This window comes from Nicotiana tomentosiformis, chromosome 10 (genome assembly GCF_000390325.3).
Source record: "Nicotiana tomentosiformis chromosome 10, ASM39032v3, whole genome shotgun sequence".
In the NCBI taxonomy this organism is placed as follows: Eukaryota; Viridiplantae; Streptophyta; class Magnoliopsida; order Solanales; family Solanaceae; genus Nicotiana; species Nicotiana tomentosiformis.
The window spans coordinates 10,723,095-10,795,183 of record NC_090821.1 but is presented as its reverse complement, the minus strand read 5'-3'; the positions used below and the strand labels follow the sequence as shown (position 1 = coordinate 10,795,183).

Sequence of the window (72,089 nt, the reverse complement as noted above, 5' to 3'; positions counted from 1 at the left end):
CATGCACACGACTTTCAACACATTTTAATAATCACATCAATACCAATCCTAGGGAAAATTTTCCCCACACAAGGTTAGACAAGTCACTTACCTCGACTTGCTCCAATTTAACCAAGTATTATGCTTTTTCCTCGAATTTCCGACTCCGATCGACTCGTATCTAGTCATAATTAATTCGATACAGTCAACAAAAATTATAGTAATCACTTTCATAAGAAAATATTACATTTTCATTAAAATCTGAAATTAGGTCAAAATTTGCCCGTGGGGCCCACATCTCGGAATCTTGCAAAACTTATAAAATCCGACAACCCATTCAATTGCGAGTCCACCCATACCAATTTTACCAAAATCCGATAACAACTCAACCTCCAAATCTTAAATTTTTGTTTTTGGAAGATTTTGCAAAAATCTTGTTTTCTTCCATTTAAATCCGAAATAAATGATGAATATGACCATGGATTTATGAGATATAATCACATTTGGATATAGGACACTTACCCAAGTTGAAGTCTTGAAGAAATCCTCAAAATCGCCCAAGAACCGTGCTCCAAAATGAAATGAAGAAAATGACCATTTTTGGTCCTTAAGTTTCTGCCCCAAAAACACTATTCCGGTCGCTAAAAGTCCAATCCTGTCGCTAGAAGTGTCACATCTGGTCGCTAAAGGTGCACACCAGGACTATTTACACCAGGAGTTTTATTTTACTAAAAAGTCTCTAACTCCATCATACGAACTCGGAATTCGACGATTTTTGTTCCTATAGGTCACAAATAAAACTATAAACCCATTCGTTCAATCAAAACTCAATTCGGAGCTCATTTGCTCAATGTGATACCAATTTCGCTCGTTAAACAATTAACTCATATTTCGCGCTTAAAACTCAATCGTGACTTGATGAAATTAGACCAAACTTTCCAGATCACTCCTATAATTCATTATCAAAATGTCGAAAGTTTCGAAATCAAATTTCGATCTCTAGAACTAAAAATGGACTTTTGGATCATTATATGCTTATGTTGAAAACATCAAACTCTTCCTCGACAGCCTGTAGTATATTAATCATAACTTCTTGTACTCAACTCCAACTGCCAAATGGTTTAAAGTTCTGCAAACTAGATACAAAGTACTACAACTTTCATGTTTTGCTCATCGCCCAACTCCTTATAGATTGCGAGATATAAGCTCCCAAAATCAGCCCTGTGCAGCAGAAATTTCTGGCGATGCACACTGCTGTAGCAAAAATCTGCAGTACTAGCTTCAGTCAGTCGATCATAACATTTTGTATAAATGTCTGAATGATAAATGGTTTATTATTCTGGAAACTAGAATCAAAGGGCTACAACTTTTATATTTTGATAATATTCAGATTCCTTATAGATTTCGAGATATAAGCTTCCAAAGTCAGCTCTGCGATTGCACCGGTTGCTGTCCAAAAATAGCTTCTGCAGCAGAAATATTCCAGCAGTTCCTTTTTGTCCGAAATCCATTCCGTTAACCTTCCGAAATCCACCCGAGGCCCTCGGGACCTTAACCAAATATACCAACATGCCCCAAAATACAATATGAACTTAGTTGAGGCTTCAAACCATGCCAAACAACGCCGAAATTACGAATCGCGCATCGAATCGAATTATGAGTTTTCAAATCTTCCAACTTCTATATTTTGCGCCGAAACATATCAAATCAATTCCGATTGACCTCAAATTTTGCACACAAGTCATAAATGACATAATGGATTTATGAAAATTTTCAGAATCGGATTTCGACCCCGATATCAAAAAGTCAACCCCTCGGTCAAACTTCTCAAAAATTCAACTTTCGGCATTTCAAGCCTAATTTCACTACGGACTTCCAAATAAAATTTCGATCACGCTCCTAAGTCCAAAATCACCATACGGAGCTGTTGGAATCATCAAAATTCTATTACGGGGTCATTTGCATATAATTCGACATCCGGTCACTATTTGAACTTAAACTTTAAATTTTTCATCAAAATTCCATATCTCAGGCTAGGGACCTCGGAATTTGATTCCGGGCATACGCCTAAGTCCCAAATAATGATACGGACCTACCGGAACTGTCAAAACACTTATCCGAGACCGTTTGATCAATATGTTGACCAAAGTCAACTCAGTTGAGTTTTAAAGCTCTAATTCACATTTTAATTCATTTTTCACCTGAAAACTTTTCGAAAATTTTTTACGGACTGCACATGCAAGTCGAGTAATGGTAAATAGTGCTTAGATCATATAATTAATTATTAAATTTAAAGATGACATTTTGGGTCATCACAATTTTTTTCTTAGTTGAACCTTGTTAAACCTTTGCCTCCGAAAACACTTAAGTCATTGAAGAATAAGGTGAGAGTTAGGGTGAATTTTGAGTGGAACCATAGAAAGGCCAAAGGGTGCACACATGTTTTGAAAGATCATTAGCCGGACACACTTAAATTTATGGAGAATGTTGGAAAATAAATACTCCCTCTGTTCCAGTTTATGTGAACCTATTTTCTTTTTGGTCAGTTCCAAAAAGAATGACCCCTTTCTAAATTTGGAAATAATTTAGCTTAAACTTATAATTCTACCCTTAATGAGAAGCTTTTATAACCACACAAATACTCTGGGCCCCTTTTTGACTTGTTTAGGACCACAAATTCCAAAAATCTTTATTTTTTCATAAACTCCGTGCCCAGTTAAATAGGTTCACATAAATTGAAACGGAGGAAGTATGAGAAAAACAGAAAAAGAAAAGCAAAGAAAATAGAAAAAAGAGAAAAAATGAAAATAGAAAATATATCTCCTATCCATGTTGATCCAGGCTAGTAAATGTATAGGTGTGTTTAAAGATAAAGGGCTAAATTGTGTATGATTTCATGGCATGGCTCGAGTTGGTCATGAAGAGTGTGCACTAGAAAGTTAAATGTAGTGTATTAAAGTGCTTAGAAGAGTTGGTCACTATACCAAAATATATCTTACCCGTCCTTCAGCCTCCATTACAACCTTTAAAGACCTAATTAATCCTAGACTTCGCGAGCTTAGATTAGTAGAGATATACACTACGGGCAAGCCTATGGTATGACCACGGGATGCACACGAATTTCTTTGTGAGAGTGAGTGGTTCTTTGTTCGTGTATGTGATGTCCTTAAATTATATTCGAATGCACATTTGAATGTGTGAAATAATCTCTTATTCTTTGGTGAGGCACATGATTCCATGACGGATAGATAACGTTATTAAACATCTTTTGTTGGGTGAGTACACGAGTTGAGAGTGCTTATTGGCAACGAGTCGGTCTTTGAGGTTGGGTGGTTATGGGTAGGTTATTTGAGTGTTTTAAATTTTTACCACTATTCAGGCATGCGAAAGTTGGGGAAGGTATGAATGCATATTCAATGTCTTAATTTTTGGTATCAACCATGGTCATATGTATACTTTTAATAATACATAACCTATATTTTTAATAATCTCAATAACTCCCATACATTTCATATTCATAATCTCTAAATATTTAATATGTAAGTTTTGATAATTTATTATATGTTCCTCCATATGTACCTATATAAAGACTTCTATATTTTGAACAAATATGATTAACACTAACTTTATATTCTGCTTATAATGGTTTGAGCTATCTCTATGTCAAAGGCTGTAGAGCGATAAAGAAAAATTATACTAAAGGTATGGTTTAAATTCTATTATATTTTTTTGTAGGTAAATGCACGAAGATATTCCATCCTAGTGTGAATCTAAAGAAAAATGTGTCAAATAATGAGCCGAACATCGAAGTAAAGCCTATTTCACAATTCTCATCAATGGTCTTTGATTTTGTCATCTTTAGGTTTATGTTGTATAAGTTAAAGTAGTGATTTTTTCAAATAATACATAGAGATTTTGATATCTATTTTTTATTGTATGTATTTATACTTTACAATTGCAATAACTTTGAGTCGTGATTTTCTCCTATGTCAAAATGAGATTCTAATGTGCTTTTCATTTCCTGTTATATATAGATTTATCATTTTTATAAATATATTTTTCTACATGTTCTTAATTTTCTCTGCCTCTATTTCTTTTCTTCAATGAACTTTTTTGAATTGTTTTTCCTTATCTAAAGTTGTTTCTCTTCTAACACTCGTAACTCCTTAAATTTCCCTCAAATGGGTTTCGTAAATTTATAACATGTTTACTCTAACATTCTTTTTCAAAATTTTCAGTTTCTTTTCATGTTTTCATAATACTCAATGATTTATTTATTTTTGGTGTTCAAAAGAAAAAGGAAGAAACCAAAGCAAATAAAGATGAGATCAAAAGAAGAATTGGCCCACAAAGAAAAAGTATGGCGGTGTGACCTTTCTTGAGAAACAAAGATAATTTTACCACCATCATCGTAAAACTTTGCTTGTATTATGAAGGTTGTGCCAAAAAATTCAAACGTTCAATTCACTAGGTATTAATCTATAATATTGATAATTTATAGGTAACTTTAAGTAAGCATATAATGTAATCTAATTAATTAAGAAAATCACATGTAATAGGTTATTACCAATCAAAATTTTTAACACTGTGAATGGGTAGGCTTTCAGTAGTTTAAAAATTACTAGACAATGAGTTAATAACTTTATGAATAAAGTATTTTTGATTTTCGAGTTATACTATAGATGATTCAAAACTTATTTAAGTTCATAATCAACTTTCAAACAATACATTATTCTAATGTTAGGATTTACACACAATTCATTTTGGTTCTTATCTTATTAAGTGTGTTATTGACAGTTTTTTTTAATTAAAAAAATTGAATGTTCTTGTGAATGCTCGGTGATTTTTATTCTTTAAAGTGTGTCATTATCTCTAATTTAATGTGCAGTTACTCAATTAAATTGTGATGACCCAAAATATTATCTTTAAATTTAATAAGTAATTATGTGTTCTAAGACCTCGAAAAGTACCATTTATCATTCATCGACTTGCGTGCGTAGTCCGTAAAATTTTTCGAAAAGTTTTCATGTGAAAAATAGATTAAAATGTGAAATATAGCTTTAAAATTCAAGTGAGTTGACTTTGGTCAATATTTTTTAGCAAACGGACCCAGATCAGTATTTTGACAGTTCTGGTAGTTCCGTATCGTGATTTGGGACTTGGGCGTATGCCCGAAATTTAATTTGGAGGTCCCTAGCTCAAGTTATGACCATTTAACGGAACTAGCAATTTAAAGGCTAAATATTCCAAGTTTGACCGCGGGATTGACTTTTTGATATCGGAGCCAGAATCCGATTCTGGAAATTTGAACAGCTCCGTTATGTCATTTATAACTTGTGTACCAAATTTGAAGTCATTCCGGATTTATTTAATATGTTTTGGCACGAGATTTGCAAATTTAAAGGTTTAAAACTCAAAGTTTGAATCGGAGTGTGAATTATAATTTCAGCGTTGTTTGACGTGATACGAGACCCCGAGTAATTTCGTATTATGTTATTGGACTTGTTAATATATTCGTACGGGGTCCCGAGTATCCTGAGAGTGAAACGGATGAAAATCGGATCAAGAATTGGACTTAAGCAAAATCTGTATTTCTGCCTTCTGTTATAATCGCACCTGCGGATTTTTGACTGCAGGTGCGAGCTTGCAGAAGCGAGACTTCCATCGCAGATATGATCTTCGCATGTGCGGCCTCCTTGCGCAGATGCAAATGCGCAGGTGCTCATTTTTCCTCCGCAGGTGCGAAGCCTCGTCTGGCAGCCCCCTTTCGCAGATGCGAGCTCGCATGTGCTAGCCCAGGTACCGCAGGTGCGGAAATGCCTGGGCAGTGTATATATCGAAGAGTCCGACATTTTTACTCATTTTTGGTCATTTTTGAGCTCAGTTAAGGCGAACTTTCGGGCGATTTTCACGGGAAATATTGGGGTAAGTGTTCCTTATCATATATTGATTATATTTTTAATGATTGCATACTTATTTATATCATGAATCCGTGAATTTATGGAAGAAAAATCAGATTTTTCTAAAATCTTCCAAAAACGAGAAATTAAGATTTGAAGGTCCATTTGATATCGGAATTGGACAAATTTGGTATGGTTGAACTCGTATCGAAACAGGTGTTCGGATTTCGCGAGTTTTTTCGGAATTTGAGACGTGGGTCCCATTGCCGAATATTTTAATAAATTTTAGATTTTTATCCGAAAAATTTATAAATTCATATGGATTTAATTCCTATGATTAGTATTGGATATATTGAATTGTTTGTGAATAGATTTAAAACTTTCGGAGGCAAATTTAAAAGAAAAAGTTGTGGTTGAATAATTGATTGGAATTTGCAAAGCGAGGTAAGTGTCAGGGTTAACCTTGACTTGAGGGAATAGAACCCTTAAATTGTTTGTTATGTAAATTGCATGTAAACGACGTATAGGCGAGGTGACGAGTGTCTATACGTCATCAAATTAATTGTTTGCCTGCTTACTTGAAAAATCACAAATTATTTTAATCATAAATTAATTATTATAATAATTATTTCTCTCTTATTCTTTGCAAATATAAATTCTTGAATTCCTGCATTAATTGTTACATGCTATTTGAATTATGTGCCTTAATTGTTATTTGACATTTAGTATATTAAACTGCCTATTTGCTCCCTGATTTCCATATTAATTTGCTATTTGTCATTGTTTGCTTTATAATTAAACCATAATTATTGTATGCTTGTTGTCTTGTAATTTTATATTAAATGTTACATTTATTGGAAAAATTTCTTCTATAAGAATTGGTAAATGAAAATGTTGAGGGAGCGGGTTGCACGCCGCAACATGATTGATTATAATGAATATATTGGAGGATCGGGTTGCACGCCGCAACAGACTTATTAAAAGTCTATATTGGAGAATCGAGTTGCACGCCGCAACTGACTTATTAAAAGTCAATATTGAAGTATTGGGTTGCACGTCGCAACAGACTTATTAAAAGTCTATATTGGAGGATCGGGTTGCACGCCGCAACAGACTTGATTAAAATGAATATGTTAGAGGAGCGGGTTGCACGCTGCAACAGACTTATTAAAAGTCAATATTGGAGGATCGGGTTGCACGCCGCAACAGACTTGTTAAAAAGTTAATATTGGAGGATCGGGTTGCACGCCGCAACAGACTTGATTAAAATGAATATGTTGGAGGAGCGAGTTGCACGCCGCAACAGAACTGAATATGGATATATTGTGAGAGCGGGTTGCATGCTGTAACAGAATTAATGGAAATGATAATTGGTTATGACTGCTGAGTTGCCTTCAATTATTATAAATGAATTACCTGATTTATTTCTATTATTGTTGTTGTTACTAATATTGCGTACATGTTAATATAAGTGAACCGCCTTAGCCTCGTCACTTATTCGTCGAGGTTAGGCTCAGCACTTACCAGTACATGGGGTCGATTGTACTGATACTACACTCTGCACTTCTTGTACAAATTTTGGAGTTGGTCCCAGCAGCGTACCATAGACTTGCTCGGATTTCAGCTATCAGAGGAGACTTGAGGTATAGGCGTCCGCAGTTCTGAAGTCCCCGTCTATTGTACTTTAGCTGTGTGTTTATTTTCCGACAGTTTTATTTTATTCAGACCTTTATTTGTATTTATTCTAGAAGCTCGTGCACTTGTGACACCAATTTCGGGATGGTATTTAGACACCGTTATTTTTATGAATTATTTCAAAATTGCTTCCGCATTTGCTTCCTTATTATTAATAAATTTAAAAATTATTTTAAAAATGGATAATGTTATTCTAACGTTGGCTTGCCTAGTAAGTGAAATGTTAGGCGCCATCACGGTCCAGAGGTGGGAATTTCGGGTCGTGACAGTTGGTATCAGAGCACTAGGTTACATAGGTCTCACGAGTCACGAGCAAGCTTAGTAGAGTTTGAAGGATCGGTACGGAGACCCCTGTACTTATCTTTCAGAGGCTATGAAGTTTAGGAACCATATCACTTCTTTTTTATTCTGTCGTGCGATTTTATTCTATCATCGATGATTGAACCATTCTACTCTTATTCTCTCGCAGATGGTGAGAATGTGTAATAATTCTACCGATGGACAGGGACCAGAATCCCCGGTGGCAACTCTGGCCAGGGATAGAGGTCGAGGTCGAGGTCGTGCTAGAGGCCGAGGAAGAGGCCGAGGTAGAGCTCAGTCCAGAGCTCGAGCAGCTGCACCTGTTGAAGAACCTCAGATAGACCTTCAGGAGGAGGTCCCAGTTCAGAATGTACTAGTTGGACCAGTTCAGGTCCCGAAAGGATTTATAGCCACTCCAGTGCTTCAGGACGCTCTAGTCCGATTGGTGAGTCTTCTGGAGGTTGTGGCCCATAATGGTACATTTTCAGTGGCGCCAGTCATCTCACAGCTGGGGGAGGAGCACAAACTCCTACTACTCCCGCCCCGGAGCAGATGGCTCTCCAGAATCAGGCTCCAGCAGCCCCGCCAGTTGGGGTAGTTGAGCCAGTTGTTACGGCACAGACCGGTGATAGGCCCACCATGTCTTTTGAGGCCTTATTGAGACTGGATAATTTTACCAAGCTCTTTCTAGTTCACTTAAGTGGTACACCTTCTGAGGACCCACATGATTGTCTTGAACGATGCCATGAGGTGCTGCGGAACATGGGTATAGTTGAGACCAATGGAGTTGATTTTGCTGTATTCTAGATGACGGGTTCGCCAAAAGATGGTGGAGAGATTACACATTGACCCGATTAGTTGGATCACCTGCACTTACCTGGGAGAAGTTCTCTCAGCTATTTCTGGAGAAGTTCCTCCCTATCACACTGAGAGAGGAATTCCGCTAGCAATTTGAGCGTCTACAGCAGGGCAGTATGATTGTTACTCAGTATGAGTCCTGTTTTGTGGATTTGGCCCGTCATGCTCTTCTTTTACTACCTACGAAGGGAGAAAGAGTGAGGAGGTTCATTGAGGGACTCACTCACCCTATCATACTTCAGATGGCCAAAGAGACCGAAAGTGAGATTTCTTTTCAGGCGGTTGCTAATGTCGCAAGGAGGATCGAGATGGCTCTTGCATAGGAAAGAGGGCAGAGGTCTGATAAGAGGCCTCGTCAGTTCGGTGGTTACAGTGGTGCCTCGTCTGGAGGCAGGGGTAGTTTTGGTAGGGGTCATCCTCCTAGACCGTTTCAATCAGCACTTCATGTATCTCCCTGTGCTTCAGGGAGTCACGATCCTATTATGCCTTACTTTGGGCAGCCAGTATTCAGTGCACATTCAGCTCCTATCAATGCACCACCACTCCAGAGTTACTACAGTGGTTATCCGGCCCATCTGGGTCAGCTTCAACTTCAGCATCCACGGCATTAGGATGGGTGTTATGAGTGTGGGAACATTGGTCACATCAGGAGGTATTGCCCTAGATTGGCGAGTAACAGATCTTGGCAAGATTCTCGTGCCATCATACCGGCACTGGTTGCTTCACCACCTGCTCAGCCAGCTAGAGGTAGGGTTCAGGCAGTTAGAGGTGGAGGTCAGGCCATTAGAGGTGGAGGTCGGGCCATTAGAGGTGGAGGTCAGACCATTAGAGGTAGAGGCCAGCCAGTTAGAGGCCGTCCCAGAGATGCAGTTCAGAGTGGTAGGGCCCAGCCCCGATTTTATGCTTTTTCAGCTAGGCCTGAGGTCGAGTCATCTGATGCTGTGATCACAGGTATTATTCCAGTTTGCCATAGAGATGCTTCAGTTCTATTTGATCTAGGATCTACTTATTCCTATGTGTCCTCCTATTTTGCTTCATATTTGGTTGTGCCTTGTGATTCTCTGAATGCTTCTGTGTGTGTATCTATACCGGTGGGAGACTCTGTGGTAGTAGATCATGTCTACCATTCGTGTGTGGTTACAATTGGTAATCTTGAAACTAGTGTGGATCGTCTACTTCTTAATATGGTAGATTTTGATGTCAACTTGGGTATGGATTGGCTGTCTCCTTATCATGCTATATTGGACTGTCATACCAAGACAGTGACCTTAGCTATGCCGGGGTTACCTCGGTTAGAATGGAAAGGAACTCCTGGCCATTCTGCCAGTAGGGTTATTTCTTAAATGAAAGCTCGGCGCATGGTAGAGAAAGGGTGCCTAGCCTATTTGGCTTATATTCGGGATCCCAGTGCGGATGTCCCTTCTATGGACTCAGTACTAGTTGTTCGTGAATTTTCATAAGTATTTCCTGCAGATCTACTGGGGATGCCACCCGACAGAGATATTGACTTCTGTATTGATTTGGCTTCGGGCACTCAACCTATTTCTATTCCACCATACCGTATGGCCCCACCAGAGTTGAAAGAATTGAAAGAGCAGTTACAAGACTTGCCTGATCAGGGATTCATTCAACCTAGTGTCTCGCCCTGGGGTGCACCAGTATTATTTGTAAAGAAGAAAGATGGCTCGATGCGGATGTGTATAGAGTATCGGCAGTTGAACAAGGCTACTATCAAAAACAAATATCCGTTGCCAAGAATTGATGACTTATTTGATCAGCTTCAGGGTGCCAAGGTATTTTCGAAAATTGATTTGAGATCTGGTTACCATCAGTTGAAGATTAGGACATCTGATGTCCCTAAGACAGCTTTTCGGACTCGGTATGGGCATTACGAGTTCCTAGTAATGTCATTTGGGTTGACAAATGCTCCAGCAGCATTTATGGATTTGATGAATCAGGTGTTCAAGCCTTATTTGGATTCTTTTGTGATTGTATTCATTGATGATATCTTGATTTACTCCAGCAGTCGAGAGGAGCATGAGCAACATTTTCGAAGTGTGCTTCACACCTTGCAGAATAATCAATTATATGCCAAATTTTCAAAATGTGAATTTTGGTTAGACTCAGTTGCCTTTTTGGGACATGTTGTATCGGCCGAAGGCATAAAGGTGGATCCTAAGAAGATTGAGATTGTTCAGAATTGGCCTAGACCTACTTCGGTTACAGAGATCCGGAGTTTCCTGGGTTTGGCAGGTTATTATCGTCGGTTTGTGGAAGGGTTTTCATCTATGGCAAGCACATTGACCAGACTAACCCAGAAGGGTGTTCCATTCAGATGGTCAGACGAGTGTGAGTTGAGCTTTCAGAAACTCAAGACCGTTTTGACTACGGCGCTAGTATTGGTATTACCCACAGATTCAGGATCGTATACGGTATATTGTGATGCATCTCATATTGGGCTTGGTGCAGTATTAATGCAAGATGGCAAGGTAATTGCATATGCGTCGCGACAGTTGAAAGTTCACGAGAAGAATTATCTTGTTCATGACTTAGAATTGGTAGCCATTGTTCATGCGCTGAAGATTTGGAGGCATTACCTCTACAATGTCTCGTGTGAGGTATTTACTGATCATCGTAGCCTTCAGTATCTGTTCAAACAAAAAGATCATCATTTGAGGCAGAGAAGATGGTTGGAGTTGTTGAAATACTATGATATCACCATTTTGTATCACCCCGGAAAGGCCAATGTGGTGGCCGATGCCTTGAGTAGAAAGGTTGTGAGTATGGGCAGTCTTGCATATATTCTGGTTGGTAAGAGACCATTAGCTGCAGATGTTTAGACTTTGGCTAACCAGTTCGTGAGGTTAGATGTTTCAGAACCCAGTCGGGTTCTAGCTTGCACAGCCGCTCGGTCTTCTTTATATGAGCGCATCAGAGAGAGGCAGTATGATGATCCTCATTTACTTGTCCTTAAGGACATGGTGCGGCACGGTGATGCCAAACAGGTTGCTGTGGGGGAAGATGGAGTTCTGCGAATGCATGGCCGTATTTGTGTGCCTAATGTGGATGGGCTTCAAGAATTAATTCTTGAAAAAGCACACAGTTCCAGGTATTCTATTCATCCAGGTACCGCTAAAATGTATCAAGATTTGTGGCAACATTATTGGTGGAGGAGAATGAAAAAGGATATAGTTGCACATGTAGCTCGGTGTCTGAATTGTCAGCAAGTTAAGTACGAGCATCAGAGACCTGGTGGTTTGCTTCAGAAGTTAGAAATTCCTGAGTGGAAATGGGAGCGTATCACTATGGATTTTGTTGTTGGGCTCCCACGGACTCAGAGAAAATTTGATGCAGTTTGGGTCATTGTGGATAGGTTGACCAAGTCAGCCCATTTCATTCTAGTGGCAGTTACCTATTCTTCGGAGAGGTTAGCTGAAATTTACATTCGTGAGATTGTTCGCCTTCACGGTATGCTCGTGTCTATTATTTCAGATCGAGGTACACAGTTTACCTCATATTTTTGGAGGACTGTACAACGTGAGTTAGGCACACGGGTGGAGTTGAGTACAACATTTCATCCACAGACAGACAGACAGTCAGAGCGCACTATTCAGATATTGGAAGATATGCTTCGCGTTTGTGTTATAGACTTTGGAGGTTCTTGGGATCATTTCTTGCCACTTGTGTAGTTTGCTTATAATAATAGCTATCAGTCGAGCATTCAGATGGCTCCATATGAGGCATTATATGGAAGGCGATGCCGATCGCCAGTTGGTTGGTTTGAACCGGGAGAGGCTCGGTTGTCGGGTACCGATTTGGTACAGGATGCATTGGATAAGGTCAAGATTATTCAGGATCGACTTCGCACAGCTCAGTCTAGGCAAAAGAGTTATGCCGGCCGTAAAGTTCATGATATTGCATTCATGGTTGGAGAACAAGTATTGCTCCGGGTTTCACCTATGAAAGGTGTAATGAGGTTCGGAAAGAAGGGCAAGTTGAGCCCTAGGTATATCGGACCCTTTGAAATTCTTGAAAGGGTGGGTGAAATAGCCTATAAGCTTGCATTACCACCTAGTTTATCAGCGGTTCATCTGGTGTTCCATGTGTCTATGCTCCGAAAATATCATGGTGATTCGTCCCATGTGTTAGATTTCGGCTCAGTCCAATTGGACAAAGATTTGACTTACGAGGAAGAGTCGGTGGCTATTCTAGCCCGGCAGGTCCGACAGTTGAGGTCAAAGAGTTATCCTTCAGTTCGGGTGCAATGGAGAGGTCAACCGGTAGAGGCATCTACCTGGGAGTCCGAGTCTGACATGCGGAGTAAATATCCACACCTTTTCTCCAGATCAGGTGCTTTTTCTAACACCGTTCGAGGACGAACGTTTATTTTAGAGGTGGAGAATGTGATGACCCAAAATGTCATCTTTAAATTTAATAAGTAATTCTGTATTCTAAGACCTCGAAAAGCACCATTTATCATTCCTCGACTTGCATGTGCAGTCCGTAAAATTTTCCAGAAAGTTTTCATGTGAAAAATGGATTAAAATGTGAGATATAGCTTTAAAATTCAAGTGAGTTGACTTTGGTCAATAGTTTTAGCAAACGGATCCGGATCAGTATTTTGATAGTTTCGATAGCTCCATATCGTGATTTGGGACTTGGGCGTATGCCCGAAATTTAATTTGGAGGTCCCTAGCTCAAGTTATGACCATTTAACGGAACTAGCAATTTAAAGGCTAAATATTCCAAGTTTGACCGCGGGGTTGACTTTTTAATATCGGAGCCGGAATCCGATTCTGGAAATTTGAACAGTTCCGTTATGTCATTTATGACTTGTGTGCCAAATTTGAAGTCATTCCAAATTTATTTAATATGTTTTGGCACGAGATTTGCAAATTTAAAGGTTTAAAACTCAAAGTTTGAATCAGGGTGTGAATTGTAATTTCAGCGTTGTTTGACATGATACGAGACCCCGAGTAAGTCCGTATTATGTTATTGGACTTGTTGATATATTCGTACAGGGTCCCGAGTACCCCGAGAGTGAAACAGATTGAAATCGGATTAAGAATTGGACTTAAGCAAAATCTGTATCTTCCAAAAACGAGAAATTAAGATTTGAAGGTCCATTTGATATCGGAATTGGACAAATTTGGTATGGTTGAACTCGTATCAAAACAGGTGTTCGGATTTCGCGAGTTTTTTGGAATTTGAGACGTGGGTCCCATTGCCGAATATTTTAATGAATTTTAGATTTTTATCCGGAAAATTTATAAATTCATATGGAATTAATTCCTATGATTAGTATTGAATATATTGAATTGTTTGTGAATAGATTTGAAGCTTTCGGAGGCAAATTTAAAAGGAAAAGCTGTGGTTGAATAATTGATTGGAATTTGCAAAGCGAGGTAAGTGTCGGGGTTAACCTTGACTTGAGGGAATAAAATCCTTAAATTATTTTTTATGTGAATTGCATGTAAACGACGTATAGGCGAGGTGACGAGTGTCTATACGTCGTCAAATTAATTGTTTGCCTGCTTACTTGAAAAATCATAAATTATTTTTAATTATAAATTAATTATTATAATAATTGTTTCTCTCTTATTCTTTGCAAATATAAATTCTTGAATTCCTGCATTAATTGTTACATGCTATTTGAATTATGTGCCTTAATTGTTATTTGACATTTAGCATATTAAACTGTCTATTTGCTCCCTGATTTCCATAATAATTTGCTATTTGTCATTGTTTGCTTCATAATTAAACCATAATTATTGTATGCTTGTTGTCTTGTAATTTTATATTAAATGTTACATTTATTGGAAAATTTTCTTAATAAGAATTAGTAAATGAAAATGTTGAGGGAGCGGGTTGCACGCCGCAACATGATTGATTATAATGAATATATTGGAGGATCGGGTTGCACGCCGCAACAGACTTATTAAAAGTCTATATTGGAGAATCGGGTTGCACGCCGCAACTGACTTATTAAAAGTCAATATTGAAGGATCGGGTTGCACGTCGCAACAGACTTATTAAAAGTCTATATTGGAGGATCGGGTTGCACGCCGTAACAGACTTATTAAAAGTCAATATTGAAGGATCGGGTTGCACGCCGCAACAGACTTATTAAAAGTCAATATTGGAGGATCGGGTTGCACGCCGCAACAGACTTGATTAAAATGAATATGTTAGAGGAGCGGGTTGCACGCCGCAACAGAACTGAATATGGATATATTGTGAGAGCGGGTTGCACGCTGTAATAGAATTAATGGAAATGATAATTAGTTATGACTGCTGAGTTGCCTTCAATTATTATAAATGAATTACCTGATTTATTTCTATTATTGTTGTTGTTACTAATATTGCGTACAGGTTAATGTAAGTGAACCGCCTTAGCCTCGTCACTACTTCGTCGAGGTTAGGCTCAGCACTTACCAGTATATGGGGTCGGTTGTACTGATACTACACTCTGCACTTCTTGTACAGATTTTGGAGTTGGTCCCAGCGGCGTACCATAGAGTTGCTCAGCTATCAGAAGAGACTTGAGGTATAACAGCATGGCGTCCGTAGTTCTAAAGTCCCCGTCTATTGTACTTTAGCTGTGTGTTTATTTCTAGACAACTTTATTTTATTCAGACCTTTATTTGTATTTATTCTAGAAGCTTGTGCACTTGTGACACCAATTCTGGGATGGTATTTAGACACCGTTATTATTATGAATTATTTCAAAATTGCTTCCGCATTTGCTTCCTTGTTATTAATAAATTTAAAAATTATTTTAAAAATAGATAATGTTATTCTAACGTTGGCTTGCCTAGCAAGTGAAATGTTATGCGCCATCACGATCCGGCGGTAGAAATTTCGGGTCGTGACATAAATGTATCTCATAAAAGCATGTTTTAACTACCAGAATAATGCAATAAATTAAAGGAATAAAAGTTTTAACATTTATGTTGCAAGGTAAGAGGAGGAGGTCTTCCTAATTGTCACGACCCAAAATTCCACCACAAGCGTCGTGATGGCACTTAATCTCTAAGACTAGGTAAGCCGATTACAATTACATTTCAAGCCTTTTTTTGAAACATATAATTTAATACAAGTGTCGAAATCAATAACGGAAATAATTATAACAACCTCCCAAGACTGGTAATACTGAGTCACGAACTCTAATTGAATACATACAATGATCTCAAGGATCGAATATACAATACTGTTCGAATTAGAGTTGACAGTACAATAAAATGGAAAGACTCCAAGGGACTGCGACGACCAAGCAGCTCTACCTTAATCCTTGCGATCACACTCTAACCTCTGTCCGAATTTGATATCTCCAATGCCTGGCTCGGCACAAAAAATATGCAGAAGTGTAGTATGAGTACACCACAGTCGGTACCCAGTAAGTATCAAGACTAACCTCGGTGGAGTAGTGACGAGGTACAGTCAAGACACTCACTAGTTAAATAACCCATGCAATATAACATACAAAAATAATAGAAAAACAAATAGCATTGATAGCAACAATAATCAACTGGTGATAAAAACAGCAAGGCAGCAAGAACACCATAAATTCTACTCAAACGAATAATGAACACAAGTACAACCAATAAATCAAGTCCTTCACAATATACATCTTTATCTATAAGTTTTTCAAATAAAAATCTTTAGAATGTAATCCTCTCAATTAAATATATCTCGAATATGCTTCCTTCAAATAAATATCTTACGGATATAATTCTTCCAAATAAATATCTTTCAAATATAATTCTTTCAAATAAAACCTTTCGAATATAAATCCTTTCAAGAAAAATCTTTCGAATATAATTCCTTTCAAGTAAAATCACCATGTGACACCTCATTTCAAAATCATAAAAATTACAGGTCTCAACCCACTTTTATATTTCCACGGCACCTCGTATCCATATTTCTACCACAACCACACAAACAACTCACGTACCAATAATAAAATCATCATATTTTCTCGGTACCTCGTGCCCATATTTCTTTCATAAGCGCACGGACAACTCACATGCCAATAATATAAACCGTCCGGCAATAGCCACAGGCTCACAATTTCAACATGAATCAGACTATTATCAAGTTTACCGAAACAACAAAGCAAGTTGTATAAGAGATAAAAATAAACGCAAGAAAAATTACAACATCACATAAAAATCACCAACACAATAATCCCACATCATTATGTATCATCCCTGACATTAGCCACCCTTATCTCTCCTATAGCCACTCGTATCATTCCATAATAATAATAGTCACCCTTATCCCTCTACCCTGACAATATCTATAGCCACCCTTATCGCTCTGTATAATAGCCACCCTTATCGCTCCGCCTAGACAATATCCCAACACACATAACCATAGTGAAATGCCACCCTTATACCCACATAACATTAGCAGTGGAATGCCACCCTTATGTCCTCATAATAATAACTCACACCACATAACAATTTACACGGAATATCATCACAGCAACACAATACAACAATTCATAGCATAATTTGCCCACATGCCACAATCAACTCCAAAGATACAACAAAATCAATTAATTTCACAATAAATAACCCAAGACTCCACACAACGTATATGAAACCTCAAAAATAACAACGAGGATGGAAAAGTAACTCAGCATAGGACAACGCCTTCTTTAATCTAATTTTTTTATAAATATATTAATTCCTCTTTTCAAATTTAATCAATTAATTATTTGCAGATGTAAAATCCTAAATGAAATTATTTTCACGAAATGGCAACTCAACAGAACACAGAATCCACATCGAATTCAAGTGACAATCACACCAAATTATCATATAAAAACAAACTCGACAAATACGGATTTGAGGCATGGCAAAGAGAGGATTTAATAAATGCCAATAATTATCCAATTTAATACATAAAAATGCCTAATACTTTAAACCAATAAAATTTTTACATATAAGCCCGAGTACGTACTCGTCACCTCGCGTACACGGCTTTTAATCACACAATTTCCGTATAGGACTCAATGCCTAAGGGGTAATTCCCCCACTCAAGGTTAGGCAAGATACTTACCTTTTGAAGTTAGGCCGATATTCCAAAATAGCCTTCTTGCATGAAATGACCTCTGAACGGCTCAAATCTAGCCAATTTAATTGCATAACTTTATTAAAATTCATCGGAAATAATTCCGGATAATATAACGTCGACTTAAAATTTCACATTAAAAAGTCAACTCGAAAGTCAATGTGGGGCCCGCCTCTCAAAACCTGACAGAATTTTTATGAAATCCGAACATCCATTCCGATAAGAGTTCAACCATACCAATTTTACTAAATTCCGATAACGAATCGACCTCATCTTAAATTTCCGTTTTTGAAAGATTTTGTAAAAACTCCAATCTCTTTCATTTGATTCACTAATAATTGATGAAAATAACCACAAAATTATAAAATATAATCACTTTCGGATATAGAACACTTACCCCAATCAAGCATGTGAAAAACCTTTCCAGAATCGCCTAAAACCGAGCTCCAAAAATCCAAAAATGAAGAAAATGACCAAACTCTCGAATATATGTTCTGTCTAGGGATTTACCCTTCGCGATCGCGAAGCACAAAATATTTTCAGAACAATTTTACTCTATGCGATCGCGGCCATTGTCCCGCAATCGCGATGAACAAATTCTATTAACTCTTCCCAAACTCTTCTCAGACAGCATGCAGTATAATAGCCATAACTTTTTGTATAAAATTCTAAATAATAAATTGTTTAACTTTCTGAATACTAGACATCAAGGGCTACAACTTTCTTGTTTTGATTATCTCCCAATTTCTTATAGATTACGAGATATAAGCTTGCAAAGTCAGCCCCATTCATCAAAAATTTCTTCTTCGCGATTTCCAAACTCTTCCCAGACAGCCTGTAGTATATCAATCATAACTTTTCTTACACAACTCAAAATGCAAAAAGGTTTGATTTTGTGAAAACTAAACACAAAGGGCTACAGCTTTCATTTTTGGATCATCTCCAAATTCCTTATAGATTGCAAGATATAACTTCCAAAGTTGGGTTAGTGCAACATAATTTCCTTCTACGCGATCGCGGCCCTTCCTTCCGCGATCACGATTCACAAGGCCTGGATTGCACTTTACTCATCTCGATCGCATCCCAAACCCCCGCGATCGCATAACACACTTCTGATATAAGTTAGTAGCAGTTCCAAAAGGCCTAAAAGTGGTCTGAAACCACCCCAAAACTCACTAGAGCCACTCGGGACCCCGTTCGAATATACCAACAAGTCTCATAACATAATACGGACTTATTTAAGGCCTCAAATCACACATAACAACATCAAAACTACCTCTATCCTACAAATCGCAATCCAAATTCAAACCTATGAACTATGAACTTCCAAATTCGGAAATCGATGCCGATTTATATCAAAACAACTCCGATTGACGTCAAATTTTGCACGCAAGTCATAAATGACATTACAGATCTATTCCAACTTTTGGAATCGGATTCCGACCCCGATATCGATAATGTCAACTCTGAGTCAAACTTTCAAAATCCATTTTCCAACTTTCGCCAATTTACGTCGAAACGACCTACGGACCTCCAAATCAACATCTGGTTGCGCTCCTAAGTCTAAAATCATTATACGAAACTATTGGAATCATTGAAATTCCATTCCGGAATCGTTTGCTCAAAAGTCAAACTCTGATCAACCTTTTTCGTTTAAGCTTCGAAAATAAGAATTGTTCTTTCAATTTAATCCTGAATCATTTAAAAACCAAACTCGACCATACACGCAAGTCATAATACACATTACAAAGTTGCTCGGGACCTTAAGTCGCTGAACGAGACGCTAATTCATAAAACGACAAGTCGGGTCGTTACACTAATGATCTTTTGTCAAAAAGTATGTATTTTTCCTCACAAAAATTTTCAACTTCTCAATATATAACTAACAATAATTTATATTATTTTATTTGTAATTAGTAGTTTTAAGTACCTATGCAACTTTTATTTTAATTTTAGTTTTTATTTTTATTAGTCTTGGACGTTCTTAATTAATTAAAACCTAAGTAATCTTCATTGATAATATGCAATTAAGTATACATCACATAGATTATTTGCTACAAATAAACTAAATTTATGAATTAATCAAATGTATTTTATTTATTGGCAATTTTTTTCTCATAAAAAGAGGGATAATATCTACATTTATTATTAACTTGATAATTTTTTCAATTTTATTGATGTTTAAGTTTACTAGTTGAAAGATATTTACGATCAAAAGTTTTCATATTACTCTATAGGAAAGAAACTTGACTCCAAGTTTTGCAAAAGTCATTAACTACGGAATCAATTGGCATGTTATCACTAATTTCTTACCTTTCTGTCTCTCCTTCTTCCGTGATTTCCCTCTTCTTTCCTTTTTTTTCTTATTATTATTTTTTCCCTTATTTTCTTTTCCTTTCTTTTCTTTTTTTTGTGCAAATTGGCGTTCCCCTCCTCCTTCATGGTACACTATGCTTCTTTTCTATTATTTTTTTCCTTTTCTATTTCTTTCTTTCTCTCTTCCCCCATCAAGACCATTCAAATCAACCCGTCAAATACATATTTTTTCCTAATTCTGTACGAAAATCATATCTTTTTCTCCATTTATATAAATTTTTCTTACCATTGTGAAATGTTATCAACCTTTTACTATAAATTCAATGAAGAGATCGCAATGTTTTTAAAAAAATTCACTGCAGTAACAACATATGTATAAAAAGATAAAAAATTACCAATGCTTCAATAAGAAAGTCTAAAGGAAAAACTGAAGTAATCTGCAGTGTACTAGCTGATAGCTTCAAGAACAGAAGAAGGAAGAAGATGAGCGAGAGAGAGAGGGGGGGATAGAGAGAGGATAGTAATCAAAGTTGTAATACTTCTGTTAATCATCAAAGAGTACAAAATGTGTCACGACCCAAATACATAACCAGTCGTGATGGCGCCTATCGTGGGACTAGGCAAGCCGGCATTCTCAATATGCTTCCAATATATAACAGAAGAGAGCTGAAACAATTAAACTAACTGAAGATTTACATAATAACGGGGTAAAAATCCAAAATACCAGTGCGAAATGATAGCCCGACATCGGGGTGTCACTAAGTCATGAGCATCTAACAACCAAACTAGAAACAGAGTCTACTAATGTCTGTACCAAATGCCAATACAAGAGAGAAAAGATAATAAGAACGAAGAAACAAGGACTGCGGACGCCGACAGCTACCTCGTAAGTCTCCGATAATCAGCTCTCGCACGAATTCAGCGACCGTCAGAACCGTACACACCTGGATCTGCACATGAAGTGCAGGGTATAGCATGAGTACAACCAACTCAGCAAGTAACAGAATTAAATAAGGAACTGAGAAGCAGTGGCGAGCTATAATAAAAAAAATACAGATCATTTCAAAAGTTTTCAGTGAAGGGTGAACATGCTTTCAACTCCAGTGCTATAAGTCAAATCAGTTCGAGCTCAAGTAAAACAGATATGAATCTTCCAGAAATTTTACAACAACAACAGATAACAACTAAGTGCAACAATAAATAAAAGTAAGTACAGCCTCCCAGGGCAGCAGTCATTCAACTCATCTCAACAACTCATACTCTCAGCCCTCAATACACACTCTCAATAGGTACCTGCACTCACTGGGGATGTGCAGACTCCGGAGGGGCTCCTTTGAGCCCAAGCGCTATATCGTTGCGGCGTGCAGCCCGACCCAATCATATAAGTAGCCATAAGGCTCGCTGTGGCGTGCAACCCGATCCACAATCCATAAATATCCATTAGGCTCATTGCGAAGTGCAACCCGATCCATATAACCTCACATAGCTCACAGCTCGACACTCACGCCCTATCTCAGTCACTAACCTCTCCAGCCCCTCGGGCTCACAGAATATCATAATAATCAACCCAAACAGAGAATACAACAAGTATCAACAAGAACTGAGAGGGAACAAAGATATAACACACAAGTAAGACTGTGACTAAGTGCAAGATAACAATTAGTAGTCAATTCAACAAGTATACAACCGTTGTGGGTCCCAACATTGATATAGTAAGGCCTGAGCATGGTTTCTAACATAAAAGGCATTCAATTGCTCAAAGGCAAGGAAAAACAAGTAATAACCATGGCTATTCGACTTTAGAGTCTCACGGGACGGATCAAGTCATAATCCCTCACGGTGCACGCTCACACGCCCGTCACCTAGCATGTGCGTCACCTCCAAACTTTCACATCATACCAATCCTCGGGGTTTCATACCCTCAAAACCAGATTTAAAACTTTTACTAACCTCAACCGCGCAGAAATCCTACTCCACAATGCCCTTGCCCCTCGAATCAATCTCCAAACGCCCCGAATCTAGTCACAAGCTAGTACGATATAATTAATGTAGGCTAAACGAATCAATTTCACAAGAGAAACACGAAATTATAAGTCAAAATCCGAAATAGGCTCAAACCGGCCACCGGGCCCACGTCTCGAAATCCGATAAAAGTCAAAAAATATGAACATCCATCTACTCACGAGTCCAACCATACAAGAATTACTCGAATCCAACCTTAAATCGCCTTCCAAAACTCGAAATTTTAGCCTATGAAGTTTCTACCATTTTTTCCCAAATTTACAACTCAAATCCATAATTAGATGATGAAAATAGCAATAGATTCATGAAATATAGTCCAATCTGAGTTAGAATCACTTACCCCAATAATCTTCTTAAAAAAACCTCAAACAATCGCCTCACACTAAGCTCTCAAAGTCCCAAAAATCAAAATGGGAATCAAACCCTCGAAGTTCCATTTTCTGCCGAGTTCTTCCGCACCTGCGGACATTCTGTCGCATCTGCGACGCCGCACCTGTAGAAATTCCATCGCAGGTGTGGATCCCACTTAAGTTCCCAGACTCCGCATCTGCGGTCACTCATTCGCACATGTGGGTGCGCACCTGAGGACCCTGCCAGCTTCCGCGATCCTTCCCACTCAGGCCTTCTTCCGCATCTGCAGTTTCGCATATGCGCTCCTAACCTCGCACCTGCGCTTTCAGTCCAACCCAGACTTGCCCGCATCTGCGTCCTCCTATTCGCTTCTACGGGTCCATACCTGTGGGCTCCAACCGTAGGTACGAAACACCAGAACACCAAAAAAAAACCAGCAATGCCTAAGTCCAAATTTCCTTCTGATGGGCATCCGAAACACCCCCGAGGCCCCCAGGACCTCAACCAAACATATCAACAAGTCATATAACCACATGCGAACTTATCCGAACCTTCGAATCACTCAAAACAATATCAAAACACCAATTATACCCGGATTCAAAACACCAAAGAACTTCTAAACTTTCAAATTCCACAAACGACGCCGAAACCTACCAAACCACGTCCGATTGGTCTCAAATTTTGCACACAAGTCATATTCAACATTACGGACCTATTCCAACTTCCGAAATCTGAATCCGACCCTGATATCAAAAAGTCAACTGCCTGGACTGAGCTGAAATCCAACACGTGAGACGGATCGCCGTGATACTTCTGGAGCATAGAAACATGGAATACTGGATGAACTCCTGCTAGACTAGGAGACAAGGCAAGCTCGTAAGCAACCTCCCCAACACGTCGCAATACCTCAAATGGACCAATAAACCTCGGGCTCAGCTTGCCCTTCTTTACGAACCTCATAACACCCTTCATGGGTGACACCCGGAGCAAGACCCGCTCTCCATCCATGAATGCAACATCGCAAACTTTCTGATCCGCATAACTCTTATGTTTGGACTGGGCTATGCGTAGTCTATCCTGAATTATACTAACCTTCCCCAGAGCATCCTGAACCAAGTCTGTACCCAATAATCTAGCCTTGCCCGGCTCGAACCAACCCACTGGAGACCTACACCGTCTATCATACAGAGCCTCATACGGTGCCATCTGGATGCTCGAATGGTAGCTGTTGTTGTAATTAAATTCCGCTAGAGGCAAGAACTGATCCCACGAACCCCCAAACTCCATCACACACGTACGGAGCATATCCTTTAATATCTGAATAGTGCGCTCGGACTGTCCGTCCGTCTGAGGGTGAAATGTTATTCTCAACTCCACTCGAGTATCCAACTCATGTGGTACGGCCCTCCAAAACTGTGATGTAAACTGCGTATCCCGATCAGAAATGATAGATACCGGTACGCCATGAAGCCTGACTATCTCGCGGATATACACTCGAGCCAGCTGCTCAGAAGAATAGGTAGTCATCACAGGAATAAAATGAGCTGACTTGGTCAGCCGGTCCATAATCACCCAAACTGCATCAAACTTCCGCTGAGTCCGTGGAAGCCCAACAATGAAATCCATAGTGACCCGCTCCCATTTCCACTCCGGAATCTCTAACTTCTGAAGCAACCCACCTGGTCACTGATGCTCATACTTCACTTGCTGGCAATTTAGGCACCAGTATGTCCTTCTTCATTCGCCTCCACCAGTAATGCTGCCTCAAGTCCTGATACATCTTCGCGGTACCTGGATGAATAGAATACCGCAAACTGTGTGCCTCCTGGAGAATCAGCTCAAGCAAACCATCTACATTGGGCACACATAGCCTTCCATGCATCCTCAATGCACCATCATCCCCAATAGTGACATTCTTAGCATCACCGTGTCGGACCGTGTCTTTAAGGACAAGCAGATAGGGGTCATCATACTGACGCTCCCTGATACAATCATAAAGAGAAGACCGAGAGACCACACATGCCAAAACTCGACTTGACTCAAAAATATCCAATCTAACAAACTGGCTGGCTAAGGCCTGAACATCCAATGTCAATGGCCTCTCTGCTGTTGGAAGATATGCTAAGCTCCCCAAACTCTCCGCCCGGTGACTCAAGGCATCGGCCACCATATTGGCCTTCCCAGGATGGTACAAAATAGTGATATCATAGTCCTTAAGAAGCTCTAACCACCTCCGCTGACGCAAGTTAAGATCCTTCTGTTTGAACAGATACTGCAAACTCTGATGATCAGTGTAAATCTCACAATGGACACCGTACAAATAGTGCCGCCAAATCTTCAAGGCATGAATAATAGCTGCTAACTCAAGGTCATGGACAAGATAGTTCTTCTCATGGGTATTCAACTGGTGCGAAGCATAAGCAATCACTCTACCCTCCTGCATCAGAACACACCCAATGCCGATTCGTGAGGTATCACAATACACTGTGTAAGAACCAAAAACTGATGGCAGAACTAGAACTGGAGTTGTGGTCAAAGCAGTCTTGAGCTTTTGAAAGCTCTCCTTGCTCTCATCCGACCACTTGAATGGGGCACCCTTTTGGGTTAATTTGGTCAAGGGCGATGCAATAGATGAAAAACCCTCCATAAAACGATGGTAATAGCCCCCCAAACCAAGAAAGCTCCTAATATCCGTGGTTGAGGACGGTCTGGGCCAACTCTGCACCGCCTCTATCTTCTTTGGATCCATATGAATACCCTCACTAGACACCACGTGCCCCAAGAACTCCACTGAACCGAGCTAAAACTCACACTTGGAGAACTTTGCATAAAGCTTCTCCTCCCTCAATCTCTGTAACATAATCCTCAGATGCTGGGCATGCTCCTCCTGGCTACGAGAATACACCAGGATATCATCAATGAATACAATGATGAACGAGTCCAAATATGGCTGAAACACACTATTCATCAGATGCATGAACGCTGCTGGGGCGTTGGTCAGCCCAAAAGATATCACAAGGAACTCATAATGGCCATATCGGGTCCTGAAAACTGTCTTAAGAATATCTGAGTCTCGAATCTTCAGTTGGTGATACCCAAACCTCAAATCAATCTTGGACAACACCATCGCTCCCTGAAGCTGGTCAAACAAATCATAAATACGCGGCAAAGGATACTTATTCTTGATCGTGGCCTTGTTCAACTGTCTGTAATCAATGCACATTCTCAAAGTACCATCCATCTTCTTCACAAATAAAACCGGTGCACCCCAAGGTGACACGCTAGGCCGAATAAACCCCTTATCAAGGAGTTCCTGAAGATGCTCCTTCAACTCTTTCAACACAGCCGGTGTCATACGGTACGGTGGAATAGGAATGGGCTGAGTGCCGGCACCAAATCAATACCAAAATCAATATCCCTGTCGGGCGGCATGCCCGACAGGTCTACAGGAAACACATCCGGGAAATCTCGCACCACCGGAACAGAATTAATAGCAGGGGCCTCTGCTCTAACATCCCTCACAAAGGCCAAATAAGATATATAACCTTTCTCAATCATCCGCTGAGCTTTCAAGTATGAAATTACTCTACTGGGAACATAGTCTATGGAACCGCTCCACTCAACCCTCGACAACCCCGGCATCGCCAACGTCACAGTCTTAGCGTGACAATCTAGAATAGCATGACATGGGGACAACCAATCCATACCCAATATTACATCAAAATCGATCATACTGAGCAGCAAAAGATCCATTCTGGTCTCCAGACCCCCAATGGTCACCACACATGACTGATATACGCGGTCCACAATAATAGTATCACCCACAGGAGTAGATACATGAACAGATGAAACTAAAGACTCACTGGGCATATCCAAAAAATGAGTGAAATACGAGGAAACATATGAATAAGTGGAACCAGGGTCAAATAATACAGAGGCATCTCCGTGGCAAACTGAGACAATACCTGTAATCATATCATCCGAAGCAATGGCATCTGGTCTGGCAGGAAGAGCATAGAAACGGGCTTGGCCACCCCCTGATCGGCCTCCCCCTCTCTGGCGACCCATAGCTGACTGGGCTCCACCCCGAGCTAGCTGAGCGGGTGGTGAAGAAACTGGTGTTGATGTCATAGACTGGCTCCTCTGCTAAGTCGGACCTCCCGTAAGGCGGGGATAATGTCTCCTGATGTGGCCAAACTCTCCACACTCATAACAACTCCCTGGTGCTGGTGCTGGTGCTGGTGCTGGGGACTAAAGGGAGCCTCGAGCACCGGGATAACCGACAGAAGGACCTGGCATAGACGAACCCTGACCCGATGGAGCACGGGACGAACTCTGAGCTGGGAGGGCACTGAGAGATGAATGGCCCTACTGATAACCGTGTGAACCATAGCCAGATATTACACCACGGTGAACTAGGCGAGCTGTCTGAGCATGTCTGAAAGGACGACCCCTACCGTAGTGGAACTGCCACTAGAAGGAACATCGCTAAATCCACCCTGTCCACGAGGCCTCTTGGCCTCTCTCTCAACCCGCTCCTGGCTGTGAACCATCTCAATCTGACGAGCGATGTCGACAACCTTATCAAAAGTAGCACCAGACACTCTCTCTCTAGTCATAAGCAATCCCAGCTGAAAAGTGAGGCCATCTATAAACCTCCTGATCCTTTCCTTATCTGTGGGAACCAACCAGATAGCATGACGGGCCAACTTTGAAAATACCATCTCATACTGCGTCACAGACATATCACCCTGACAAAGCTACTCGAACTGCTTGTGCAGCTCCTCTCTGTGGGACAGGGGCACAAAGTTCTCCAGGAATAGACCGGAGAACTGTTGCCATATAAGGGGTGCTGCGCCGACCGGCCTACGCCTCTCGTAAGCCTCCCACCAACTAAAGGGAGCCCCAGAGAACTAAAAAGTAGTGAACGAGACCCCAATGGCCTCTAGAATACCTGCTGTATGGAGTATCCTCTGACATATGTCCAAGAAGCCCTGTGCATCCTCTCCCTCAGTACCACTGAAAGATGGAGGCTGGAGTCTCCTAAAACTCTCCAATTGACACTGCTCATCATCAGGCATTATAGGAACCAGATAGTCCTGAGCAGCTGCAACCGGCTTGGCCGGTGGTGCCCCCGATGTCTGGAATCCCTATACCACAAACTCTGGTTTGCGGGCGGCGGGAGTCTGAGCACCTTCCCTGGCCTGAGAAGTGGCTGTTGCAGCCGGAATAGAGACCGCCTGAGCAAGACTAATGCACGCGGTCAGAATATGAGCTAAGGCCTCCTGAAGGCCTGTAATCACAATAGGCACAGGTGGTGCTTGAGCTGGTCCCACCGGCTCATCCACAACTGGAGCCTGCTCCTGAACTGGGGATATTGGTGGATCTGCAGGTGCTGCTCTAGCTGTGGTGCGAGCCATACCTCTGCCCCTACCACGGGCTTTACCGTGACCTCGGCTTCTCGCGGCCCTGACTGGTGGTACTGGTGGTTGTCCATCCTGCCTCGTAGTACGCGTCCTCACCATCTGTGAGAGAATTAGAACAACAGAAATTTAGTTACCAGAATCAAAAGATTCGTACGAGAAGAATTCAAGAATGTGAAGTTTCCTAAGGGTTCGACAACCTCTTGAAGATAAGCACAAACGTCTCCGTACCGATCCGCAAGACTATACTAAACCTGCTCATGACTCGTGTGACCTATGTAACCTAGACTCTGATACCAACTTGTCACGACCCAAATACCTAACCAGTCGTGATGGCGCCTATCGTGGAACTAGGCAAGCCGACATTCTCAATATGCTTCCAATATATAACAGAAGAAGCTGAAGCAATTAAACTAACTGAAGATTTACATAATAACAGGGTAAAAACCCAAAATACCAGTATGGAATGATAGCCCGACATCGGGGTGTCACTAAGTCATGAGTATCTAACAACCAAACTAAAAACAGAGTCTACTACAATCTGTGCCAAATGCCAATACAAGAGAGAAAAGATAATAAGAAAGGAGAAACAAGGACTGCAAACACCGACAGCTACCTCGTGAATCTCCGATAATCAGCTCTCGCACGAACTCAGCGACCGTCAGAACCGTACACACCTGGATCTGCACATGAAGTGCAGGGTGTAGCATGAGTACAACCAACTCAGCAAGTAACAAAATTAAATAAGGAACTGAGAAGCAGTGATGAGCTATAATTAAAAAATACATATCATTTCAAAAAATTTCAGTGAAGGGTGAACATGCTTTCAAATTCGGTGGTATAAGTCAAATCAGTTCGAGCTCAAGTAAAACATATATGAATCTTCCAAAAATTTCACAACAACAACAGATAACAACTAAGTGCAACAATAAATAAAAGCAAGTACATCCTCTCAGGGCAGCAGTCACTCAACTCATCTCAACAGCTCATACTTTCGGCTCTCAACCCTCAATACACACTCTTAATAGGTACCTGCACTCACTAGGGGTGTGCAGACTCTGGAGGGGCTCCTTTCAGCCCAAGCGCTATATCGTTGCGGCGTGCAGCCCGACCCAATCATATAAGTAGACATAAGGCTCGTTGCGGCGTGCAACCCAATCCACAATCCATAAATAGCCATAAGGCTCGTTGCGGCATATAACCCGATCCATATAACCTCACATAGCTCACAGTTCGACACTCAGGCCCTATCTTAGTCACTAACCTCTCCAGCCACTCGGGCTCATAGAATATCATAATAATCAGCCCAAACAGAGAATACAATAAGTATCAACAAGAACTGAGAGGGAACAGAGATATAATACACAAGTAAGACTATGCCTGAGTACAAGACAACAATTAGCTGTCAATTCAAAAAGTATACGACCGCTACGGGTCCCAACAATGATATCGTAAGGCCTAAGCATGGTTTCTAACATGAAAGACAGTCAATTTCTCAAAGGCAAGGAAAAACAAGTAATAACCATGGCTATTCGACTTTACAGTCTCACGGGACGGATCAAGTCATAATCCTTCATGGTGCACGCTCACATATCCGTCACCTAGCATGTGCGTCACCTCCAAACTCTCACATCATACCAATCCTCGAGGTTTCATACCCTCAAAATCAGATTTAAAACTGTTACTTACCTCAATCGCGCAGAAATCCTTCTCCGCAATGCCCTTGCCCCTCGAATCAATATCCAAACACCCCGAATCTAGCCACAAGTAGTACGATATAATTAATTTAGGCTAAAAGAATCAATTTCACAAGAGAAACACGAAATTATAAGTCAAAATCCGAAATAGGCTCAAACCGGCCCTGGGCCCACGTCTCGAAATCCGATAAAAGTCACAAAATATGAACATCCATCCACTCACGAGTCCAACCATACAATAATTACTCGAATCCAACCTCAAATCGCCTTCCAAAACTCGAAATTTTAGCCTATGAAGTTTCTACCATTTTTTCCTAAATTTACAACGCAAATCCATAATTAGATGATGAAAATAGCAATAGATTCATGAAATATAGTCCAATCTGAGTTAGAATCACTTACCCCAATAATCTTCTTAAAGAAACCTCAAACAATCGCCTTACACTAAGCTCTCAAAGTCCCAAAAATCGAAATGGGAATCAAACCCTCGAAGTTTCATTTTTTGCCCAGTTCTTCCGCACCTGCGGACATTCTGTCGCATCTGCGACGCCGCACCTGCGGAAATTCCATCGCAGGTGTGAATCCCACTTAAGTTCCCAGACTCTGCATCTGCGGTCACTCATTCGCACATGCGGGTGCTCACCTGTAGACCTTGCCCGCTTCCGCGATCCATCCCACTCAGGCCTTCTTCCGCATCTGCGCCTCCCCTTCCGCATCTGCGGTTTCGCAGATGCGCTCCTAACCTCGCACCTGCGCTTCCATTCCAACCTAGCCTTGCTCAAATCTGCATCCTCCTCTTTGTTTCTGCGGGCTCCCACCACAGGTGCGAAACACCAGAACACCAGAAAAAAATCAGCAATGCCTAAGTCCAAATTTCCTTCCGATGGGCATCCGAAACACCCCTGAGGTCCCCGAGGCCTCAACCAAACATACCAACAACTCATATAACCCTTGGGTATGGTAACTAACCCTCCTAAATACTTTATTAAATTACACTTAACTTTCAAATACACAATCTTCATGACTAATTCAAGCAAAGCCACGAAATCATATATAATTTGGCCCTTCTTCTTTAAGCACAACTATGCATTCACTAGTCCGGATTAAGAGGAATAGGGTATTTTCTATTTTTTTCATTTTTTTTGTATTTTCTTTGATTTTTTTCCCAACACTCTCCAAACTTGGGTTGCCTGGATAATGATCTTTCAAAACATACATTCCACAATATTGGCTTGTTGAGCATTAAAAACTTCAATCAGTTGACTCACTTGAGCCTCCAAGTCGCGAATAATTGACTCTTGACTTTCGATAGTATCCCGTTGCCTTTGTATTTGCAGTTGTTTCTCATTATTTTGTTCCATGAGGCACTTTATCATATCTTTGTTCTCCTTCAGGGAAGCTCCCCCGAGTTCTTTGTTAATGTTAGCCTCACAAGAAAAAGTAAAACCATCATAATAAAGGGTTGGGGAAGGATTATAATTATAAGTACAACCGTAAAAGTGACCATCTTGACCACCACACACATCACATACATTCCACATATAGGATTGAGTTGGTGCACATAACTCATTTCCGGGATCATTTTGATAATTTTTCCATGGGTGATTTCCTCCACAAGAAGCATTAAGAGGATCAAAAGTAGAACTATTAACATCCAAACTCCCAAATTCTAAGATGCCATGTTTCTCATATCATAAATAAAATGGAAAAGGTACAAAAATACCCCTAATGTATTGAATATAGTTTACCATTGCCCTCTGTTAATCTTTCGGATTATAAATACCCTCAACATTTTATTTTGGTTCAGATTTGCCCCTAAAACTAACTGGCTGCACTTTAATAAAAATTTGAGCTGTTAAATAGCTATGTGGCACTTCCACAGTATGACATGTGTAATATCAAGGTAAAAAATAAAACCCACCCATATATTAAACAACCCAGCCCGCCTAACCCCCTTACCCATTTGTTAAAATAATCCCGACCCCTTTCCTTCTTCCTCGTTAGAACTGCATATTTGAAGCTATGTAGTTAGAATGTCAATGGGGATATGTTAAAATAGAGCACTACATATTTGAGTTTTTATGTTAAACTTTTCAACGTTGGGTAGTATTTGAGATTCAAAAGCACAAGACACTTGGAAGTTCACATCTGACACCATATTCAGCAGATGCCATTTCAAGAAGGTGATCGAGAAAATAAATTGAAAAAATGTCTTCCCAAAGATTGAGGTGTCAGATGCAGATCCAAGTACAATATGCATTTTATGAGAGAATAGACCAAAGTAGTAGTCGGAATTTCTGAAATTCAAAAAGTTGAAAATAATATTTACATTATTCTTATGATGCCATTAAATAACTCCAGAATCACCACTGCTATATTCTATAATGAACACTTGGAAAGTAAATCATAATAGTAGCTGAGCGCAAATAAACAACTTCACAACACAATGGGCATTATAATGATTAAGACCTTGGAATTGAATCTTCATGAAAAATAGTTCAAATTCCAACCCAGATTCACAATCTACAATCTTCAATTGAAGCCATGTACCCTAAATCGCGTTATTCATGGGTGTTCAAAGTAAATAACCGAGAGCTATAAGTCTTGGATAGAATGAGTTATGTATTGGGGGTTATTTTGATTTTTGACAAATGGGTAAGGGGTCAGGCGGGTTGGGTTATCTTACATATGGGTGGGTTTTTGTTTTGACCTTGATATTATACGTGGCATACTGTGGAAGTGACACATAGCTATTTGACAACCCAAATTTTTACCAAGTGTTGTCAGTTAGTTTTAGGGGCAAATTTGAGCCAAAATAGAACGTTGAGTGTATTTATAGTCTGAAAGGTTAATTGAGGGCAATGATGAGCCATATTCAATACGCTAGGGGCATTTTTGGCCACTTTTCGTAAATAAAATAAATAAACTAAACTAAAATAAAATAAAATAAAATTGATGATCAAACTTGAACCCTAACAATATTTACACCTATAGATACGCCGTTAGTTCCCCGGCAACGGCACCAAAATTTGATCACGCCCAACTCTAGTCCTAAATATAATAAGCGATCGCTACAAATATAATCCGATCTAAGAGTTCGGAGTCGAATCTCACAGAGAACTATGGTTTCAATATCACTAAGAAAGTAAGCTCGAACAATTTTTAAGTTATAAATATTAAGATTCTTATGTTTAACTATTTAACTAACAAATTTAAGTACTAAGTTAATAACTAAAGATACTAAGGGTTGGAGACAAGATTAAGAACTTCTAGAGTTGTAATTTCCTCAATTGTCGGAATCCTTCCCGCTACGTATTTTATAATTTCGCCTAATTATTCCCTCTTGATCATGAGCACTCGACTTATCGTAATTCTCTCTCGAGCAACTACAATAATGTACTAGTCATATTCTTTCGAATTATGCTGGCTCGTAATTTTTCGCCACTCACTATGATCACGTCAAAAGTTCGTTATCTCTAATCCCGCTTTTAAACCCGCCGTATTGATATGTCATATACGTTAGGAGTGACGTTGTTCAACAATCACCTATATATGCACTCTTTTTCAAGCAATATATAATAAATAGGCACAGTCAATTGAGAGCTCTTCAATTAACTAAAATAAGCACGTGAACAAATATAAAAATTCGAAGACTCAATTATATCAAAACGTATCAAGAATTCATCCTACAAAATATTCCATCAAAACCCTAGATAACAGAATTAGCTACTCATAAAAGTATGTAAAATTAAAACACTAGAATTCATAACCAACAATAGAAATAGGAATAAGAAAGTGAAAAACTCGTAGAAGAATTCTCCGCCTTGCTCCTTGTGTGTTCTTGCCTCCTTAGGTCAAATACCCCCTCCTAAAGTGAGTTTAAGGACTATTTATATGTGATAGGGTTTGCATGGGGCAAATTAATACAATCACACTTCGGAACAGTCTTTTTAGGTTAGCTCGTTCACTCTCTTGTGCCCACACGAGAGTGAACGAGCGAAGTTCTTCTATTTTTCTTTTTCTTCTAGGTCTCTCGTGCACTTCTATAACTTTTTGCTATAATCTGCCATTTTTTTTTTCAAGCTCCCCTCAACTAGCTCGTTCACTCTCTCGTGTGCACGCGAGAATGAACGAGCAAAGTTCTTCTTTTGTCTTTTGATCCCGAATCAACTTCTTTTCCTCACCTTTCGTCCAACTTGCTCCTACACATAAGAATGCACGTAATGAGCATAATTCACTACAAAAACTCATGTAACCTCCCATATTCACATAAGTTATGACATGAAAGTACACCAAATAATATGCATTTTTCATCATTTATCAAGCGCATAAGTAATTTTATCGAGTAAGATTTAAGAAGATGAGAAGAATTCACTTAATAAAATATAAACTTTAGTTTCAAAGGTTGTTACTTAGAGCCCGTTTGGACATAAGAAATTTTTTACTTTTTTTTGATAAAATTTTATTTTTTTTCGAAATCAGCATTTGGTCATAAAATTTACAATTTTCACTTGAAGATGCATTTTGGAATTTTTCGAAAATTTAAAAAACTCCAAAAAGCTGTTTTTCAAAATTTACTCATATCACTCACAAAACTTCAAAAACAACCCAAAATTATATTCATGTCCAAATACAACTCTAATTTTCAAATACCATTTTCACTTGATTTTTTTTTTTGAAATTTTACAATTCTTATGTCCAAACGCCCACTTAATCTTTAAAACCGTCAAGTCATCCTTTTGGATGATTATTTCAATTTCTATAAAGATGTAAAAAAAAATGCACATCTCAATATGTACGAGAAATCACTATACTCACTTCTCATAATTGGTTTGAAATTCTTATGTATAATAAGTAATGTATGATCTCCCAAATAACCTCCATTAATATCAAAATTCTATAATTGTACAATCATTGCATAAATAGAACCCAACGAACAAAAAAGTATTACTCCTCTTGATGATGATAATGATTAAGTCAATGACACAAATAACCTTGGAAGAAGCTAATCTCGAACTTTTGACCTCGGAGCCAAGTCACATGACCAATGACCAAAACTTCAAGTTTAACAAAACTTTTAATTTTTGACCTTGAAAGTTTGCCCATTGGTAGGTGACCTACCAGAAAGGCCAAATATTAATACACTTCTTATAATGTCCTATTTCTGTCACTTTCTCGTATAAAAACACAAGACCTATGCCAAACAATAAGAGTAAACTTTATGCAATAACTTTCAATACTACACTCTTTAAAATTGAATTAGTCTTACGGAATGTTTGGCCAACAAAAAATGTTCTTTTTTACAAATTGCTTTAATCCGAAGTGTTTTTCGAAAAATTACTTATTAAGAGGAGGAATTTATTTTTTGCTTATAGTAGAGTAACCCTAAATACGGGAAGTATAGGGGTTAAAGTGAAAATTACTTAAAACAAATAGGGGCAAGAGTCCAAAGTTTCGAGGACTAGAAAGAAGAATCACCTTCGCCGACTGAAGGAGGCTGTCTGTTTCGGTGCATTGAATCATCCATCCCGGACCTCAAATCCAACCCCAGGAAGGAAGCGAAAATGGCCGATCACTCCGATAGCTCCTCCTCTTCCATGGTTCGTCTGAATATCGGTATACCCTCCCTCCCTCGCTCTTATGCTTAGACATTTGATGATTTGAATCGTAATGTACAGCTATTCTATTTCATATTTAAATTTAGACAAAAAGCTGATTTCTGGCCTTTCTGCACTATCTTCCAATTTTGTCACCGTACATACGATGAATCCTTTAGGAACTATCTTACAAGTAGTACTCTTTGTTTCTTTTAATTCATAGGTTTCCATTTTCTCACTGTACAGTAAATGAAGCATAAGATGCAATATTAGAAGCAGAAATCTATTTGGGTCTGAGATGAGTATAACAATTAATATGTTAAATGTCTTCATATTGTTACTTGAATACGAAAGGACAATGCTGAAGAATTTGTCATGCAGAAATATTACTGTAGGATTTTGCCTTGTCATTTTTCTCACACACAATCTCCTTTCGGTGATCCTATAATTCTTATTTAAAGGAGGGAAGAAGTTTTGCACAACACTGGATACCCTCACGCAGCGAGAGCCGGACTCGATGCTTGCTGCTATGTTTAGTGGCCGTCACACTATCTGCCAGGAGTCAGAGAAGGTATATACATACTATGCATGCACTCACTCGTTTATTTTCTGGAGGCATGTCACAATTGACCCTCAGATGTTCAAAATAGTTAGGGAAGAGCATCATTCATAGTTAAGGAAGGAGGATAGCAAGTTAGCCTTTTTCTTCAATTTGTGAAACTTTGAGTATTTTACATTACCTGAGAGGATTGGAGTCTGATCTTATCCCTTGAAGTTCTACTCTATCTCACACCACTTATAATAATATGAAGTGGGGTACTTCCTGCCATACATTACAATTGGAAAAGCCAAACCCTTGAGTGGAAAAAGTAAGACAACTGAGTACAATATATAACAAAATTTGATGTAGGACGAGTAAACAAGAAACAATTAGATTGGTAGAAAGACTATTTCACGAATAGTCTATCAACAAAGCTTGCTCTTGGCAAAGCTTAAACAGAGAAGATACAAGTGTTTACAGAGAAACCTTAAGGAGAGAATTGTTATTTACTTAATTACAGTAGTTGCTAAAAGGACTATTTATTGGCCAACACCCAATACTAGAATCTTCTCATTACTTGATGAATAGAAAATCAAATGCAATAAAAGCTAAGGTCCACTAAATCCTTCCACCCAAGATTGTTGTAATACTATTCAGGAAAGAATCTCCCAATTGGAAATTCCCTAAATCAATTGATTTGATTCTCTGCCTGATTTCCTGCATTGATTTGATTCTCTGCTTGATCTTCTGCATCAATTCTCCCCTTTCCAGGAAAGAACTCATCCCCGAGTTGACTGCAGCTTCCAAGTAGAGTGGTTCCTTAGATGGATGATAAGGTGAAAGGTCAGCTACTTTAAAAATCTTGAAAATTTTCATGGTGTCCGACAAATCGACCATATAGGCATTATCATTGATTTTCTTTTGGATGCGATAAGGATGATACTTCTTTTGTTGGAGCTTGTTATAAGTATCCAATGGAAACCTTTCTTTTCTCAAAAACACCATAACATCATCTCCTTCTTCAAAGGTCTATAAGCAACGCTGTTATTGGCAGCTGCCTTGTACTGGGAATTAGTCTCCTCAAGTTTTTGTTTGACTTCTGCATGAATATCCTGCACTTGTTTGACTTTGTGAGTTGCAGTTATGCTTGACCTCTCCAGAATCTTGGAAATCCGCAATAGTCTCCATCAACTTTCCCTTAACTATCTTCTAACGTTGTTGGAAAAAAGCTAAAGTGAACCATCTGGTCTTGGAGCCTTGTCTCCCGCACAACTCACCACCGCTTCCCTCACCTCTTCTTCTATTGCCCTTTCCAACCACTATCTCTTTCCTTTCCCTATTTGACAAAACACTATTCCCCCAAATTTAGTCTGCATGTCACATCTTCCTTGAACAACTAACAATAGCCCCCTTAACTTCATCCTCCCTTTCAAACACCACTCCATTCACTTTTAAGGAGTCAACGAAGTTCCTCTCTTATTCGCTACCGCAACCCTATGATTTTTTTTTGTATTAGAATCCCCCTCCTTAAACTACATCCTCCATTTTTGCCTCAAACTAGTCTCTTGAGCGACCGCTAAAGCTTGCCAAACCAAGTCCGAGGACTTAGCTTCAAGCCATATAAGGACTTCTTCAAATGACATACTTTTCCATACTTCCCCTGAGCAACAAAATCGGGTGGTGCTCTATATACACCTCTTCATGGAGATCACCAAGAAGGAATGCATTTTTGATATCCAATTGATGTAAAAGCCAATGTTCAAAAGCAATTTCGAAAATGAACAAGCGGACGAAAGTGAGTTTGGCCACTGGGGAGAAGGTGTTTGAATAATCCACGCCATTAGTTTGAGCATTATCCTTTAGCCACAATTCTTGCCGTAAGTCTTGTCACATAGCCATCCAGATTAAACTTTTAATTCAAAGACCCACTTACATCTAGTGTTATCAAAGGCGCTCTTAAAGCACGCTTAAGCCTTGAAGCGAGGCTCATAACACATGTTGAGCGCTTCGCCTCGTTTAGCAGCCTCGCTTAGCGGGCGCTTCACTGTTGTCATCAAGGCTCTAAAACATACTTTTCCTTGCCAATGAGCGTAATACTGAAGAGGCGACGTTGAACAATTGATATTTACTTTAATGTAAATTTTCTTTTAATTCTTTGTCCATATATTTGGTATTCTTGCTTATAGATATTAGTCTTGGATTACACATACATATTTGTGGTTTTTCTCAATTTGCACCTTTCTTTGTTAAAGCCCACATTTTATTTGCGCTTTAAGCCCAACAGGCCTTAACTTTTCGCCTTTGACAACACTGTTACATCTTACTGCTTCCTTTCCTTTGGGTAAATTCACCAAATCCCAAGTGTGGTTTTATCTATAGCATGCATCTCCTCAAGCATTGCACCACACCATCTAGAATGGTTCAAGGTCTGCTTTCTTGTTTTGGGTACAGAGATGGAGTCCAGAGAGCCAATCAAATAACTAGACGCATGAGATTAGTGGTAGTCATAAATAAAATTAGCAATGGAATATGTGAATTTGCACCGACGTGTACCTTTGGGTACAAGGATCAAGTTGAGGAGGATGTAGTGATGAAGTAACTGACGCAAGACAAATATCATTGGTCTCTCACCTGAGTAAACTTGAACAATTAACAATCTTGATGGAGTAGATAGAGTAATTGCTGACTCATGAGACACAATAGTCGGATGTTGCTCAATAGAATACCTGAACGATGTAGAAGAAACATCATCAACTGATTGTTCATGCAAAGAACTAGTGACTTGGTGGATTGACCACCCATCTTCCTTCTCCTGACTTGTAGAAATAGGAGTTGTGTAAAAGAGCGGTGTACTCTCCAAAAATACCACATCAGTTGATACAAGATAATCGTCAAATTTAGAAGAGTAGCAATGATAACTCTTTTGAAGGTGAGAATAGCCCAAGAAAATACACTTAAAAGGCTAACTTGGTAATAGATGGTCAGACATCTCGATCATAACATTTACTTCCAAATATCTAGGCTCCACTAGAAATATTGATTTGTTTGGGAAAAGAACACTATAAGGCACACCACCAACAAGCACATTAGATGGCATGCGATTAATAAGAAAACAAGCCGTAGAGACCGTATCGGCCCTAAATTGTTTGGGAACCTTTTCTTGGATTAGCAGTGCCCAAGTTGTCTCAAGTAAATGCCTATTCTTCCTCTCAACAACTCCATTTTTAGAGGGTGTATCAACACAAGCTGTCTGGTGTAGAATCTCGTGTTTTTTCATGTAGGTCTAAAATGAGTCTGACATATATTCTTTAGCATTATCACTCCTTAGTATGTGCACAAAAAACACTAAATTGAGTTTTCACTTTAGCGCAAAAGGCACAAAGGTGGGAATACACTTCAATTGGTTCTTCATAAAATAAATCCTAGTCGTTCGAGAATAATCATCCACAAAGGTAACAAAATATTTATATCCAGTTTTGGATAATGACATGACATGGTCCCCAAATATCAGAATGAATTAACTCAAAAGCAAACTCAGCTTGTTTATTAACCCTTGGACTTAACGAGCTACGATGGTGTTTTCTATACTGGCAAGACTCACAATCCAATGAAGGAACATCATAAAACTGAGGACAAAGCTTTTTCAACATAGGGAAAAAGAGATGTCCGAACTAACAGTGTGCTTCAAATGGAGATAAGACACTAGAACAAGCAACAGAGACATCCATTCATCAAGGATGTAGAGACCATCAAATATAGTCATTTACCAATAATCTGCTTCATCACAAGATTCTGAAGTAGACAATGATCAGGAAAAAAAGGAAAAAATACGATAGAACCATTTAGCTCCTTCGTAAGTCTACTCACAAAAATAAGATTAAAGGCGACTTTTGATAGTCTTAATACAATGTAATATTGGAGGTTTGTTTAATAGTCCAGATCCCACAATGCTACAGGTTGACCCATCAACTACAGTAACTGGAGAGAGTGCTTGAAGAGGGTGCTTTATGTGCCTGAAAGCTAGAAAAAAATATTAGGATTACTTGTCATGTGATTAGTGGCGCCTAAATCAATCACCCACTTGCTTGAAGAGGAAATAATACATGTGTTACGTGACTCAGCAAGGGTAGTAACCGAAGTGGATTCCTTAAGTGATTTTCGATACTGAGAGAATTTTGCAAACTCATCCGCCGAGACCAGAATTGTTTTAGTAGATGATAGCCTATTAGCAACAACAACCTTAACTATTTTCTTAATCAAGGATTCTCACGACAGAGAATATCAAAGCTTCACAAAATAGCAACCCAAACTGCTAATATTTGAGGATAAGATAAATATCATTCGAGATAACATGGCACCCAAAAGTTTCAAATCTGACCCAACAAAACTTCTCTGGAACAAAACCAATAAACCATTCAAACGGATCAGACGAATCTGACCCAACAGAGGAAATTCCCAACAGAATGAAAATTTTAATTAAAGAGAGAAGCCTCACCAATCAGGCAGCCCCAACACAATACTGAGTATCAAAGAAATCGAACAACACCAAAAGAATCAAAATCTGCTCAGAAAAGTTTAACAAGAAACTAGAAAGAAGAATTTTTGAGCCCTAGCGGTTTTGATGACCTCGGATATTAGATTGGGTTAGAGTCCCACACTGATTGGGAATGAGTTGGTCGTCTTCTTATATAGAGTTGAGCAATCTTTTCCTCATGAGCTAGCTTTTGGGGTTAGAGTCCCATACTAACTAGGGAATGGGTTGGTGGTCTACTTTTATAGACTTGGGCAATCATTTCCGCCTAGCTTCTGGGGTTGAGTTAGGCCATATCTTCACTTAATGTATGTGATAAAGAAAATAATTTTGCACATGTTAGAATATCCATTTTGTTTATTAGTTTTTGGTGCACCCATGAGATAGATTATTGGATATCTTTCGTATTAATCACAGTTTGTGTAGGTTCTCTACTATTTAATATACTATCGGGTTTCTTACCCCATAACATCAATAAAAAATATTATTATGAAAAAAAAATGAGACAAGGAATTATCTTGAGTTAAAGATTGATAGAGCTAGCGATGACAACGTTATTGTATTAACGATGTCTATTTTGTATTCTTGTAGTTGTAGAAATAAAAATACCAATCTTTTCACCACTTGCTTTAAGAATTTTAATTTTCTTTGGAGTATTGCAATTTCAGTTCAAGATGCATTATTTGTAACAGATTTACATGAATACATGAACAAGCATGTGCATAAGCTGCACCTCATCCAAAAAATAAAAGCATGTGCATAAGCTCCGAATTCTGTTACATTTTTACATTTATCTTCTTATTCTGCTCTTTTTTCTTTTTTTCTCTGCTGTGTAATTATATGTTGGTATTCCCACCAAGGTGCACTATTCTCGTGGATAAGCTCAGTTGCTTTGTTCTAATGTTCTCATAGGATCAATATTTTTGGTCTTTTAGTAATTCAAACTTGGACAGTTCAAGATAAACTGTGTAGTTGCGCAGGGTCCTACAACACTGGTTTGGTTTTGGTTACCATGATACGATGTCTATGCATGCATATTAGAAATTTGCTGGGATGCTCTGTTCATTGGTATTAGCTTGATATTTTGTTTGAGGAAATATTATTTATATCTCTTCCTCGTCAAATATATTTATTATCTTTGGTAGGCATCAAGCTTATATTCCTTCATGTTGATCTTTGAGAAAGGGAATCTATGGTCTATGTTTTCACGACTTCAGATCTCCTTTCGATGTGTTATTGCAGGGATACATATTCGTTGACAGGGACGGAAAGAATTTTCGCCATATCCTAAATTGGTTGAGGGATGGTGTAATTCCACCTTTGAAAGACTCTGAATATGCTCAGCTTTTGCGAGAGGCGGAGTACTATCAGCTTCTTGTAAATCCATTTCTCTTTAATTGTTCATTGTGCACTTATGTATTATAAAGTACACATTGGATGCGTTCATTAAGATTTAAGGGCAGATTTTGTTTGCTTGAACCATGTGCGTATGCATTGCAGCAGAGAATAATTGCAATGGCTTCTCTTACTTCTTTCACTGCCTTGGAGATCCTATTTCATTAACTTTTTGGTGTTTCATGTAGATGATATACTTTTCATTTATTTGTTTATGTTTCTTGAGGATGTAGGAGCATGTTAAATAGCCTCTCCAGATGGAACAAGACCCTTTTTTGTCATAGACCATTGAGATATTTGAGATAAAGATTGAGGTTGGTTGAGATTTGCTTGGTTTATAAACCGTTCTGTTTTCCTGAGGTTGTAGTGAACCAAAGCGCTAGCTGTCATGGTTCCCAAAACATTGATATCAATGCAACTACTCATTAGTTGTGATTTGATTTTTTTCGTGAATGTTTCTCTTGAATATATCTGTTAAAAGGTATAGAGATGTCAGATAATCTTTATTTCTACTGAATAGCGGATGCTGTTTGGAATTCAACTTTTTTGAGAGCTGTTATAGATTCTCTAATTTTTGTTTTTGTTTTTATATGGGAGATCTTCCCAGAAATAATAAACTTATTCACCTTATCAAATAATTCAGCTATTTCGAGAGCTACAAGAATTTACTTGCAGCTAAATACTCTTCGTATGGGGTTTCTGTGTGTCCTTGAAGTTGTTAAAACTACTCAGTTTACCTGTTTCATTTCAGGGACTAGTAGATGAAGTTAAAGCTGTTCTGAGTAAGAGGAAGGAGGATGAGGAGTTGGGTACCGAATTGACACGCATTGATATTATCAAATGCATACAATCTGACAGAGTCAGATTTCGGGGAATTAATCTTTCTGGTCTCGATCTTTCGAAGTTGGTAATATACTCTAGTGCTACACTATTTCATTTCTTTATGCTCTTATTTGCTGATACGTTTGCTTAATCTACACTCTCTGGAGTGCTTCTTACCCAAAACCGGATATTTTCTGGTACCTTGGGTCAGTAATCCAAGGTGACGGGGAGATCGGTGAGGATGTCACACACCGTATTGGAGTAGGATGGATGAAGTGGAGGCTTGCCTCCGGTGTCTTGTATGATAAGAAGGTGCCACTAAGACTTAAAGATAAGTTCTACAGAATGGTGATTAGACTGGCTATGTTGTATGGGGCGGAGTGTTGGCCTGTAAAAAACTCTCATGTCCAGAAGTTGAAAGTAACGGAAATGAGGATGTTGAGATAGATGTGTGAGCATACTAGGAGAGACAACAAAAAATAAAGTTATTCGAGACAAGGTGGGGGGTGGTTCCGCGGAGGATAAGCTGCGGGAAGTGAGAATGAGATGGTACAGGCATGTGAGGAGATGTCCGGAGGCCCAGTAAGGAGGTGTGAGAGGTTGCACATGGGGTCTAGGGAGGGGTAGAGGGAGGCCTAAGAAGTATTGGGGAGAGGTGATTACATATGATATGGCGCTTCTGCAGCCTACTGAGGACATGACCCTTGATAGGAAGTTGTGGAGGTCGAAGATTAGGGTAGAAGGTTAGTAGGTAGTATAGTGTACTTCCCTTTCTTACTGGTAGCTTTAGCATTACGCTAGTTGTGGCTTATTCTTTGCATATTATTACCTATTATTGCTTCTGGTTCATTTTGTTTAAATCTCACTATTGCTTATGCTTTCTTCTCATAACTTATTCATTTTTATATTTTACATTTCTTTACTGATTACTGTACTTACCCGAGCTGAGGGTCTCTTGGAAACAACCTCTCTACCTGCACAAGGTAGGAGCAAGGTCTGAATACACACTACCCTCCCCAGACCCCACTTGTTGGAATATACTGGGTATGTTGTTGTTGTACTTGACAAAGAATTTATGCTTCATCTTTCCTCTATAGGGGCATCATCGTCCTCATCCTTTTTTTTTAAATTTTTTTTAATGATGTTTATCAATATATAAATGAATAAGAGAGCAAAAATTTTGTGAGATAAAGAGGGTACAAGAAAGGACAAGTTGTCCTCAAGTCTTACATTAAGAAAAAGGGGAAATTCAGAATACAACGTTTGATCTCCTGTAGAATTTAAAAAATGTCCTGTGGCCTTACTCCACAAAGATTATAGAAAGACTACTTTATTCTAGAGATGGTCTTGTGAGAGATAATGATCCTAAAAGAGTTAGCATTCCTTTGTACCCAAATGCACCAGAAAACAGACAGGTAGCAAAGTGCATTTCCTAGTATCTCTCTTTTTGCTATGAGCCGACGAGTTCATGACAGAAGCCTTAGCACAAGGCAGAGAATAACTAGTTACGGGTCGATGTGGCCAAGCAACATATCCACCAATTCATTATTCTTTTTATTTTTGGTTTGTAATATATCTCCCTAATATTCCAAAGTCGGGCACAATTGCATTGCAAATGGACTCATAGAAAGAGATGTGAATTAGTTACGCTACTACTATTGCACAAATCCTGCTAATACTTATTTTTGCATAATATCTTCTCCGGGGTTGAGTCTACCATAAAATAGGGATGAAGCAAATTACATATTAGGGGCAAATTGCATTTCAGGTGAAGGGGCTGAGGTAAAATCTATAGAGGTATGTGATTCAACAATGCCTGGGGAGAATTTGTTAGTAAAGACTACCAATGGCTCTGGGTTCCAAACTTAAGTATCTCCAGAATTGGAGAATTCAATCTCGGGATGCCATGTGAAAAAAGCTTTTTCTCTTCCACTGTTATCTAGGTTCCTTAAAAAGGTGAAAATTCTTAGAAAAGGAAGCCCATCTTGGTGGCATCATAATAGCTTTCTTTCTTCTGTGTTACTCCTCTTTGGCAAGTTAGGAGAAGCCATTATTCGTGCTATTTTTCTAGAAGTTTTTAATTAGTTAATGGTGCCTGTTTTATGTGCAGGACTTGTCATTTGTGGACTTCAGCTATGCATGTCTGAAAACCGTGTTCTTCTCGCGTGCCAATCTTCAGTGTGCAAAATTCAGGGTATTATTTCTCAATTGAAAGTTGCTGAATTTTCAACTGCAGTTAGTGTGCAGATCATTGAGAATGTTACTATATATTTACGCAGTCATAATACCTTTGGGAGAGTGGTCGCCTTTTAACTTTAGCATTGCATTTCTTTTATTTACACTTGTGATAATAGTTTATAATCTAGAATATACAATTCTGAGAAGAACAAAGTAGCACTCCACAATCTTTGGATGAGCTATTCGTTTTCGGTTTGGTAAGAGGAAGGGAGAAAACTTGGAATTTGCTAAGCCCTCGCTTTGGCTTTGTTTGGCTAAAAAGGAGTTCTAGTGTTATCTACTTTTCCAAGATTAAGGATTGTGTTCTGAAGTGTTGCAATGTCTACTTTAGCAGAGTACTTAACTGGAGCTAATTGGGAATGCTTCAGTCCCATCTGTGGTGTTGATGGGAGATGAGTGTCTTAGCAGCCAATTTTAGAAGAAAATGGCTGGACTGGGATTTGACTAGGTTATGCCAGCTTGATCAAAGGCTTGTAACCTTGTTTGAGTGCGGTAACTATATTACTGTATGGGAAGGAGGAGGAAGTTATTGAGAGGGGTAAGCTATGTCATATGGACTCTCCTTTTTGTCTTGAAATGCCCGCGTTGAATAGGTATGGCCTCGGTAATACCTTGTTGGATCCATACCTTTTGCAGATTCTCATACCCCAGTCCATGTAATAATATATAGACGATAAGGATCCCAAATCAGTCTCACCGATTTCCAGTCTTCTTTGCAAATTGTCTCTTGCTCAGGGTTATTTGCACATTCTTTTGGATAAGTGGTTGTTTCTTAATAATTTATCAAGATTGGATGTCTTATGTTGTGTAAAAGAAGTTTTGGAGATAGTAAACTATGTTGCATGCTCTTCTATTTGCTTGATGTGCCCACATCAAATGGGTATGATAGGGTAATATCTTATTTGATTGCCTGTAGCTGAATCTCATACCCGACTCCATATAGCGTAGACGTAATGATTTCAATCAGTCTGAGCCATTTCAAGTCTTTGCAAATTGCCTCATTTGGTGCTGTAAGGTACTTGCAGGCATACTTCGGACTAAGCTGGTCTTAAATAAGTTAAGTGCACAAGATCGCATGTTTTCTCGTGTAGCCATTGTACATAGCTGGAATCTTTTTGTCCTTTTCAATGAAACTCTTGATTGCTAATCCCGTAAAAGGAAAAGTAAAAGTAAAAGTTAGCTTTTATGTAGGGAACTCTTGGTTGGCTGGTGGTATATGTAGAGTCCTTGTTTACAAGGGCTCAGGGAACAGTTGCACTCTAAGCTCCTTATACTAATATCTGCGCATGACTTCAGTCACTAAGTAATGATTTTTTTTTCTTGGTCGGTCTTTAACTTTTGGTACAGGATGTCGATGCTGAAGCTTCCATTTTTCACAATGCCACATTGCGCGAGTAAGCTAAAGAACATAATCTTTCGGTTTCCACATCATAAGTAGATCATGCATTGCATTTAATCATCTTTTCATTGTTCGATTTTTTAAAGATTCATCCACTATACAATCCCTTTTAACAGGCTCTACATATTTGTATAAAGGAATTGTTTAAGCACACATGTTATTTTATAGCTCATCTTTACTGTCAAGTTGCAACCTTAGTGATTTTGTCTTGCCTAGGGAAGATGTGAATTCACTGGAGCAAACCTTCGTGGAGCTGTATTAGCTGGTGCTAATCTTCAAAGTGCAAATTTACAAGGTAATGGTTACAACAGATTTGTTTTGATATTTTCTAATAAGGTAAATAATTTCATTAAGGCAGCCCAGTGCAGTAATCTCCGCTATGCATGGGGTCCGGGAAAGAGCCGGGACCACATTGGGTCTTATGTACGCAACCTTACCTTGCATTTCATTAATAATGGGAAAATCTCCCGCATACAAGTAGTATATGAAAAAGTAGAGAATCTACATCAAAGTGTGATACTGTAGGTGCAAAACCAATCTTCTAGACAAACTGGAACCTCATGGACGCACCAAAAAAAAAACTAAAAATGAGAGGCTATTCCTCAAATGTACATGGGCACACTCCATCTCCTCGAAAACTCTCCTTTTCATTCCCTCCACAGGACCCAATTTCATCACCTTGAAGGTTATGTTGCTGAAGAAGTCCTCCCATCCTTTCATAATAATCCTCCAAAGTCCACATCCAAAAGGAAGTGACACTTTTGTCATAATGCTAGCCTCTTTTCAATTCTCTCAATCACTGGATTCCACACTGCTTGGTCCTTATTGGAAGCACCTAAGGGTAACCAGAGATGAGTAGTTAGCAGAGCTCCAATCTGCAATTGAGCACTTGTGTTAGATTTTCAATATTGTTCGCTTCATCCACCGGAATGGTCTCACTTCCTGTGTTTGATCTTGAGGCCTGACAGTGACACTGCGGGAACCTTATAAGAAGTTATCTAAGATAATCCAGTGGTTCATCCATGTACGCATTACAGAAAACTAAAGTGTCGTCAGCGGACAAGAGATGTGAAACCCCCTCACCGTACGTAGCCCCCCGATCGCTGAAGAAAAGTCTCTCAGTAACCACCTACCACTACATTATCCATCGTTCTACTTCATGCTTCCATAACCAGAATGAAAAGCATGGGGTATAATGGATCCCACTGGCTCAAGTTGCTCGAGCTGCCAAAGAAACCACACGCGCTACCATTCACTAGACCTGAAGTCTGACCTTAGAAATAGTTTGTGGATTTTAAGGGAGTTGCTAACTCCCAACTATCACTTATGTGTAATTACCTACAAACTTGCTGTAAATCTAATATCTCATTGATGATTGTCCTTGACTTTAATCAATCACTCAACTACTCCTCAATGTCCTCAACTTTAATCATTTGGAGAATTTCAGTGTTGGCTTGCTGCTGTTACAGATGTTCTTGCTTTTATTAAATTTGTTTGCTGTCTTATTCTGTACTTTGAAAGCTAGTCAATGATTCTCTTGGATGTTTAAATTAGGAAATTTTGTTTCTAGGTTAGCTCTAGCAGTAATTTACATCGAAGTATTATGTTGTGTCCCTATACGAAAAAGAAAACATGAAAAGCATTTTTTCAATTAGTCGAGAGGAATGCCTAATTGACTCATTCTTTTGAATTTAGCCAGAGCAATGCCAAGTTACTTCATTGTTTTGGATATAGACAGATTAGAAAAATTGAATAGCAATTCTGCCGCTAATAGGAGCCAAACCTAATTTTTCTATGCTTGATCAACAAAGCAAAAGAAACAAGATCGTTTCCCTATATAATACTGTTAAACTATGTATGAAATCGGCATATATTTTTGTTTAAAATATTTCCTGATGATTTAGCAGGCTGTTTTCTTTTCACATGTAAAGCATGAACAGTCTGCTTGTGATCAAGAATATATGTTCTTTCTTGATATTGTCCTTCTGTCTGTCATTTTTATTATTATGATAATCCTTCTTTATTTAAATACAGATGCCTGTCTAATAGGCTGTAGCTTTTGTGGGGCGGATCTTCGTTCAGCTCACCTACAGGTTAAATTCTTTGGCTGCATCCTCTTAATCCCATCCTTTTTTACATCTTTTCTTGAACAAGATATTCTATTACAGCCCCTGTCTCTGATTCTTTTTAAATATAATTCTTATTCAACTTTGGTGGTAGAAACTGAGTGAACGTAAGATTTGCAATGAGAGGCCTAGATTCTTATCCTTTGTTTATATGCTCTCACCCGAGTTTTACAACTCTGTTCAGCATTTTTATTCTGAGGCTTGTGTGATTGTGAACATGATAAATTACTATTTATTCTCAAACTCTCAGACGGCTGATCTTACCAATGCCAATCTCGAAGGAGCGAATCTTGAAGGCGCCAATCTGAAGGTAAAAGATGACTTTTAAAATATTTTTTGCTTATAATTCACTGGAAGTTCACTCGACCCAACTAGATTTCGTTCCATTTTTGCTAAAAAATATTACAAACTGTTCTTTAACAAGGATTGTAGAGTACTCCATGTAGGTTTTGCTTCCTGCTTGGACCACAGCTTCTTGAAATAGGAATAAGTGACCTTTCAACAGCCTTTATACACTTTCTTTCTACAGCTTCAAACTGCTTTATTTGCTACGGTGAAAGCATTTAAGATATTATCCTAATATAGTAACACATGGGGCCTTCTATTTAAGCATCTTCGTCATGTATTATGTTATTTGTCTAGGCCCGACCTGCAGAACTTAACAATTAACTGGTAAGGGGTTGAGTTACTAACCACTAAGGGCTAAAGTTCACAAGTCATGGAATGTTTAACCTAAATTGACGGCCATACCTAGACACTACCTTATAAGTCATGAAACTCCTCCGTCCCTTCCCATGTGTGATGATTTTGTCCTACATAAACATTACTTGCTTATCAATGTCAGCCAAACCTTTCCTTTTCTTCACCTGGACCGGGCATTCACAATCTATTGTTGTAATGAGGCACTTGCAACACCCAATTTAGTCTATACCACCTAAAGCATAATGCAATGAGATCCCTCTTTCATCTCAAATCAAGAGGTTCTGCCACCCCCTCCACTAACTTGAGTAAAAGAGTCTTACGAACAGTCTGGAAGATATCTCTTGTTAGTTTTCAAAATTTTCTTGAACTTTGCAGACAGAATCTTTCTCACTCCTCCCCCCCTTCCCCATTTCTCTTTGGGATTTATAAATAGTAAGTGCAGGCATTAATAGAGGGGCACCAAGGGTTGGCAGTACAAAAATTAATAAAAAGTGAGAGGACTCTGAACCTATAGTCTACTCATCCAAAAGAGTATATGAACTCTCATGACGAGTCAGCTACGCTTATTACTTTTTCTTGTGAATCCAAACAAGGATTCAATTTCCTTTAATGCCTCTTGATTAATTTCCACAATTTATTCCAGGGTGCAAAGTTAACCAATGCAAATCTGAAGGGTGCAAATCTTCAAAGAGCTTATCTTCGGCATGTAAATCTTCGTGATACGGTAAGTCACTACCACTGAGAATCAAAGAGCTTTGTGATTTCTTCTGTATGTTTCATTTAATCCTCATTTAGGTTGGTTTTACGATGCATGGATGTGGGAATTATTTTTTTGGGGGGGGGGGGGGGGATAATTGCTTAAAACATAATCGTGGTTTCATTCACTGGCAAGGATTTCCCTTTTCCTGTCTTTTTGCTGAATGTTCTTGCGTTCCAATTTCATCCAATGAATTTCCATCTGGAAAGAAAGAAAGTTGATTGTAGTTCAATCAAAGTTTCTTGAATATTTTGAAGTTATATTGGTATCATGAGGAACTCCAGTGAGATCTCAGTCTTTGAACTTCAAACTACTTGTAGCAGTGCATTTGACCTCACCAACTATTGCAATGCTAGTAACCATGAGTTGCTAAATATATGTGAATGACAGATCTCTGCCATCAGTCAATATCTCTCCCACAATTTGCTACTTGAATATCATCTCGAACTCAAGCCGTTGAGTTTTTGGGTGTTTGTGTGGCTACTCTCTCATGAATCCATATTGATTTCAAGTTGCTTTCTTGCAGTAATTACTTGCCCAACCTCTCAAGCTTACCTGTGATGTATTTGCATTTTCTTAATTGTGACTACTAACTCTTACTTTCACTTTTATGTATTATTTTTTGAGATGGAACTTTTATGTATTATTATGGGTAAAGAAGCATGAGGTCAACATTACCATTTTTCAATATCTAGCACTAGGTTTTGGAGTAAAACAGAATTTACATTCTAATCTTTGACTACTTAAGTGTCTTGTCACTCAAATTGTTAAAGGCAGAATATTTTAGTTACGAATATGTGACATCTGGCATCTAAAGGTATGACCTAGTAGCCTATGAAGTGGGTGCAGACCAGGGTTCAAATCCCACGCTAACTCTGCCTTAGCTTGATGGGCAGAGTTATCCGGTACCTATGCTTACGGGAGGTAGCAGGTACCTTGTCGAATAATCAAGGTGTGCAAATGCTGGTCCGGACACCACTCTTATTTAAAAGAAGTGGCACTGTGAAGTAAAGTTTGTGAGACAACCTATCAAATAATGTGCTTAGTTGCAGCCCCAGAAATTAGTACGCATGACATATAAGAACCAGAATCATTTACGTTGCACTGGGTGCTCATCAGCCAAGGCATACGTGTGGCTATGTGTTTTATTCTGAGACCATCTTTGTTCTACTAGCATGTCATATCTGAGGTCAGCTGCAGAAAACTTGCATGGTAATTCCCTTAGGGATCGTTTGGTTACCGGGTGGGATAGACAAAGATATCCCATCTGATTAGCTATCCCACATTCTATAATGGATAGCTTATACCACCATTTTGGTATAAAATTTATCCCAACACCAGCTTACCCATAACCAAACATGAGATAAATACAATTCCAAATTCTATCCCGGGATTAGTTTCCTTATCCCGGTAACCAAATGACCTCTAACTGTTGCTGTTGGACCATCAAGTGTGGTTCCATCTAGAGAGATTCCAAGGAGTTTTATGAAAGAGTATGAACAATGAATTTTGGGAGCTCCTTAACTCCTTTTAGTTGTATGCGTTGAGGTTTCTTCCCATTCCATGACTTATGTCCTCTTTAGTACTAGCATGCAATGTAGTGTCTGATGTGACAAAATTTGACCATATTAGTTTCCTGATCGTATATTTGCCTGAAATAGAGGGGAAGGTTCAACAAAGATGGAGCTAGTCACTTGAGTGGTTGTGGACTTGTGGTTCAGCTTCACTGTTAATAGTCTGTGCTTGGAACTATGATTAGATTTGAATCAACTAAATATTTCATTTTCTTTTCTCAGCATTTGGAGGGGGCGAAGCTTGATGGTGCAAATTTACTGGGTGCAATCAGGTGACACCCCTCTCAATGTGGGTTGTAGCTCATTTTAAGGTTAATATCTGTATTAGTTTTTACCCAAATTGTTTCAACCATGCTGGCCTTGCTAAAATGTTTAGCTTCTGTTCTGAGATGAACAAAGATGTACTGAGACAATATTGACATGCTCGATAATTTCCTGATCGTATATTTGCCTGAAATCTGATCGTATAAATCTAAGGCGAGAATTTGTGTTTAATTTGTGGATTACGCCTAATCTGTCTGCATAGATGGGTATTTTAAACAAGATGTACCAAGACAAATCGATTGCGTTTAAGGTGGAAGTTATCCTTATTAACTATCGGTCTCATTTCTTGTTATTTTAAGGGCTAGAAGTCCAGTGAAAAGTAGCAGCAAAGCATACATCTAATAGATTATCATCAAAGCTTATAACTTAGTCATATCATAATTGCTTACAAGCAATAAAGCATACATCAAACAATTTATCATCGCTTGTAATGTAGTATTATCATAATTAAATACATCTACTCTTTTATACATCATGATTGGTATAACAATGTCCGTTCTTCTTCCGCTCCTCTTTTTTTTGGCAAGGAAAATCAACAGTAGAGACCATATATAAAGGAAGAGGGGAAAAGAAAAGTAGTTCACCATAAGAAGTTATAACTCACTTAACTGTGCTTGCAAATATTATTGCAGTTTTTTTTTAAAATATTTATGTTGGACCAGTTTTGGTTCTGCCAAATCAATTTCTTTAGGGTAACATACTTTCGAGTTTTTTTTTGGTTGATTTCCCTCCCCTTTGATTTCCCTTTGATCCCTTTTTGTTGGAGCTATTTTTCTTTGGCGACTCGAACTCACGACCCTGAAGTTGTAGGTGCGGGGTGTTCCATCTGATCAACCCCTCTTGTCTGTTTTCAACCTCGTCTAAACGAGATGTTAGAATTTGATAATGAGCTTCAAGAAATAGTTCAAGAAAAAGATATACAGCATTTCACCGCCCCCCACCAATAACTACAATAGCGGAATCAAAAAAAAGTTAGTAGCTTCTAAAAATTGAACTGATAAAGTGTCCTATTGACAAACAAAAAAGCTCTCCGTACAAGTATCTGCCTACTTTTTTGGCGTGCCTTCCAATGGGGACGACGCCAGCACTATATCGGCGTGTCCAACTGGAAATCTCGCTCCCCCAGTTGGGGGGCGATGAACCCGACTGAAGGAATTGCTCTGAAGACTGACTATGCAAATGTTGTCATAGCACAATCGAAACCCTAAAATCCAAAACCTAGCTCTCTAGTGGTGGCCCGACAGCGACACACAACATGCCGGCAGTGATCTTCAAGGCAGATGACTACTATGGCATAATGGCCGATGAATGCAGATGGACAATGGTTGGAAAATTCACTTATGGAAGACCAAGGATTGAAAGCATAAGGTCGAAATTCCTGGAGCAAATCCCTCTAAAAGGTAAAGTTAGAATTAGTGCCTACAATTACAGGCATGTATTTATTGATGCGTATTACGTTCAAGTGGTCGCCAGATTTTTGACCCAATTGAAGAAACTTCATTGGCCCCAATTTGGGTATTATTGCCGGAAGTAAAGTATCACCTATTTAATTGGGAAACAAATCCTATACTCCTCTGAAAGAAGATATTGCCGCAGTCATAAGATCAAGGCCTAGCTTTGCCAAAGTCGGAGTGGAAGTGGACCTCAATAAACCATTACCAAAAACTATCTATGTTGGACTAGATGGGCAAGAAATTGGTCCAAAAAGTCGTGAACAAAAGCTTGAATACGAGGGAGTTCATGCATTCTGCAGAACCTATAAATTGCAGGGACATGACAAGGTTGAGACAAGAAAGAACGAGAAAAAGGGAGAAGAAACCTCAGGGAATATGCTGGAAGTACAGAACAACATGGATAATAGAGAGAAGTCATCTGGAAACCAAATAGAAGGAACTAGGGACAAAGCTAAACAGAATATACAAGATGAAGATGGCTTTATTCAAGTTACTGGAAAGAAAACCAGGAGAACTAAGAACAAGGTCGAACCTCTTAACATTAGTAAGGGAGAGGAAGAAGAGAAGGCTCCAGCCAACAGTGTTGCCGAAAACAAATAAATGCGGGAAGAACAGCCAGCAGTAGATCAAACTATATCATCAACTCAAACTGAAATCCAAACGTAAAAAAAAGAAGAAGAAAAAGCAAAAGATGACCACAGTCCCCCTTTTGAGGGTCAAGAAGAGGATATGGGTTAAACAAAAGCAAAAGAAGATGACTGAGGGCATGATAAGAGATGCAATGAAAAGAGAGGAAACTAAGGATGATCAGAAAGTTCAAGATGGTGAAATTCAGGAAGGAATTAACGCCAACTAAGATGGAGATGATAACAAAGTGTAGGAAGCAGCTCCAAAGATATCCGATACTGAATGTATTCAAAATAAAGGGATACAACTTATAATGGACCTGGGATCTTTAAAAGGCTTTTTACAGATATGTATAGTGTAGTCTTGTCCTACATTGGAATAGGAGTAATATCTCCTTGTAGTGTATAGCTATAAATAGAGACCTCTTGTATTGTATTTATCATCCAATATTAATAACATATTTTCTCCCGTGCCTTCTCACATGGTATCAGAGCATTAGTGAGAAAAGATCGCTGTGCGTCATTCCAGCGTTAACCGGGAAGAAAGAACTTAGTCATCGTGCAAATTTTCCGGTGACCTAAGGCTTGTCTAAGTGAAAGTCACTTTCTGTCGGTGTCATACTAAAATCAATACCACCACGAGGTAGATCACCCTCCGACGACCAACCCCTGAAATTTTATCCGGCAGAAAAGCCGTCACGCTCCTCCACGCGCCGGCAACAACTTTTCCGGCGAGGGTTCCGGCCACTTTCCGACCATTTTTTCGCGAAACTTCTTCAGGACAGTGTGCTCTTCTCAAAATTCCGAGCCTACCCATCTAATTCAAATCAAATTCCGACCACTTTTATATTTTTCCGGCGTGAACAATGCCCTTTCTGGCCATTTTTTGAAAACATTTCTTCAGGACAGTTTGCTCGCAAAGGAATTCCGAGTCTATCCATCCTGGTTACGATAAATTCCGACAACTTTGGAATTTTCCGGTGAGCTACAGTGTTTCCGGCGCAGAACAATGTTCTGTTTTCCTGCTGTAAACAGTGTTTTTCAAGATATTTCTTCAGTTTTCTCACATGAGTTACATATTTCCACTATTTCAAGTTAACCCTACTACTACAAATAGTAGCGACATTGGAACCGATGCTTTGAATAGTCGGATGGTTTCTTTAGCAGATTATATTGAGTTCCTTCAGTATAAAATATGTAAGCAGACATTTTCTGAGATAGCTTTTGTTGTTCAAACAGGTAATAGCGTGATTTATTTCTCTCAATCTTTATCCTCTGAGTCTTGGGTCATTGATTCAGGCGCATCAGATCATATTTTTGGTAACAACTCTCTTTTCACTGCTATTTCGTATTCTCAATCTCTTCCAAAAGTCACAATGGCCAATGGGTCTCAAACCATGGCAACTGCAATAGGTCAAGCAAGCCCACTTCCTTCCTTACCTTTAGATTCAGTCCTTTATGTTCCCAATAGTCCTTTTAATCTCATAGCTGTTAGTCGCTTAGCCAAATCACTTAAATGCGCTGTTTTATTTCTTGATGACCATGTTTTTATACAGGAACGCAGTACGAGGCGGATCATTGGTACCAGACGTGAATCAAACTTACTTTATTACCTTATCCTTGCTAAATCACATGGACTCACATCTTGTCTTTCTCCTATAACTTGTCCTGTTACTGATTCACCAGATTTATTACATAAACGGTTGGGACATCCCAGTTTGTCAAAACTTCAGAAAATGGTATCTAGTTTATCTCACTTGTCAGCTCTAGAGTGTGAGTCATGTCAGCTCAGTAAGCATACCCGCTCCCATTTTCCTCGGTGTCTTGATAATCGAGTAGAGTCACCTTTTACTTTAGTCCATTCAGATATTTGGGGTCCTAGTTGGGTCAGTTCCACCTTGGAATTCCGCTACTTTATCAGTTTCATTGATGATTATTTCAAGTGCACTTGGATATTTTTGATAAAAAATCGATCTGAGCTGATTTCTATTTTTCAGACCTTCCACGCTGAAATTCAAAATCAATTTGGGGTTTCTATTCGCACATTTCGTAGTGATAATGCCCGAGAGTATTTGTCTTTCCCATTTCAGCAGTTTATGAAATCTCATGGAATTATTCATCAAACATCTTGTCCGTACACATCTAAACAAAATGGGGTAGCTGAAAGAAAGAATAGACATCTTATTGAAACTGCTCGTACCCTACTCATACAATCTCATGCTCCGTTGCGTTTTGCGTTTTTGGGGGGATGCCGTTCTTACATCTTGCTATCTTATTAATCGTATGCCATCTTCAGCTATCCAGAACCAAGTTCCATTCTCTGTCATGTTTCCCCATTTACCTTTGTTCTCTCTTCCACCCCGTATCTTTGGAAGCACTTGTTTTGTCCATAACCTTACTCGAGGAACAGATAAGTTAGCTCCTCGTGCTCTTAAGTGTGTATTTTTGGGTTTCTCGAGAACACAAAAGGGGTATCGATGCTACTCTCCTGACCTCCAGCGGTACCTTATGTCCGCTGATGTTACCTTCTTTGAAACCCAATCATACTTCACAGGTTCAGGTCATCACTTAGATATTTCTGAGGTACTACTAGTTTCATCTTTTGGAGATTCAGTCACTCCAGCTCCACCACCTACCGCTCCAGTTGTACCTCCACTACCTATAGCTCCAGTTCCACCACCTACAGCTCCGATTGTAGCTCCACCACCTATAGCTCCAGTTCCTCCGCATAATACAGTTCAACCTTCTGCAGCTCCACCACTCTTGATTTATCATCGTCGTCCACATCCAGCATCATGCCCAAGTGATTCACGCCACGCATCAGATTCTGCACCTACTGCGGACTTGTCTCCTCTTAGTCAATCAATTGTACTCCGCAAAGGTGTACGATCCACACTTAATCCTAATCCCCACTATGTCAGTTTAAGTTATCATCGTCTGTCGTCACCTCATTATGCTTTTATATCTTCTTTGTCCGCTGTTTCTATCCCTAAGTCTACAGGTGAGGCACTATCTCATCCAGGATGGCGACATGATATGATTGACGAGATGTTTGCTTTACATGCGAGTGACACTTGGGAGCTTGTTCCTCTTCCTGCAGGTAAGTCTACTGTTGGTTGTTGTTGGGTTTATGCAGTCAAAGTCGGTCCGGATAGCCAGGTTGATCGGCTTAAGGCTCATCTTGTTACAAAATGATATACTCAGATTTTTGGGCTTGATTATAGTGATACTCTCTCTCCCGTGGCTAAAGTAGCATCTGTTTGTCTCTTTTTGTCCATGGCTGTTGTACGTCATTGGCTTCTTTATCAGTTAGACATTAAGAATGTTTTTCTTCATAGTGATCTTGAGGAAGAAGTTTATATGGAGCAACCACCTGATTTTGTTGCTCAGAGGGAGTTTAATGGTTGTGTGTGCAGATTGCGCAGGTCACTCACTATATGGTTTGAAACAGTCCCCTCGAACTTCGTTTGGTAAGTTCAGCGCAATTATTCAGGAGTTCGACATGACTCGTAGTGAGGCTGATCACTCTGTGTTTTATCGGCATTCTGCTTATAATCTGTGTATTTATCTAGTGGTTTATGTTGATGATATTGTTATTACTGGTAATGATCAAGATGATATTACTAATCTGAAGCAACATCTCTTTCAGCACTTCTAGACTAAGGATCTGAGCAGATTGAAGTATTTTCTAGGTATTGAGGTCGCTCAGTCTAGCTCAGGTATTGTTATTTCACAGCGGAAGTACATGCCTTAGACATTCTTGAGGAGTCTGGAATGATGGGTTGCAGACCTATTGACTCTCCTATGGATCTGAATGCTAAGCTTCTGCCTGGACAGGGGGAGCCTCTTAGAGACCCTACGAGATATAGGAGATTGGCTGGCAAATTGAATTACCTCACAGTGACTAGACTTGATATTTCTTTTCCGGTGAGTGTTGTAAGTCAGTTTATGGATTCTCCCTATGATAGTCATTGGGATGCAGTTGTTCGCATTCTTCGGTATATAAAGTTAGCTCCAGGCAAAGGATTACTATTCGAGGATCGAGGCCACGAGAAGATTGTTGGGTACACAGATGCTGATTGGGCATGATCACCTTTTGATAAACGTTCTACGTCTGGATATTGTATTCTAGTAGGAGGTAATTTGGTCTCGTGGAAGAGCAAGAAACAGAATGTAGTTGCTCGATCTAGCGCCAAAGCCGAATATCGGGCCATGACTATGGCGACGTGTGAGTTAGTTTGGGTCAAGCAGTTGTTCAAGGAGTTAAAGTTCGGAGAAATCAGCAAGATGGAACTAGTGTGTGATAACCAAGCTGCTCTTCATATTGTGTCAAATCCGGTGTTCCATGAGAGGATTAAACACATTGAGATCGACTGTCACTTTGTTAGAGAAAAAATACTTTCAGGAGATATTGTTACAAAGTTTGTAAAGTCGAATGATCAACTAGCAAATATTTTCACTAAGTCTCTTACTGGTTCTCGTATTAGTTACATGTGTAACAAGCTCGGTACATATGATATGTATGCATCGGCTTGAGGGGGAGTGTTAGTTTACAGATATGTATAGTGTAGTCTTGTCCCACATTGGAAGAGTAATATCTCCTTGTAGTGTATAGCTATAAATAGAGACCTCTTGTATTGTATTTATCATCCAATATCAATAACATATTTTCTCCCGTGCCTTCTCACAAGTAGCTTACCAAAGACCGACTCAGTTGGTTAAATTTGCATAAAGTTGATTTTGTAGCCCTATAAGAGCCACTCTTTCACTTGGAAACTAAACACCGATGATAGTTACATAAAAGATCAAAATAAGGTTGGGGTTGGAAGAATAGTTGGTTATGGCCTTTGCACACCCAACTCAATTCAGGCGGTTTTAATTGGAATATCGTGGTGTTCACATCATTGGAAGTGGAGTTGGACTCTATGCTAATTGGACTCTATGCTAATTGTTCAGATGATCAATGGAATACTCAAGATTACAGAATACCATTGTAAGTCATTCAAAAAGATGAGTAAGAAGAATATCTAAGTTAGTCATTGCTACAGGGAAGGGAATGAAGTGGCTGATGCACTTGCAAAGTTTGCCTTTACATTGCATACGACTAAGAACAAAATGCAACTTCTATCCCTCAGGAGAAGAGCCAAAAAGCACTCAAGTTGCTGCTATAACCCACCATGAAAGCAATGGCTGATGTGTCCCAAATGCTTCTTTTTTACTCTCAATGTACCTTAGTGCATAAGATCTGTAATGTCTCTTACCATGAACTTTTGTATATAGAGGTAAGGTTCACATGCCCCCCGCCCTTTTTTGGCTGGAATAATCTACATGGTAGGGGTCCAAGCCAAATCCCCCACCACCATAGGAGGTGAAAGTCAAATGGATGGTTTTAATAAAAAATAACAAAAAAAGTTAGTAGCTTGTAATTAACCTTAGTAGTTTGCCCTCATTCTTAATCTTTATTTTTCAGCGCACTCGGTGGTGACTTTATAAATTGATTTTTTTCAAGCCCTATCATAGATGATATTCCCATAAAAAAACTGGTGGTTATGGTGGTGGAAATGACTGTCAAGAGAAGAGAGAAGATGTAGGAAAAGAGAAAAAAAAGGTTAAAAATAAAAACTTTAGCCATTCACGCTCTTTTTGGAGGTGAGGTTCGCGCGAAAAAAGGTTAAAAATATAAACTTTAGCCATTCACGCTCTTTTTGGAGGTGAGGTTCGCGCGAAAAAAGGTTAAAAATATAAACTTTAGCCATTCACGTTCTTTTTGGAGGTGAGGTTCGCGCGAAAAGGTTAAAAATAAAACTTTAGCCATTCACGCTCTTTTAGGAGGTGAGGTTTGCGACTGCCATGTCAGCAGTGTGTGTTTAATGGGCACATTAGAGCTTTGAAAAAATTGGGCAAGTTTAAGGGGTAGCAGTGTGTGTTTAATAGGCACATTAGAGCTTGCGTTTAGGTGTTCAATGGGAAAAAAGGGTAGTTCAAGTGTTTAAATGAAAAAATTGGGCAAGTTTAAGGGGCTGCATATTTATTTGGCCTTTTCTCAATGTTTCTTATTTTAGGTTTCAAGTTGCCTCATATCCCTCTCCTTGAACTTCGCACATGAGATTGACACTACAATTTAGTCTGGTAGGAAAGTTTTCACAAATTATTGGTAAACCTCCTTGTTAGTGCATTATATATGATGAACGAAAATGAACAAAAGTTTGGGATGTTTTAAACAAGTTTTGTAAACAAGGTGTTACAACAAGTATTAGCAGGTGCATTTCTTGTGGAGGAAATCGTCTAGGCAGTAGAAAGCATCCCCTAAGGCCGTAACGATGGTTCCTTTTTTCCCTGAAGAAAATTGAGTGAAAGTTTAAAAATGGTCGTCCATTTTCCTAAGAGAAACACATAACAACCGTTGTACTTTTCATCTTCCTTCTCTTTCTTTTTGATAACTAAAAGAAGAAAAACCAGCAACATCACGTGAAGACCAAGCTCCAGCCAAGAAATATCAAGCGCTTATAGAAGAAAAGTACAAACCATTCGGTGGTTTACGGGGGGAGCCACAATGTTGGTTGCGTGTTCGGCCGAACCCAGTAATTTTTGTTCAAACCTTGTATTTGTATTAATAAATCCATTGAATATGTACAAACTAAAAATTATTAATTTAGAACTCAACGACTTAAAATGAATTATAATCCCGAACCTATAAGGTTCAAATCCTAGCTCTGCCTTACCCCTTTGAAATTTCAAACAAGGTTCTCTATATATGTGCTTCCCAAGTACCAACTACTATACTCACATTGTCATTGACATGTCTTTGCATAACCACGTATTTTTCTCCTCTCCCACTTGTGGTTAAAATAATCTTGTACTACGTAAACGATTCTCATTTGTGCGCAGTCACTAAGCAGAAACAGTAGCTTAAGAAATTGTGCGTCGCGGCATTTCTTTGTTTCGGATCGACCATTCAATGCAATGAATGGTTCGGAAAAGAACTGCGATTATAATAATAAAAATAACATATGATAATAAAAGTCAGAATACAAAGGTATGATTAGAATATTACCTCTGCTATGATCTTGATTGTAGACTAACACATATCAGTAACTTATTCTGTTTATGTAGATTTATCTTATCAATGTTAAGTTGCATCCAAGCCGAATCTGACATCAATCTTATATATGTGCAATTATTTTCTTTTGTGAAAAGATACAAATAATGTTCCCAAAGTGATACACAATTTTAAAATTTTCGTATAGTAAAAAAAATATATGTTCATGTTGAATTGTAGTTCTTATTCATTCCGTTTTGTAGAATATTTATCATATTATTTGTTGATTCTGTCATGCTTTTTCTACCTTTCTTCTGATTATGGTCCAGACTCCAGAGTAACATTTATTTCAGTCCAAAGCAACATTGGTTTAACTATTCAATCTGGGAACGGCAAAAATTATGGTCCCGTAGTATTAGTAAAGTATGAACAATTTGTTTTCGGTGATGTTTTAGACTTTTAGTTATGGCAAATAAAGAAGTACCACTGTTCTACAACTATCTGTTCTATATGTCAATATTAACATATAGTAGATACCAACTATCAAATTCGAACGGAATGAATACAAAAGAAAACAAAATACTACTATATAATATGAGGGAATTACTGTCATATGTTTAGAACTATACGATGCAAAATATAATGTGTTTCCGTAAAAGTAGAATCTAAAACTGAAATAGATAGATTGAACTTACATGTATTTTATTTTTCTTCAAGTTGTGGAAGGTGATTACACAATGTATTTCGTCAGAAAATTCTGGTAATATTATTTTAAAATATGACATGCATCCCAGTTATGCTTTGACTTCCAAAAGTCTAACGCGTCTTAGTGCCCCACCACATTATTCCCATTTCCCCTCCATATATATACCTTTAAAATGCTGTGGCTTCTTTGCCCATTAATGTCAAGTTAAGCTTAAATCTGATATCAAGGAATCTTTCTTAATTAGCTGGGGTGGCTTAAAAAGATGGACAAGAAGATAATATTACTGTCTTTCCTGTGCATTAGTCTGCAGCTAGCAATTGTCTCATCTCAACTTCAAGTTGGTTTTTATAATACTAAAGCTAGATGTCCACGAGCAGAAACCATAGTTCGAGATACGGTTCGAAGCCGGTTCTTTGCGGATCGTTCCATCACGGCGGCATTGTTGCGGATGTATTTTCATGACTGTTTCGTGAGGGTAAGGAATTTATATATATGCTTGTTGCCATTGTAATTTAACAAATTATAGCTTTGGGACAAGACAGTAATTCACCTAATTTCTGCTTTTCAGGGTTGCGATGCTTCAATATTGATAGACTCCAAAAACACAAAGAACAAACAGTCAGAAAAAAATGCAGGAGCAAATGGGTCAGTACGAGGATACGAGCTGATTGATCAGATAAAGAGTAAATTAGAGGCTACATGTGCTATGACAGTATCTTGTGCAGACATCATTGCATTAGCCACCCGAGATGCAGTGGCATTAGCTGGAGGACCGAGCTACAGCATCCCCACTGGTAGGCGCGATGGGCTAGTGTCAGACCCATCACAAGTGAACTTGCCGGGCCCTAGTGTAACCGTGCCACAAGCATTTCAATTTTTCAAAAACAAAGGCTTTACTATAAATGACATGGTGACTCTTTTAGGTGGCCACACCGTCGGAATTACACATTGTAGTTTGTTTCAAGCCGATAGGCTATCAAGGGCCGATGGCAGCATGGATACTAACTTGTTTAACCGTCTTAGAAAGACATGTTCTTCTAGAGGTGACCCATCTGTATTCTTGGACCAAAACACTTCATTTGTTGTCGATAACTCCTTCTACAAACAGCTAAGGTTGAAGAAAGGAATATTGAAAGTTGATCAGTTACTTGCATCTGACAAATCAACCGCTGGGATTGTGGCGAATTTTGCCTCTAATCCAAGAGCCTTCCAACAAGCTTTTGCAAAGGCATTGATCAAGTTAGGTAACACTCAAGTTCTAATGGGGAAATCAGGAGAAATCAGAAGAAATTGTAGAGCCTTTAATCCTCCTCAACTTAAGAGCCCTCCTCCTCCCCCCAAAATCTTAAAGAGTCCTCCCCCTCCTCCTCCTAAGATCTTAAAGAGTCCTCCTCCCCCACCACCCAAAGTCTCCATTCCTCCTCCTCCACCACCCAAAGTTTCCGTTCCTCCTCCTCCTCCACCCAAAGTTTCCTTTCTTCCTCCCCCACCACCTAAGGTTTCAGTTCCTCCACCATCACCACTACCTAAATTCTTGACTCCTCCTCCTCCTCCTCCTTCAGTTGTTAATAGTTCACCGCTACTTGTGACTGCTCCAGCAGCTTAACATGGCTCTCCTACCACCCAAGCTTTATTCAAACTGTCTCCTAACACTGTTGTCAACCTTCAGTGTATTTCCTTAAATTTGTGCATGTACGTCCTTCCTTGATTTATTTGTTGTTGAATTTATTATTAATATTTTTATTTGTAATTCCTCTTATTAGAGGAAAAAAGAATCAAATGCTTTCGTTTTGTTATTGTAGGACTGGTCCTACGATTTGTTTATTTAACTAGTGAATTTACTCGTGCTTCTCATGGTTGTTGAAAAAATTCGTTTTTGATGATTCCTTAAGGAATATAAGATTTTCATGAGGCTGATCTTGAACCTTCATCCAAACACGAATACCTTCGCTGCGTGAATTTCCTGAAAGAAAAAGTTAAAGCTGATGTGGCATCTTCCATACTATTTATCTTTTTTCCTATTTTTTGGCCTCTTTTTCCTTTTTTTCTATTCGTTTGTGTTCTAATACAAAAACTTTCATTTAGGATTGCTATTTATGTTCTCCAAAGTCATGTTCTTCCAAAAACACTGGAACGGTTGCCACAAGTAATAACAATCACCATTGCAAGTTGAAAGGACGCCAACATATAGAAGGTTACAAAAGTAATATAATTGTAGCATTTAAAGTAGTAAAGCAGTACAACACTCTCTCTTCACCATCAATCCGTCACCCATTTTACTCTTCATAAAGCTTAATTAGTACATAGCCATATATACATTTAACAAAGAAAAATTTGTTTGAACTCGGAATTGGAACTAGAAGAGAAACCAATGTAACGATTTGATATTAGAGTTCAATCTTCCACCCAAAAAAAAAAGGAGGAGAGACCACAAAATTAGAGCAGGGTTTGAAAATTTTGAGATTCAAGATTTTATTTAATAATTACTGGTACTTAGTTTTTGTCGAGAAATGAACTATTTAACGTAAGGGTATTATGGTCATTACACACTAAGTTAGTTTAACGGTAGTTCAGGTAGTTAGTCAGTTAGAGATTTTCAGAAATTAGTTAGTGTATAAATATGTCATTTTGTACTCTTTGATGAGTAACAGAAGTATTACAACTCTGAATACTATCCTCTCTCTCTCGCTCATCTTCTTCCTTCTTTTGTTCTTGAAACTATAAGTTAGTACACTGCAGATTACTTCATGGTATCAGAGCTTTTACTCGAAAATTCGAAGCTGAAAAATAAAATTATTGATTCAATCTTTTCTCTGAAAGTGTCGATTTGGGAATTGAAGAAATGGGTTCCATTGAAGAAATATTAGGGGCCACAACTGGTCTTGGTTCAGGGAAGCGTGTGACTCAGAACAATGGGAACATGATGAATGGGGTGAATTCAGTCGCCGAAGTTGATTACAATCATCCTCTATTCTTGTCGCCGACGGATGTAAGTGAAATTCAGATGATCTCATTTCAGTTAACTGGCATTGAAAATTACTCTATTTGGCATTGATCTATGCGTGTTGCTCTATTAGGTCGAAACAACTTAGGCTTAGTAGATGGAACATGTAAGAAAAAAACTTTCCTTTGACAATATGGAATCACTGGGAACGTGTGAATGCCATTGTATTATCTTGGATCATGAATTCTGTTTCTAAAGGTTTGCTAGGAGGAATCATGTATGCATCAAGTGCACAAGTAGTTTGGGGTGATCTGTCTGAAAGATTTAACAAAATTGATGGCACAGGATCTTTTAATTTGAACCAAGGAACTTCATCTGTGTCTGTGTATTACTCAAAACTCAAAGATATGTGGGAAGAATTTGAGCCACTAATACCATCCCCAGGTTTTGATTGCCCAAAATCCAGAGATTTTGGGGTGTACTTACAGAAACTGAAGTTGTATCAGTTCTTGATGGGGCTAAATGAGTCGTATGCACAGGGTAGGAGTCAGATTCTTATGAGAAGCCCTCTTCCAACTTTGAACCAAGTATATGCTATAACTATTAGTGATGAAAGCCAAAAATCAATGGCAACAACTACTAGAATACTATGTACAAATCCAGTTGCAAATGTAGGAACATATGACACTACACTATATACAAGAACCACTGGCAATCAAAGATTCAAGAAGAACTATAATCTGCATTGTGAATATTGTAAGCTTAAAGGTCATACCAAAGAGAATTGTTATAAGCTAGTGGGATATCCTCCATATTTTAAGCCAAAGATGAGAAGGGGAACTGGTAACAATACAACCTACAATGTGGTCACTGAACATGGTGCTACACAAACTGATCAGCTGGGGTACAATGAGTTTACTGATAACACTGCAAAATTCAATAACTCACAGAATCCTACAACTTATAGCCAATCTGGAGATCAACAGGCCTCATGGCATCTTCAAAGTGCCAACTTAAGTCAACTGGGCAATCTTGAAACTTGTACTCTCAACAAAGAATAGTATGATCAGATACTGCAGCTGCTTATTAAAATGCCCTCTGCCAACTCAGGTGCCAGTTCTTCAGCAAATGTGGCAGGTATATGCAATGCCTTATTAGCCTCTAACTCTCCAAGATGGATAATAGACACAGGGGCTACTAATCATATGGTAGCAGATATAGATCTGATAGACAGTTCCACAGTTAAACAACCTCAGTATCCCAAGAAAGTATATATGCCAAATGGGGACCTGGCATATGTCACTCACACTGGAACTACCAGATTATCATATAGTATTTGAGTTTCAAATGTGTTTCACATTTCACAGTTTAAATATAACCTGCTGTCAGTTGTTAAGTTAACCAAGGAATTACAGTGCTCAGCTACTTTCTTTCCTGATTTATGTATTTTTCAGGAGGTCTTCAGTGGGAGAATGAAGGGGATTGGTAAAGAAGGATGTGGGCTCTACATCGTTGAATGCTCAGAAACTAAGAGGAATGAAGACATCATGTTAGATGCTAGAATCGAAGACTCACATACCAATCTAAACATGACTTATGTAGAACTGTGGCACATGAGATTTGGTCATGTGTCTACCACAGTGCTTAAGAAGCTTATTCATGTAAATGCAGATATTATAGCTAGAAAGTAAGATAAATGTACGATTTGTCCATGTGCAAAGCAGACAAGACTTCCATTTCCTACTAGTAGCATCAAGTCCACTAATTGTTTTGATTTGATTCATATGAATTTATGTGGTCCTTATATAATGTAACGACCCGACCGATCATTTTGGGAATTAACATTCCATTCGGAGGTTTAAGGTCTTGAGCAACTTCATGTTATGTATTATGACTTGCGTGTGTGGTCAAGTTTAATTTTTGGATGATTCATGATTAATTTGGAAGAACAATTCTTGTTTTGGAAGCTTAAGTGAAAAAAAGTTGACTGGAATTTGACTTTTATGTAGATAACTTCAGAATAGTATTTTGATGATTTCAATAGCTTCGTAAGGTGATTTTGGACTTAGGTGTGTGTCCGAATTTAGATTTGGAAGTCCATAGGTTAATTTGATGCATTTCGGTGGAATTGGAAAGTTGAAGGTTAGGAAGGTTGAGAAGTTTGACCGGGAGTTGACTTTATTGATATCGGGTTTAGATTTTTATTCTGGGAGTTGGTATAGCTCCGTTGTGTCATTTAAAACTTGCATGCAAAATGTGAGGTTATTCCGGATCAATTTGCTATGTTTCAGCACAAGTTATAGAATTTGGAAATTTCATAAACTCATAAGTTCGATTCGAGGTGCAATTCGTAATTTAGACGTTGCTTGATATGATTTGAGGTCTCGACTAAGTCTGTATCATGTTTTAAGACGTGTTGATATATTTGGTTGAGGTCCCATGGGCCTTGGGTGGATTCCAGATTGTTAACGGATATGATTTTGGACTTAAGAAATGCTGAGGAGTTCTGGTACTGGTTCTTCACACCTGCACAAAATTGGCCGCATATACGGACATGCTTATGCGAGGGATGCGTCACTTATGTGAAGGGAAGGTGCTGTGGCAAGTTCCACTTCTGCGGAGGGAGTTGCGCAGATGCGCGAGCGCGCCTGCGAAAATGTGATAGCTTCTGCGAGTTGGGAATGAGAGCTGACCGTCCGCTTCTACGGAGTTTTTGGTCGCGTATGCGATATCGCAGATGAAAAAATTATCCCGCAAATGCAAAAATTGGGCAATTAAGTAGAGTCCGCAAATGTGAGGGCGTAAATGCGAAAATGTGTCCGCAAATGCGGAAAAACTAGGAAGAATGCCTTAAGTTCGAGGGTTCGATATTTTTATTTATTTTTGGATTTTGGAGCTAGGTTTTGCGTGACTCTGGAGGTGTTCTTCACGAGTTTGAATTGGGTAAGTGTTTCGTAACCGAAATTGATTATATTTCGTAGTTTCAAGAGTATTTTTATCATTTATTAGTGAATCAAATGGAAGAAATTGAGAAAATTGTAAAGTCTTTCAAAAATGTAAAATGAAGATTTGGAGGGCGATTCGATATCGGAATTTGATGAATATGTTATGATTGGACTCGTATCGGAATGGGTGTTTGGACTTCATATTTTTTTGCCGGATTTGGAGGTGTGGGCCCAGGGTTGACTTTTTAGTGTAAAATGGAAAGTCAAAGTTTCATTATCCAAAATTGTTTTCTATGAGTTTTTATTGAGTTATAAACTTTTTTTTTGCTAGATTTGAGCTGTCCGGAAGTTATTTCACGCGAGAAGGTCATTTTAGAGTATCAGTCTAGCTTCGTTGAGGTAAATATCTTGCCTAACTTTGTGTGGGGGAGCTACCTTAGGAATTGAATCGTTTGTGCTAATTGTATAATGTGAAAGCCGTGTATGTGAGGTGACGAGTACGTGCTCGGGCTTATATGTGAAAATTCTGTCGGTTTAAAACTCTAAGACATCTTTATGTATTAAATTGGAAGTTGTTGGCAATTGTTATATCCTTTATTCGCCATGTCCACTATTACATGCTTGTTTGGAGTTGCAGTTACATGTCACGTTCTTTACTTGCCGAGTTGCTACTATATGCTTATTGGGAATTATTACTACTTTAACTATTTCGCGAATTCTCTTATTGTTGGGTTGCCTTTTTGTGGAAATACTTGCACTACTGAGTTTATTCTTAAACAGTAAATTTAAATTGAAGTTATCAAGAGGCATTAATCTATTTTCCTGAAATTATGATTAAAGAAGATGTTCCTTGCTAAGTTACTTTTCCATTCATGTTGTTGATATTGAGATACTATGCATGTTGTGTTGAGCCATGAGTTATTTGTGCTAAAATTATTAACATCGTGAAATCCTTGGAAATGTTATAGCCTACGGGCACTTGTGATACGAGTTGATCATGTTGTGTTGTTATAATTATAGTACCTGTAAATTTCTATGTGAATTGGGTCGTTGTTGTTATGTGGAGTATAAGGGTGCCATTTCACCATTTTGTTATTATACGGGGCATAAGGGTGGTATTTCACTATTCTTGAATATACAGAGTGATAAGGGTAGCTATTATAGGATAGATAAGGGTGGATATTATAGGAGAGATAGGGGTGGTTATAGGAGAGATAAGGGTGGCTATTGATATTGTCAGGGCAGAGTGATACGAGTGGCTATAGGAGAGATAAGGGTGGCAATGTCAGGGATGATGTGGGATTATTGTGCTGGTGACGTTTATGTGATGTTGTGATTTTTCTTTTATTTATTTTACACTTTGTGTAACTTGTCTTGTTGTTTCGATGAGCTATTCGATATACTTGATATTACTTATTGATTTGGGCTGCAGTAGTACACTTCCTCATGCATATACTGTAGCATGCTACTTATACTAGCTCACGAGTATGAAACTTGATAATTATCTGATCCTTGTTGAGATTGTGAGACTATGTCGGGCGGGTTATGTTATTGGCACACGAGTTGTCGTGCAGTGGTGATATGCGATGTGGGCACGAGGTGCCGTGAGTATATGGTGATTATGTTATTGGCACGCGAGTTGCCGTGCAATGGTGATATGAGATGTGGGAACGAGATGCCGTGAGTATATGATGATTATGTTATTGGCACGTGAGTTATCCATGCGGAGCTTCACATCGATATTTTGGCACGTGAGTTGTCTGTGCGGTTGTGATTCGAAATATGGGTACGAGGTACCGTGAGTATATGAGGGTGGGTTGAGACCCGTGATTGTGACTATGAGATGAGGTGCTATGTATGAACTTTGTTGTGAAAACTTATGTTAGAAAGACTTGATTAATTAGTTGTTCTTGTGTTCCTTATTTGGTTGAACGACATTGACAGTGTTCTTATTGCTTACTAATTATACCGCTGGTTGATTCTTGTTGCCAGTTACTGCTTCATGTTTTCCATTATTATCGTTATACTGCTATATTGCACAAGTTATTTTGTCTAGTGAGTGTCTTGACTTGTACCTCATCACTACTCCACCGAGGTTAGTCTTGATACTTACTAGGTATCGACTGTAGTGTACTCATACTACACTTCTGTATATTTTTGTGCAGTGACAGGTATTGGAGGTATCGGACTCGGCAGAGTTCGCATATTGGTCGCGAGGATTCGAGTTAGAGCTGTTTGGTCGTCGCAGTCCCTTGGAGTTCTTTCCTTTCTTGTACTGTCAGTTGTATATGAACAATATTGTATTTTGATTTTGAGGTATTTACATGTATTCAGTTAGAGTTCGTGACTCTGTATTACCAGTCTTGGGAGGTTGTATGATTATTTTCGCTTTGGTTTCGATACTTGTATTACATTCTGTTTAAATAAATTAAAAAATAGTTTGAATTGTTATTGTAATCAGCTTACCTAGTCTAGAGACTAAGTCCCATCACGATGCCTGAGATGGAATTTTGGTTCGTGACATAGAATTGCCATTTATGATGGAAATAAGTACTTATTAACAATAGTAGATGACCACTACAGAATGACTTGGGGTTTCCTACTAAAACTGAAATCATATGTGTGTAGTATTTTACAGCATTTTCTTACCTTTGTTAAAACTCAGCATGACAAGACTGTAAGAGTAGTGAGAACTGATAATGGGACTGAGTTTCTAAACTTAGTCTGCAGTAATCTAGTCCAAAATTTAGGAATTGTTCTTCAAAGAACCTATGCTTATACTCCCCAACAGAATGGGGTAGCAGAAATAAAGCACATGCATATCCTAGAAGTTACAAGAGCCATCAGATTTCAAGCTGGTATACCAATTAAATTCTGGGGAAAATGTGTTTTAGCTGCTGTATATCTTATAACAGACTGCCAAGTCCAGTGATTAACAACCAAACTCCTTATAAAAGGCTGTATCACAAAAAACCATCATATCAACACTTAAAAGTTCTGGGATGTATGTGCTATGCCAAGATCATTCACGAACATGACAAGTTAATGACAAGAACAAAGCTAGCAGTCCACATGGGATATGCAGAGGTTCAAAAAGATATGTGTTATATGATTTAACAGAGAAAATCTTCTTTGTCAACAGAGATGTTGTATTTAAAGAAGATGTATTTCCATTCAAACATCATAAAACAAACAATCAACCTCTATTCCCTAACCATGTGCCACTAGATCTTCAACACAGTTGGTATTTAAACTTTCAGCAAACACAGTCATCACTCAATACAGAACAACCCATAGTCAATGACAATAACTTGGAAAACACAGACTCCCATATTAGTGCAAACATGGAAGACTCAGTTCAAATAGATGATATGAATCAAAGTCATGATCTTTCTTCACAATAACTGCAGGAAACTACAACTGACACTTCACTACCAAGTAATGCAGCTCAGCAGACACACAATCAGTTACAAAGTCTTTCTAACACTACCTTAACACAACCAGAATACATGTGGTCTAGCAGAGACAAACAACCTCCAATTTGGATGAAAGATTTTATATCCTTAAATGTTCATCAAGAAGTTTCATTTGCCATCTCAAAGTACCTTTCATATGAACAACTATCTCCTACTTATCAAGCTTATGTAGCTGCTACTTCAATTGAAAAAAAAACATGCATCCTATAAAGAAGCTATCAGAGATCCTAGATGGATAGAGGCAATTAAAGCTGAAATTGATGCACTACAAACAAATCATTCTTGGGACATTGTGTCTTTTCCAAAAGAAAAGATACCTATTGGATGCAAATGGATATACAAAATCAAATACGAATCTACATGAGAAGTTGAAAGATTTAAAGCAGGATTAGTGGCAAAAGGATATAGCCAAAAGGAAGGAATTTACTATCAATAAACCTTCTCTCCTGTGGTAAAAATGAAAACAGTGAGAATAATTTTAGCTATTGCTGCTGCAAGAAACTGGAACATGCACCAAATGGATGTTTATAATGCATTTCTTCAAGGTGACCTCTATGATGAAATCTACATGAAACTTCTATAAGAATTTAAGAGTGAGGGGGAGAACAAACCAGTATGCAGACTCATTAAATCCCTTTATGGGCTGAAATAAGCCCCTAGACAGTGGAATGCAAAATTAACCGAAGCACTTCTAAGGAATCAGTTTCAACAAATCCAACTTGATCACTCACTATTCATCGAAAGAACTTCAGAAGGAGTCACTATGGTATTAGACTATGTAGATGACATGTTAATAGCAGAGGACAACTTGAAACTGATTGTTGAAAACAAAACCATACTACAACAAACATTCAAAATGAGGGAGATTTGAAGTATTTTCTGGTCATAGAATTTGCTAGATCCAAGCAAGGTATTCTAGTGCATCAAAGAAAGTATGCATTATAGCTTATATAAGAGGTTGGACTATCAGCTGCAAAACCTATTGTTACTCCTTTGGATACTAACATTAAACTTGCTACTAAGAAATATGATGACCACTTTAACAGATCAGAATAATCTGAAAGTGTGCCTTTAGCAGATCAGAAGACTTATTAGAGGTTAATGGAAAAGTTACTCTATTTAACTATGAATCGACCTGATATATCATTCAATGTTCAAACCTTGATTCAATTCCTTCAATAACCTAAAATATCTCATATGGAGGCAGCCCTTAGGATTGTCAGATATGTGAAGAATCAACCAGGACAAGGTATTCTACTAAGCAGCAATAACAA

General features: G+C 38.7%; 2 protein-coding genes across 3 annotated transcripts; both read left to right on the top strand.

Moving 5' to 3' along the window:
• Positions 1-35,072: 35,072 nt before the first annotated feature.
• LOC104094108 (FH protein interacting protein FIP2) lies at positions 35,073-51,796 on the top strand. Of its 2 annotated transcripts, XM_009599969.4 has the most exons (11): positions 35,076-35,235; positions 35,678-35,787; positions 41,531-41,665; positions 42,435-42,590; positions 44,616-44,699; positions 46,091-46,137; positions 46,364-46,437; positions 48,177-48,235; positions 48,519-48,578; positions 49,614-49,694; positions 51,524-51,796. In XM_009599969.4, the coding sequence occupies exons 1-11, from the start codon at positions 35,184-35,186 to the stop codon at positions 51,575-51,577; spliced, it is 912 nt and encodes a 303-aa protein (XP_009598264.1). In that variant the 5' UTR covers positions 35,076-35,183; the 3' UTR covers positions 51,578-51,796. The 2 variants fall into 2 exon arrangements, with proteins under 2 accessions (XP_070043778.1, XP_009598264.1); XM_070187677.1 differs by lacking the exon at positions 41,531-41,665 and having other exon boundaries at positions 35,073-35,235.
• A 9,835-nt stretch (positions 51,797-61,631) lies between these two features.
• On the top strand, positions 61,632-63,351 carry LOC104094109 (peroxidase 44-like). The gene is made up of 2 exons (XM_009599970.4): positions 61,632-61,925; positions 62,019-63,351. The coding sequence occupies exons 1-2, from the start codon at positions 61,713-61,715 to the stop codon at positions 63,054-63,056; spliced, it is 1,251 nt and encodes a 416-aa protein (XP_009598265.1). The 5' UTR covers positions 61,632-61,712; the 3' UTR covers positions 63,057-63,351.
• Positions 63,352-72,089: the final 8,738 nt, after the last annotated feature.

Coding starts and splice junctions, on each gene's coding strand:
- LOC104094108 (XM_009599969.4), top strand. CDS start 35,184: ATGGCCGATCACTCCGATAGCTCCTCCTCTTCCATGGTTCGTCTGAAT. Junction 41,666..42,434: donor CGGAGTACTATCAGCTTCTT/GTAAATCCATTT, acceptor GTTTCATTTCAG/GGACTAGTAGATGAAGTTAA. Junction 46,438..48,176: donor TCAAAGTGCAAATTTACAAG/GTAATGGTTACA, acceptor ATTTAAATACAG/ATGCCTGTCTAATAGGCTGT.
- LOC104094109 (XM_009599970.4), top strand. CDS start 61,713: ATGGACAAGAAGATAATATTACTGTCTTTCCTGTGCATTAGTCTGCAG. Junction 61,926..62,018: donor TTCATGACTGTTTCGTGAGG/GTAAGGAATTTA, acceptor TCTGCTTTTCAG/GGTTGCGATGCTTCAATATT.